The sequence below is a fragment of the Diuraphis noxia genome, unplaced genomic scaffold (assembly GCF_037042655.1).
Source record: "Diuraphis noxia isolate RWA-SAM2 unplaced genomic scaffold, SU_Dnox_SAM2 contig0003, whole genome shotgun sequence".
In the NCBI taxonomy this organism is placed as follows: Eukaryota; Metazoa; Arthropoda; class Insecta; order Hemiptera; family Aphididae; genus Diuraphis; species Diuraphis noxia.
The window spans coordinates 13,423,365-13,495,453 of record NW_028301713.1 but is presented as its reverse complement, the minus strand read 5'-3'; the positions used below and the strand labels follow the sequence as shown (position 1 = coordinate 13,495,453).

Genomic DNA, 72,089 nt, shown 5'->3' with positions numbered 1-72,089 from the left:
AATTATAGACAGCATGAGAAGGTATACGTATGTGTTTACAAATAACCAATGTAAATGTTATTATTGTTGCAGTTATCTGATAACACGCGTACACTGACTACCGGCAACAGCTTAAGGTACCTATTCCTACTAAAATTTTACTTTTCAAACAACCAGCTAAAGTCTTTTTTGACTCAACCTTACGAAATGAAATCGTAAAATTCCTTTCATTGCTGCTGTCGATTTTTATGTTTTATAACACAATGAACCAGCCACTATTTAACACAAGTTACAACAGCACAGTTCATTCCACAACGAAAATGATGAAATTGAATAATTTGGAAAACTCATCCCTTGTTTGTATATACAGTCAACTCGCGATATAACGAATTTCAAGGGACCGAGAAAAAAATTCGTTATATCAAGAGAATATACCAGTTGAATTCGTTATAACGAGATTTAAAACAAAAATTCAAAATTTAAATCAATAAAATACAAATACATATGTATGTACATATTTATTTAATAATTTTATTATTCGTATACATAATATGTATAAAATATATTATATTTTGCGTAGAGCCACTATTCGACATAAGTCTTATCTTAATTGCGATACTGTACTTGAGTGTACTACCGCATGATAATCATCAGAAAAACTTCGTAATCTATTATGAAGTAATAGTAACATACTTATTTTTATATATTTTTCATAGAGTTATGCACTAGAGACATGTAGGTATCTTATCTTAATTAAAATTAAAAATTCGTAATAGAAAGCTCAAATTTATAAAAAATTCGTTACATCGCGAGATAGTTTTGATCAAAAACGCTTCGCTATATCAATTACATTCGTTCGTTATACCGCGATATTTTCAAGGGACCGGTAGTTTTATTCGTTATATCGAGATTTTCGTTACATCGAATTTCGTTATATCGCAAGTTGACTGTATTATATTTATCAATTGAATTATAATAATATTAATGTTTTAATCACAGAATGATTTATTTTTTATTGTTTATGAATGTAACGCATTGACGTGTATTATATAACTTGCTTTACAGTACTTATCCCTTGCAGATATAATATGCTCATGAGTATGATTTTTTAAGTAAAAAAAATAATATAGTATTATAGTGTATAGGTAAGTATATTAGCTTTACTACCCGATTTTACTGAGAGAGAATAAACATAACAAGTTAATTATAATATTTCGTTAAATCGGTTTAACCCCGCAATATTAGTGTACTTACCTTGGATCAGATATTATAGATTGTGGTATATTTCCGAACGTGGTTCAAACTTTAAATTACTCTCCATAAGATTTCCTAACATCTTTGTTAACGCGTGTCGCCTCGTGATCTCTGAAGTTTTCGTCAGAATCAGTCCAGTAGTTTTTGAGTCTATAGGCAACAAACAAATAGAAAAATAATTTTATAAATTATAAATAAACTCTGATAATTTATTAAAGATAATAATGGTTTTATTCGAGGTCGTAAACGCTATACGATTCGATGCATGAATTTATCTTATCTACATAAGTAACTAATGACAATCATTTACACATATATATGTATAAAAAATTACTAATTTTATGATCTGTAACCAATGCAACCATATTTATAACAAAAAAAATAAATATGTTTTCAATTTTCGTCGTGAATTTCAAAATTTTGATTAATTTCATCTTTAAATTAGAATTTTGGAAAATCTTTTCTTAGTGTACCTACCATGGAACGTAACATGGCAATTTTATAGTCTATAAAATTTTCATTATTTAGACTATGTTGCTATGATCGATCTGTCAGTTAGGAGTTAGGAGTATTAGGACATAGCGCAGATTCAGGGAGGACTATAGAGTATAGGTGCTCATTGCTTTTTTTCTCCTAAATCCAAAAAGTAGTAAAATGCCTTCTGTTTATCACTTAGCTGCAATTTGTTTTATTTAATTATGAGGTTTTAATACAATGAACTGTTAGCTATTTGAAAATTACGATATACATTAGTCATTAGTTGAGTAATTTTAACAAGGATTAAAAGGGAAGGAGATAGTATTAACATACTTTAAACATGTTGGTTAGCCCGGTTGTATTGTTTAAATATTACATTTTAAAATTGGCCTGGTCAAATGTTAAAACTAGCCTGCCAAAAATCTTGCATACCCGGAAAACTGAAATGACGCCAACGAGGTTCGACTTATAGTTCTCGGAATCAATAGGTACAATTAATATTATCAATTATTATTTATAATTAGGGCCAAATTTACACAAATGTTGCATTCGCAATATTCTTATTTGAAGTTAATCAAGGGTGCACTAAAAAATAAAAATTCAAAAAAAAAACAAAAAAATCTAATATAAAACAATATAAATGTACCATACGGTTATGCAAACATCACGGCAAACCAAAGGAATTAAGGAAGTATTTTATTATTATAAATACTCGCTATAGAATGTCCACAATATGTAATTAGATATGTAAAAAACACCCTTAGGCCGCTGTAACAACAGATGTTACTGTAAGTATAAATATGAAAAAAAATCTCAAATTAGGGCGTTAATCCGTGTACGAGACGTAATTACAATCGTTAATAATTACCGTCGACGGTATGTCTATAAAATAAAATAATAAAAAGTATAATTTACTTAAGATATATTTTAAAAAGTCATATGCTTAACATAATGTTATAGGTACTGTATAATATTTACTGCATCACCACTATAAATCACTTGACCGGAACATTTTAAAAGGTATCGAAAAATAATAACATAATAGTATGCTTATAAAATATACTTTACACGTACCTGCACACGACGGAAGGTGTAGGTATATTAATTGTTTATTTGTACATAGGTACAAATCAATCGTTTTGTACCTCAACCCTTCGTATGTAACACACGGGCGACCGATATGCGTGTTTTTTGGTTTTTTCTATTGTTATTGTTTCGTCTACTGCTCCAATCTTTAATGGTGTACAATAAAGTTATAATATTAAAATATATGACTAGGTATGGGAATATTTCGACGGACGTTATGACGATAACAAATTATAATATTATGATGATTTCGTCGTACCGAATTATAGCTGAACCGACTCGATACGCGGAATTCAAAGAACAAACGTTTGTATCGGCGTTGGTGTCAACTTTTGCGAAATCCAGTGAAGTTCTAAATTCGAACTAGACGACCCGCAGCCACGACGGAAAACATCATATCATTGTTGTGCACCGTGGTATGCATGCGTAACCATTATGCAATAATGGACTGCGGTTATGTCTCCGTAATGCTGTTCATACATAAGGTAACCACGCCAACCACGGTATACTATTTTGCTCTGACCGGCTGACGAACTATTGGATACTTACGCGAACCAATGACGAATTGACGACAATATTAATTTTTTCGAGCGGTCAGTCTTTGTTTAAAGTGTTGTCTTGTCCCCGTCGTCCGATAAATTCATTTTTGCTTAGCTGTCAGTGCATAATTATTATATTATATTATTTTGCGCAGTGTGGTGACATTCTGGATTAAAATCAATAGAATCGCAAATCACAATTCAATCAACTATTATTGCGCCACCACTCGCAAACGTTTCCGTCGTTCTTTTGCATTATGCGAGTTATGACGTATGTATTTAGTATAAATTATATAGGTACATTGATAAAAGTTTATTATCCATCTCACATCTGTTACTTTTTACAACAATCGTAAGCAATGTGTACTAAAATAATTATATTATTAGAAAAAATAAACTTTTAATTATATATCGTCAAGCCGGTGAAGGCCGATAAAAATAGTTTTATTTTATCCTAACCTATATTATATTTCCCACAGTATTTCTTCAGTTTATAAATTGTCAAATTAAATGGTGTTTAAATCTATTTTTATATAAATATTTCCACTATTCATTAAAATAAAAAGGTGAACAAGGGTACTGAGACACTGGGTACCGCTCTGCTGTACTGCACAGTAGTTGTCGAGCATGTCATAATAATGAATGTGTAGATTTGAATTTAAAGATAAATCATTGCATAATATGAAAAACGATTCTGAGCAGAGAGGGAAAGTTGACAATACTTGTAAAAATAATTATATAATATATTATTAAAATTTCTTCTCAACGTTTTCGAAATTTGAACCTTTCCCCCTCCCGAATACACCAATTAGATTCATTTTTTTATCAGAAAAGATGCTGATGTCGAAATTCGGTGCATTTTTACTACCCCAAATGTTGATATCGGACATAAAAATAGGTACTCATCGCTGAGGAATCAATAGATTTCATCGTTACGCTCAGAATCTAAAATCGTAAAAACCCGTTAGAGTAGAACCTGGAGGCTGGAGTGCAGGTATACAATTATATATATATATAATGACAGTACACTCAATACTGCAGTAAGAAAAGGTACTTAGAAATAGAATATGCTTTAATTGATCTAATGAACTTTTTGCATTTGGGATGAAAAAAAAAATGATTTCTTTTTTAGATTTAGAAAAGGCATTTGATTCAATTATTATACTATGAACTTTGAATAGAACAATAATCATCTTCAAAATCAGAAAATTCAAAATATAGTTGCAAGTCGGTCCATACAATAACGTAAGTTGCTACAGTGTATAATACTATAATATATCTATGTTCAATTTATAATATGCATTGATATTATACATTCTTATTTATGTATATTTTGTATGTGGAAATTATGTCACGATGAAAATTCTGTGATATTTTATTAACCCCCGCGTTCCCCATGTATACGCCCATGACACGATGGACGAATACCAGGTACAATTATAATTTATAATATTATACTCCCTGCCACGGTACGTGGTTATCGTTTTCTCTTTGCTGGTGCGATTGAGACTATTTGTATTTTATGCGCATGGTGTGTAACTCTATCCGTAGAATTATAGTTATAATAATATTAATAATGCAGTGGCGCGATGTGACGGTTTCTGAAAACGTACGCTGCGTATACACATATGTGTATATTATTGTTTATATAATATAGGCCGCTGCGGCGACGTTAAACGACGCGTATATAGGCGCATTCGGTTCGTGACAAACGTATAGATCTCTCTGTATAGAAACCACGGCATAAATATACTATATTATACGCACATCGAGAGAAAGAGAGAGAAAATGAGTTGAAGTGAGTAAGCATATGTGTGCAGCCAGTGTATATTAAGTCATAGGTATATGTATATATAATAAGATATATACCTATAGGTACTTCACGATACGCTTGTACAGGTATATAATAATAATATATACGTCCGTTGAGAGATATTATTATTGTATAAGAATAGGAAGTATTAAACATATACCTGTTGCAGCGTGTATATCTATAAATATATATATATATATAAGTATATAATATATTGTATATAGTCGTGCGCGTTAAGACGAAACGTTTTTATTTTTTCAAGCGGATGTGGTGTGTATATTATACCTACAATTTCCACGAAGGAATATTATCGTTTAACCTTTATTATCATTTTTTTTTACTCCGCGCGAAAGAAGTACGCTAATTGCTTCCAGAGAGTTGCGCGCAGCAGTATGAAATATAATAATACGGTATGGCGTTATTATTATATATATATATTATAGTAGGCGTTCTATTCTATGGCAGTCATGGTGTTTCCAATGGACATACAGTGAATTTTCTAAATACTCGGATTACGTTTTTAAATATTGTGCTCATTTTGAATGCACTGTATGTCGATGGTACAATCCGCGCGTAATGTAAAATATAAATTCTATGCCGTCTAATCTAGTAATCTGTGACAACATGATAGTAGATTATTCCAAATATTTGAATAAGACTACCGCAACCCTTTATCCCAGATTCGTTATTTTAGGACCCTTATATTAAAAATTGCAATTCTTGTTTCATTTACCATGTGATAAGTTTCACCCCAAAAATCTCACATGGTCATTTAATATTATTTCAAAATCGAAATAATATAAAATACGGTGCGGTGTAATATATATTTATTCGAAAATTATACAAACCAAAAGTTTTTGCGCACTGTTTGAATAAAACTAATCGATAGACATCATTCTGGATCACCCAATTACACCACTGTATCTAAGCATTATTAGCATGTAAATAAGTCAGTAGTCGAACACGAATATCTCTATACGGTATACTTAGGTATAGTTATGCATGCATAGAAATGTTGGTTATACCACTTATACTGCGCTGCGACACGTCATTACAACGCAAATACGCATTTAAGTTATTTTCATTTTGCGCATGAAATTATAATAAAATTATCGCGCTTATTATTGACGTTCGAATACATCGATAGATCGTACAATACATACACATAATACACAAAAAAAAATTAAACATTTATTGAATAATTTACGGACGGGTGTGCTATTGTGTGCAAGAACAATAATATATACATAATATCCACACGGTACGCGATCCTTTTCATTTAAAAAGCGAACTGCTACAACTTTCTTCGTTTTACGGCGTCAGAATTTATTCGAACGGGTATGTCTTGATTTATTGCCACCTAATTATTCTGAATAGTTAAGAAAATACGATCGGATAAGTTATCAGTTTATACTTTTATACGTTTATAATTCTACATTTGTGTAGAATTAATAGGTAGATAGTACTAGTAGTAAAGGTTAGGGTACCTATATTGTATTTATGCTATAGCTATTAGCTATATTCTTAATTATAACGCATAGCGTTATGAAATAATATGTACCAATAAAGAGAATCAATAACAATCACAGACATAAAAAAAAATTTAATATTCTCATTTATAATTCAGAGTACAAAATATGAATTTTTCTATACCCTATCTTGGTATTATTATTTATTATTCTAATATTCTATTACCTATATACAGGGCTGTGTTAAGCCCTGCAGGGACACTAATATAAGTTGAGAAGTCACCAACATCGGTTTATCAAGCTCGAGGCGTCCCTTGATTTTATCAAGCTGTGGTATCCAGGGGCAAGTGTCTCATTCCCCCCTTAACACGGCCCTGCCTGTATAAGTACCTATTATATATAAGTTTGCCATCATAAATATATATAATAAAATAAAATAACAGTTATCATATTTTCGTATATATATATATATAATTATAAACATTATAAACACGTTAAGCAACGGTTAAAATTACAATTGTAAAAAGAAAAATTTAAAAATCATTAATGCTGTGAATTTGCTAAGTACAATCTCGTTTTTAAATAATAACTTACGAACGTATAAACACTATAAACCATTTATTTTATTTGACGCAATTTTCTGCAAGTGACAAGACAAGTAATATTTTCATTATTTTATTGTTTTACACGTTGGTATATTGTTTTTCGAGCGTGATTAATTGATTATGTTTAATTATCTTCTTACGTACGACTTGCATTCATACATAGGTATAATCTACACATATGTAATGCACTAACCACCGTAATATCACTGCAACGGTTTACGTTATAATAATGTGAGCGATTGCGTCCGTTTTCTTTGTGTTCGACGGATGCAGTGGCGTATTTTGGGGGGGTGTCCTCCATGTCATGACACCTCCCGACATTTAAAAAAAAGTCCTAATATATTGGACATTAGTGTTGTCCCCGGTGTTGTCACTTATTTTATAGTATACTATTTTTATCAAATGTAAAACTTCTTGTCAATTCCTAACATATTAATTTGTTAAAAAATTAATTCAATGTCTTTTTACATTAGTAAATAGAACTAAAAATTTTGTTTGTGAGGTTCAATAAATGTTGACACCCCCCGAGAAATCACCCAAAATACGCCACTGGACGGATGTATACATTAATAATAATAATATCTTAATGCATGTTAATATTATGTACTAGAAATAGGCAGGTTCAGTTGTATTATACAATATAGGCGCATTTTAAGCCGCAGTACTCTTTTGTGCGAAACAAGTGTACGCGTGAACCGGTTAATTTTTGTGTTATAGCGTGGTTTGTTTTTGTATTAATATTTAACAAACACGCTTTTGTTCAGGCCAAATCGGCGGGACACAGTATTATAAACTATAATATACATCACGTAGTTAGAGACTTGGTCTAATTGAATGTGCTCCCATAATACCTAACTCGACGTGTACTTACTTTGTTTCTGTACTCGAGATCTTTGCGGGTCCCACAGCGCATGGATTTGGCGTCGTCGACGTACGATAGGGGTATGGGAAGTGAAGTGCGGTGTGCTTAAGCCTCTGAGGGACCGTAATGAGACGAAAACCATGTGTGTGTGCACTGTGCAGTGTGTGTGAGTGTACGTGCGTATAATGGCATTTCTCCTGGGGTCGGGCACAACAACGAAAATGAAAATAAATAAATAAATGCCGGAAGAGAAAAGGCGAAAAAATAACAATAGGAGGCCGGGGCGAGCAATATACGTGTAGTTCCCACGCCGCAACCGCGCGAACCGATCACCTGGAGTGCGCGTGGACGTCAACAAGTTGAAGTTCCTTCCGCATTTCATTCCTATCGTACGCTACCGAGATTGGGGTGGAAAATGCCATTATTATTATGGTTTTCTATACAAAACGCCGCTGTACCGCGCTGAAGTAAATTATGGGTTAGGGAGAGCAGTGGTGGCGATTTTCTTTAGGTAATTCAAATAGGGGTTATCAACGTGCAACGTGTGTGTATATTATGTGGAATAGGTATACTCGTATTTCTTCACGTACATTTCTCACACTATAGGCACGTTACACGTATGAGCATTTACAGAACATTAAGTGTACCTATATATGTATAGTTCGAAGAAATCTATTATATAAAAATAAATTATAAGCTACATAATATGATGTAATAGAGGTTTTATAGAAGATTTTGTACTTTTAAACATATCTACCTACAAAACATTAAATTGTTTACCTACGGTAAATAACAAGAATCACGCAATCGAATCCAATACAATTGTTGATTGCAGTGAATCGTTATGGCCACCCCTTATACTCGTACCTTTTATATATTTTATGAATCGAATAGATACGTATTAATAATTCGAGTTATATGTAAAATATATGTTATTTTTAATATATTTCATAAACATTTTTTCCTGTGATAATATTTACAATATCTGTGAATAAGCATAATACAAAAATGTGTTAACAAAATAAATAAATTCATAGATTTTTTTGGTAGAAGAATCTATATAACAATTATTGATGAATCTGCCGATTTTAAATTGATTATTTAACCTGTCCGAATTAATATCATGTTTTATAATTATGTATTTTAAATATCGTAACACCATTTGCGCTTTGATGACTCTGAGATTTGGCGAGGGTATATAAGATATGGCTTTTCTAATTAGTTACACTATTCTGAAATTTCTATGGAGTGAATAATGTTAAGTAAATAAATAAATTTTAATTTTAATTATTTTTCTCGGAACTTACGCTGCACAGCGGAAGACTATAACTTTAGATAGGTTTTAAAAGACTTTGTTTATTATAGTATTAATTAGTAGTTTAATTTTAAGGTAGGCATATCATATTATATATATATATATATATATATATATATATAAATAGGTGTTTTTTTAATATGTGAAGCCTATAGTGTTTAGTGTTTAATTTAAGTCCCTTAATATTTGTATATATGATGCAAGATAGTCATGTTAAGGTTAAGCCTAGTTTACACGATGCTAGTTTACTAGCGACTAGTGAAACACCATACTATCTTACTATCTCACTAGTATATAGTAAAATAGTTATTTCATATACACGATATTCAAATACTAGTAGTTACTAGTAGTTAAAGTACCACTAGTACCAGTAGTCAGTACAGCCTCATGACTGGTCATCGTGAAGTACCCACTGTTGTTTGATTTAATTTGTTTATGATATATTCAACAAGAAAATTAACAGAAACAATAAATAATTAAAACTTATTATAATATCTGAATAATGAATATTCGGTATCGACGTATCGTTTTTAGTGTTTTCACAAACTCACTGCTGTTGTTTTCACACACACTACCGGGGAAATACAAGCTACTAGTTCAAAATAAACAACTATTTCCCAATTACATGATACTATTTTTACTCGCATCGGATAAAATAGCGTGCTTATTTGCTAGTAAAGTTGAAATATTTTAACTTAACTCGCAAACTAGTTTAGTATCAAAATAGTTTGCTAGTTTACTAGCACGCTCAACTAGACAATGCTTTTTTACTATCAGATAGTGAACTAGCTTACTAGTCGCTAGTAAACTAGCATCGTGTAAACTAGGCTTTAGAGAATGATCGAAATAAATCCCTAAGTAATTTACTATATAAGATGGATCCATTGATATATAGTATTGATAGAGGCCATAAAGTTCGAATTTGGTGAGATTTTACTGTGTGAATTTGGTAATAGTGTATTATAAATGTTTGATTTACCTCCGTTCATGCAGTTTGTATGTATTCGTTTCATAAGTTAGTAGTTACAAATAGTTTTGTTAAGTGTATGTTATTATTTTTTATTAAATGCAGCTGTTACCTGAAATTTGCATATAAGCTATACATTTTATAAGTTATGCGACTGATTATAAATACTAGTATTTATACTTGTGTATGATGTATAGTTGGAAAATAGATTAAAAAACTAACACGACACGCTAATTTGTATTTAACATTAAAAAAAAAAATATATATATATATATATATATAAATTGTATATTCATATAATATATCCATAGATGTACCTACTTAAAAATTATACAAATAAATAAATGTAGTAAGTTATTTTAAATAGTAATCAATCTGATATATATAAATAAATGTGTGCATTGGTTTTACTCAAACAATTTAAATAAGTATTATTATAAGATAGATTATTAATCAGTAAAACTAAATCGTGAGAATCGTTCAGAAATACCTCTATACTACATTGTACATATATGATTAAACAGCTTATTAAATTGAGTGATTAAAACGTGTGTTTAAAAAAAAAATATGAACACATTTTGAATGCTTCTGACGTTTACGAGTATATATTACTTAATAATAACAACGTGTTACACAGTATTACACACAATAATGTTAATGTTTAACGGTTTATAGCTCGTTAATTGTTATATAGTATAGGTAGCTAGTAGCTACGTCTATACTGTGGGTTTGTAAGGTTTTATCAAAAATGTCAAAAGTTCATTTATAAAATATACATATACCTACTTACATAATTTTATTAAATTAAAAACTAGTCTAACATAATATTTATTTTAGATATTGTGATTACTGCATACTCGCTATAAATACCCGATAAAAAACAATAAAATTGTGTGTCCCACATAGATAAATGTATATCATTATTATTTTTAATTGTAGCGGGGTTATTTTTTCGCAATCGATATTTAATATTTTCAATGTATTGCAAAGCATATACGACCTACCACATCATAATTATAATATTATTGTACGTTATAAAATCTGGAGTGTATCGGTGACTACTTACAATAAACTAAAACAAGTAACAACACTTAACTATTGGAATATGCATATAAATCATATAATAATAATAATGTACTATACATATTACACGTCGATTAATACACACGCTTAGTGTAATAATCTACCGTATTTAATCTACTTTTATCGTAAAAACAATCAATCACACGCAAAACGTTTAATATTATATCTATACTATATCGTATTAAAGGTTTATATTATTTTATGTAAATGTTTTTGAAAACATATTGGTACCTTTATAATACATACACGTATAATATTATGTGCATCTAACCAGTATAATTATTAAATAGTGCAGTACGTCGGTATGTATGGGTTAGGTTAGAGTTCCAATGGTTTCGCTTTGTCGTAAACATATTAATAATAATAATAATCATTGTAATAATAATATTATATATATGTTTATGTAGATACGCACGCTTATAAACATAGGTAATTTTTCAAAATATATTATAAATATCTTATCGTCGGTTTTATCACTAATTAACGTCGACGATAAATCCGAAAAGACACGGGCGGAAATTTTTTTCCCCAACCGTGTTCGTTCGTGTCAATAATATACCGACGTGATACAGGTAGTTGTACTCATGTATAGTTCATACATATTATATATCTGGAAGTAGGATGTATAATATAAAGTATATAGGTAGCTTATTGCTGCAGTTCGTACGCTTTGGCCGCCGAAGGGTGACTATACCGAGCGGGCGTATAATATAATAATAATATATACTATCACACGACACCTACGCATATTAAAATAATAATATATAATACGCTGACCTCGAACAAAGTTCTCGGGGCGATTTATATATGTATATTATATTATATATACGATGTGATTTTCCATGTGAGGATATGTATATATACATTATACGTGCTTACAACAATCGATATATACTTAACAGCTTTACTGGTATACACGTGTTTGCAGGGCGTCTATACTCTATAATATTATATAGAAAGTCAGTGATTAGGGTCATACCGCAGTAGAGGGACAAATTGGATTGTCGGCTGCGACGGTCGTTACGCGTGTGACAGCAAAATATGTTTCTAAATTAGCTGCAACTAACGTTAGTTTTGTAACGACTCGAGCTTTTTGGGGCTGTGACGTTGTATAAGCTAGAAAGTATCACTAAACATAGCTAGAGATTTTATTTTTGAGATAATGCGGATTAATAGGCATGCTTAATGGTAAAACTACTATAGTATCCAATTATATACACATTTTTTACAATTTTATTCATCCAATTTTTATTTTATTTCCAATCATTATAGTTACTTTATAATTTTTAAATTTTGTTAACTTATCTTAGTATAATTCTATATAAATTTGTATGTATTTTAGATTCTGAACGAAGTGATGAATGTATTGATTTTACAATGTGTGTTTTTTTTTGTGTGTGTACAGCATAACTAGTCGAAACAATGCTTCGATTTCAAACTTTGGGGGTGGTTTCCGATGTAAAAGTGAAAGTGTCCTTGGTTCATTATAGAGGTCAAAAGTAAACATTTTTCATCAGTTTTCAAAAAAATCGATTTTGGTTTTTGATGTAACTTTAAAACAAACGACTATAGATACATGACATTTTAACCTAATGTTTATATAATGTTTATATAAGTATATCTATCCACCATGTAATTTTCAAAAATTAAATATTTATTCATAGGCATTTGCAATTTTCGATCATTATTAGGTTTTTTTTAAATTAATATCGATAAAAATTTATATGTTAGGCAGAAAAGCTTGAAAATTTAATACAAGGCTTCTAACACACTGTAATAATAGCAGTTAAAAAATATTAAAAATACATAGGCACGATTTTTTTATATCTAAGAATTTAAAATTTTATATAAGGCTCCTAACATATTTTCACAATAGCAGGTGAAAAATAAAAGAAATATATTGGCACAATTTTTTTTTTACAAGCATTCCAAGTTTGAATTTTGATAACATATGTAAAAATCACGAAAATGACGAAAATTCGCAAATTATTTTAAACTAGAAATTCATAAAAAAATTTGTTTTTAAATCTAAGATTTGAAATTTTTTAATAATCTATAATATGTCCTAGACAGATAAACCATCTTCGCTCAGAATCGTTTTTCGTATACAATAATATAATATCATTGGATTCAAATTTAATTCAAAGTAACCCACTTGTAACCTACTGTACAGCAGAGCGACATCCACGACTTACCCGCCTTTTTTTACATTATGTTTTTACATTTGTATGTGAGATCCCTATTTTTTTTTTAAAATATATTTGAAATTAAGTTATATAAATAAGTTTGATTAGTACACCAAGTTTGGCGTAAAGATTGTGGGGAATATTCTGTGTTCAATCCGATATTGAGTGTATATTTTAAAAAGTCTGAAATTATATCCTAAACGGAGAGATCAGTTCTTTACGTTTGGTATATAATATGTAGGGGAGTCCTAATATGTATTTTAATATAATGATAGATAGAGGCCGGACCCGAATTTACTCAACCACCAACACAAAAACGGTGGCCCTACGCTGGCCATAGGTGCAATTAGTTAGGGGCTAGAGGTAGGTTCAGCCGCCAAAATTTGCCCTCAAAACATGATAATTTTATTTATAATAAAGGAATTGAGAAAAATTGTATTTTATATAACAAAATAGTTACCTAGAGTGATGATATAACACAATATTATATTTACTTATAATTGAGCTGCATTTCAGACGCCATGCACAACAACCGCAATCCCCGCCGACACTTGTTTAATCCGGGGCCCTCATCGTGTACTTAAACAACCCGTTGTGCAGTTTTAAGTAAATGTTTACACTTTTTAACTATCACTGGTCAATAACCCGTATTATGTATAATGATAATAAATAATAATATAATATTTAATTATCAACTCACTGAAACAGAGTCAAAAATCTGTAACTAATTTATAAATCCTCGTAAAACTGTGTACACCGGTAATATTCATTTATATATGCATGAGTATGTATTTTGACTCGTGCGGTTAGGTTAGGTAGGTGGATGAAGTGTTAGTTTCTTGTTGTCACCAATATTCTCATTTATAAAAATAAACTAATAATAACATAAAAATATACTACAAATATTATACGCGCTTAATAGATAATATAATTCAAATTTTAAAAACCTAAAATATTACCCGTCACCACTTAAGCGTTTCAATTAATTTAATTATTCCCATAGAAATATAATGTAAAAATATTTTCGTAAAACGAGTATACATATATATAATATATTATGCAGGTTATTTTTATGCATCTCGAAAACATTATAAGTACCTACCAGGTTTGATTGGTTGGTTTTAAATTTTAATTAACCATTAGTATATAAGTATCTTTATTCCATTTCGCGCGTCCTCTAGACACACTATGAGAAAATAATCAGTAGAATTAACAACATTTTGAAAAAAACGATGACACAAGAACAAATTCGTTGTGTGAAATAAGTATGCCACTTACTGATGGATTGAAATTTATTTTCACAGCTGACGTTGAACAATTATTTTATTTCAAAAGTCAATAAAATGTGACCAAGATCTCTTAAGTCACACGATTCGCTTATACCACCCTAACTATATCCCGTACTCATATTATACTTACTCGTCACAAATTCGAGAATCTTCGTAGTGTCGTGTTTGCAGTGATTATGCAATATGAGACGGTGATTGCAGTGAATGACGATAAAATGCATATAATTTGTTGTTTTTTGTGTATTCTAGAATTACGATGTAATGGTTTTGCGTTTCGCATGAAATCCATCACTGAAGCGATCTCGTCCGCACGAAATTCATATGGGTATGCGGTAATTATAAATATTATAATTTGTAATGAACAATATGTGTGGCAGTACATGCACATTTCATACTTATGTAAACGCGAGACGATGGTAGTTTTTCAGTCAGTTATATATATATATTTTACTCGGAAAAACTGCACGGTGGCAAAGACAACTCGCGACGTACGCGATAATTGTTGCGGGGTCTGGTTCGACGCGATAAAATGGTAAAATTAAATAAAAAATTTGCATGCGTTTAAAATAACCAAAAAACGATGACTGATTATCGGCAGTCGGTACCCCAAAAAAGTTTGATAAATGTAACACTTGTGTAACTGATCAACAATCATGGTTTTTATAACACCTATATATAAGACGTATACGATAATATTATGAGGTATATAACTGGTATAAGTATAATTATGGAGGTATTATGGTGAGCTTAGGATTTTTGAATGAGGGTGCAGAGGAGCACGTTTAATATATAAAAGTTTTTCACTTGGTTTATCACCTTTATAATTTAGGGTAAGATCGATTTCTTCAAGTAATATTATTATGTACATAAATTATTATTTATAAATAAAAAAATCTATTCCGGTAATAGGTAATATAGCAAGTACCGTTGGAAAATTTTTAATATATTCAACCAAGTGTAATGTCGGAAATAATTTTTTTTTTATTATTAGAAAAGATAAAACATACAATCTGTAATTGGTATATTTACAATAGGTAATTTTGATGGTTTTTAATTATTTTGTACAAGGCGTGGTGGCGCGATAAAAGAGGGTGCCCAGTGACTAATTAATGGATTTTAATTGTCTTTAGGCATTTAGTAGGTCTCGTCGACATTTTCGTCGGAAATAATAAAAATAATATTTTGTCTCTAATGTTACACAAGTCACTTGAGGGTAAACTATTTCTTACCTGTGCAATTAATTTAAATTTTTATAAATTTATCTTCATCTTACATGCCAACTCATTGTATTTGTATACTATGCAATATAACTTATCAATAATAAATGTATATCATTAAAGTACAGGTATTTATTTATTTATATATTTTTAAGAATATTACGCATGTTAATAATATTGTTAACACGCTGATAGCGATAAGATCTAAGCCTTAACCACTGCCTAATCATTTAAAAAGAAAAACATTATTCTAAAGATATGTTAAATATTTTTATATATTTAAATATTAAATATAGTCTTATTAAACTTATTTCTATTTAACCTTTATACAAAATCCAAAGCAAATAAAAACAGAAAAAAAAATGAAAATTTTTATTTGTTCAAATATTAGCGACAATTTTATCGTATTAAACGTGTAGTATACGTATATAGATCATGGACATTGTATAAATAGATTAATAGGTCTATGATATTGAATAACATTGGTTATTACCACGATTTAAGATAGTATGGTTGCCCATCGACTACAGTAAAATGGCTTATCCGATAACCGTCAATATGAATCTAGCAATCAGCTGTTTTTAATACTATAACGCTTTTAGTAGAGAAAATTAAGACTATGCAGACTACTTTTACCCGCCTAAAACTGTATACTTGAATTATACTCTAAGATGGTAGAACTTATATATAAATATAATAATACTTTAAACAGTCTAAACATCATATTAATTATCATTTGATATTTTACTATGTTAATATAATTTAATAACTATATTGGCATATTGCTATAATTTTGGTTATTTTCTATATTGTAGTAATAAAATATCTGAATACGACAACTTACGGACCTTACGGTACTAATGCAGATTTAGTAATGGCTAAAAGTAGAGGATATCTTTCTCATCCTAACAGCAATCTATTCAGAATAATAAAATTTCTAGAATTGTCCTTCACTAAATTTAAAGACTCTCAAAATGTATTTGAAGAGGCATTTGAAGATTTTTTAAATAAGAAAATCTCTTTTAGATTTGATTGTGAAGAACACAAACAAACTGTGTTATCCGATATTTATACACATTACCTTATAATGAGAATGAGATAATACACATTCATTCAAAATCAAAATAATAAAAAACTAAACACCACTAAAAAGAAATTGTCAAAATTAGTGACCACATACACATTTAATAATATGTAAATTATAGGTACACTAATATATTATTATTATTAAACATTTTTGTTAACTTTATTATTTGTGTTCTTGGATATTGTTTGTATTAAAACTATTGTAATTATTTAATTAGAATCCAATCAGTGGATAACCTTTTTAAAAACTTGCGTCATCTAGGACCTATTAAACCGACACCATTTAATATGTCGTATCCGTATGATTTAAACAGTCGCGCGAATTACGAGTTTACGACACTATTTTGCTCACATGGAGCGCTGCTATAGTAAAAAAAGTGAGATTCACTGTACTGGCTTTCTTATCATAAGTGATAAGTCGATGGGCAACCATACTATCTTAAATAGTGGTTATTACTTAATATTGATAAATCATCATACATTTATATTATCGCATTTTAAGTAATGATTTTTGCAATTGAATAGTTATAAATGCTAACGAGTGTGCAATCTATACAAAATATAATAATATTTTGTCATACACTGTGATATTTTTACATTTTAATATCTCTAAGGGCCTTACAGTACAAAATAAATGTCTAAATTGAATATTAACCTATACCCGATAGAGTACATCCCTGAACGTCAGTACGAGATACCTGTTAGATAGGAGTTACGAGTTCACATGATGTACAATTCATTTTGCAAATATCTTTCCGCAACAATAATATTATACGGAGGTGTGTGTAGAAAAACGCGCGTATCGTGGTCGCGAACGAACAGCGATCATGAACGCACGCGTGCAGCAGTACCTATACCATAATATATGATATACAGTTGGGTAGGTACAGTTTGTATAATAATATATTACATTTTGTGTATAATATCGTATCGGGCGATCTATCTATATAATCCTAGCGGGTGCGGTCGCATCGAACAGTGTAATATAAAATATACATGTATATTATAGCATACGCAAGCCGTCGTGGTCGTGCTGCAGTAGGTAGGTATACGGTATATCTATACGTGATGTTGTCCGCGCTAATTACGCGGCGGCGTCGCGCTTCCGAAAGGAGGCGGCCCGGTCGCGTGGGCGCGTCTCCGTCAGCGACTGTAGTTATACAACACTGCTGCTGCTGCTGCTGCTACACGCACTCGGCAAACAGTTATCAGAGGGTATGTGTTATGTTGCAGTATCTAAGGCACATATCATATTATTAAACATATAAATCGTAATATAAAATTATATATATTATCGACCATCGTGCGCAATTGTACGGGTTGGACGTTTAACGTTTCCGATTTTCCAGAGACGATAAAATATTATTATTATTCAAATTATGATATACACATAATTCATGGGTGTCCAACTAAAAGGCACCTAGTTTCAGTTTTAAAAGATTGAAGAAATTAATATTTAACATTTTTCCATATTATGAATTACATCGTGAATCATATTTCTATATATTTGTCCAAATAATGTCCGTTATAAACAAGCACGTATTTTAAATCTTGCTGTTTTTTAAACAATTTATGTTTACTGGTAAATAGATAGTTTGCAATCTCTTATTTACCTATATAATTTATTAGTACAATGTTTTACTTTTGCAGGAAAAAAATCCACGTTTAATAATTTTATCTAATTCTATTTTTTGTTATATCATTAGTGTAAGTTCTTTATTTTAATAGCCAATAATTACATTATCGTTAAACTATGCATCTTAAAATGATTTTCCATAATTTTTAAGTATTTTAAGATGTCATTTTGAAATTTTAATATTTCGCTACTAAAACATTCTACGTAATTGATTTACGCCGTTTTAGTTAAATTAAGTTTATTTCATGAGGTTTTTATAAAGATTATGTAGAGTCTAAATACAAAATAAATACACTGCGTAATATATGTAATTTTCAACAGATGAAGAATTGAATGTATATTTTTTATATTTAGTTAATTACTTAGTTATATCACTAGAATAATCATAAGTATAATTTAGTATAAAACAATGAACCATTTATTGCCTATATATATTATATACATTATGTATATTGTATAGTATTATGTAGTATTTACAATGTACACATTGTAGTCACAAAAACAAAATAACATTTCATTTTTATTATTAGACCAAAATAAAATAGGCAAGTGTGTGGCCTCGTTAATCAAGGATCGAAGAACATTTTTTAGCATAATATTGTTTTTCGGAGGAGTTATGTCCCTTCTCCCCCACACAGGTAATAGTGGGCACCCATACACGCTTATTATTATTATTTTATTAATATTTTGGCGGAGATTACTATTATATATATATTTCTATATTTCGTATATTTGGCAGGTAAATCGATGGACCAAACCGCTAAAATGTCCGTTGTTCGACGAATAATAATTTCCGTTTTTAGGCGTTATCTCCGACCGGTTTTCGGCGGGTTCAGGACGCAAATAATTTGTTTACGGAATATTTTTCACCCGCGATCCATCCGTTTGGTTGAGAACAAAATCGCACGAAAAAAACATGTTTGTTCTCGTTTTAATGTTACTGTAGTTGTACGTGGTAGGGTGGGGGGACTGTGCAAAGAATATAATATATATATATTATGCCGTGCCACGAGACAACCCGTATTCCTATATAATATTTTATACTATATCTACACGAACTTAGTAGGTACTTTTATGAAGTATTATAATCTATATTATAGCGGTATGCGACGAACTATTATTACTATTATTATATTATGATCGCGGATAATAAATACGTGCCGGCGGTGTTCAATTCGTAACGCGCGCGTGAAATATATATTATGAGTTTGATTTATTAACCGATACTATGGTACCTATACCCATGAATATATCCGCGTATATTATATAGTTATATTTATTTCGCGGTAACGGGTAGCGCGTATCGCTTACCTATAGTTGCCACATTATTCGTACGCGCAGTGTTACCTGCCGTTGTATATACCTACACGAATAATAATTAACACGATACACATAATATCTTACACCAATTATATACGCCCGCACAAAATCTGGTGGCTATAGAAGGTCTAATCTTGACCATAGCTTAATGGTTGTGTTACTATGCTTGGCGGATGAGATCATCATCATTAATATCGGCTGTCGCGTATCAGTCACATATTCAACAGTTAAATGAGCAAATTCATGCGAAACACTCGCTAAATATTGACACTGGAAAAAGTTTGAAAATCACATTAGGTCACTTTTGTAGGAAATGCACAAAAACAGAAAAGTGGTTTGAAGTGAGGGGGAGTGAGTCCGAATTCTGGGTCTGGTCTTACAAATAATTGCTGATTATGTGCAAATATTGGCATAGGAATTAATTCAGATAATATGAACATAATTATGTTTGGTGGCCCTCTTCAGCCACCCACGGAAAGTTTTAGACTTTATGCATAATATAAAAGCGTGTGAATTACGAAAATAGTCGTATAAATTCATGTTAATTATTACATGGTTAATAATTGCGTAGAAAAAATGTAATATTTTGATCGTGGAAGGCTAGAGAAGTACAAAAACGTACGTCATTTTTATATAAAACTTCAAATTATAATATTATGTAATCTAACTGTAATATTGTAGAGACAACGTTTACATTCAATTTCCAATGGAGTCGAAAACTATCACTTATGAATTAAAATAATATATTTATACCATATGATGGTCGTAAAATGCAGATGCAATATAAACAAAATAAACAGGGGAATAACCTAACTTACCACTAAATTACACTGCAATCAATATTATTCTTCTACGACTTATAAAGAAATTATTTATTTTAAATTTCGAACATAAATTTAACGAAATCCATATAAAAACAAGAAATAAGGCTAAGAAATAGGTATAAATATAAATTTAAATAATTAACAAAATTAACAAACAGTGCTTTAAAATAAAAGATAATCCTTTAAAATATTCAAATAATGTATATAATTTTTTTTGATAAACGTACGATTGCTGATCGTAGATAGCATGAGATCTATTAATATATAATAGTGTTGTATAGTGTGTAATCGCTGGATTATCTCTAAAATAAAAGCGATACAATAGGTACGCACAAATTAAAGCATTCATCGGCTTGTCATATTAGCGGTATGACCCTTTCTGTATAAAAGGAAAATCATGCTTGGTACTTTATTATTCCGTGAGTTATGTTTTAAATAATACAATTAGTAATATTATTATATACATAATATTATATCTGCGTACAGACGTGTAATACGTTTATATATCGTTAGGTAGGTACCTACTTGTATATGTATAATATTTGCGCCGTTCCTATAACATATATTAGGTATATACATTACGTGTGTCTGTCGGTGGCCGGATGGCACGCAAAGCCCAAGAGAGTTGGACAGCATATTTATATGAAAAAAATTATTATATTATACTCTTCATACGTATAGTTTTTGTATAATATGCATGTTCTATATTATTATTATATAGAATATCTGAATATAGATTATAAATTGCAATCTTATAATGAAAAATACCTTCGAACTGAGCAGACAGTGTATATATATATTATATGTTATTATTTACCCCACCCGGCACATCCTATATATTTTCTTCAATTTACTAAAACAAATCGATACAAATACAGCAAAATATTGAAGATAAACCAAAATATTAGAACGAAAAACGTAATTTATTTATTTTCTTAAATTCAGGTGTTTGGCAGATAGCATAGGTAGGTTTTATATTTAAAATTAATAGGTAGGCTAGTGTTGAAGATTAGGAGATTGAAGGAGAGAATTATACCTCCCCTCCTAAAAGAATAAGCTGAATTTTTTTGGGAAACATTTATTAGAAAATATTAAGTATATATTAATGATATTATAAATTATATTAAATGTATATGCTTGTACCATAATTTTATAGTATTTACGTAATCTATAACATAGCTTTTTTTACTAATATTGTTAGTTCATAATGCGTATATACCTTGATAGTTCACCTTATATAACATAAGTGTTAATATTTTTTCTCGATTTTCAAATAATAATCGTTATAAAATAATTATAATTCTCAACGATACGTTTCTACGCATAAAACAGTATTTATTCCAGATAATAATCAACGGATTTTAGTTTACGACGGTGGGCCAAACAACCAATAATAATAAATAGCATCGCATGCACAAAATGAATCATTTACTCATATATAAAATACACGCACGTTTAATTTAAATGCATAATTAGAGCAGACCACAACTTTCTCGAAATGCAAATCATTTGCATAAAATGAACACGTCAATGTGTTTAATAATTTTTCTGTCAATAATTCTCTAGGGCTCTAAAATTAAAATGTGTTAAGAAAAAATCAAGGCCAATATTATAAAATATAAGTAATTTATAATATTGTATACCAATTATACCAACGCATAATATAAAATAACCACATTATATACACATAAATAAATGGGTGTTATATAATTACTGTGTATACGTAGTATACGCCCGTATATATAATTATTATTTCCGTTAATTTACTTAAAAATGCAAATTATTCAAAATCGATCGAATTTTAGCACTTGTTTTTTTTTCTTCAAACTCGTGCCCATGGTGAGTTTTTTAAATGTAAATCGTTTGTGCACGTGTCATAATATTATTTTGCAAGATAATATTTTTCTCAATGATGATACCGATGATGATGACGATGAAGATTATGATAATGATGTTAATGATGATAGGGGTGCGTGTTGCGAGGGGCACAACGGTAAACCGGTTTTACGTATATAATTCAAGAAAATTGTTATTACAACAAATTTCGTTTTAATATTAAGACGTATTAATTATACTACAATAGTATAATGTAAAATTATATTATGTACGTGTAAAATGTACACTAAAAACGCATTTCCGGATGGCATATAACTATAAAAATTTATTATTAATAAAGTATACCAAATTCAAAACTACGATACCTATATGATATTATAGTAGTCTGCAGTTGGTTACGGTTTATATCGGATTTTCGTGACCAAGTCGCTGACACGTGTACACGTATTCACGTACTTTCAGTAAAAACAATATAATACATTATAATTTATAATGTATTGTATTGTTATTATTATTAATAACAGGCGAGATAAAATTATCGAAGATTTAACAACACGATAACTGCACCACGCGTGAGCATTATTTCAGACATTCAGACGTCCAATATGAAGATAAGACGGATACTCATTTCGTTTATATTAATATTTATGCGGTAGTTTCAAGTGTATAAGCCCCAACAAATATTAATTTTATCATTTATTTTTCTGACAATCAATGAAACCACTTCGAAATAATATTATCAACGAAAAACGTAATAGGTACTTTATACCATTATACCTATATTATATACGTATTACATATTGTACGTGTAAAATGTATATTAAAAACGCAATTTCAGATGGCATATGACTAACATAAAGTATCCAAATTCAAAACTAAAACTACGATATCTGTGTAATATTAGTAGCCAGTATAGGTTACGATTTTATCGGATTTTCGTGATCGAGACGTCAACACGCTTAATATACGTTTTTACGTACTTTCAGTAAAAACAATATAATACGTTATTAATATTATAGTTATTATTATTTATTATTGATTACGGGCGAGAAAAAACGAAAATTTGACAATACGATGATTTTAAGTTTCAAGAAAGAAAAACGAAAAATATTGTAGGTGCTATATGCTATAGTGCAAGTGTTTTAAAATTATATAAAACATAAAAGAAAAACATTTCTAAAATATTGATTACAATAAAAGGTAATGCATTGATCAGTTCTTTCTGTCCACTCTGTATATTATACACCTATATAGTAAGCCTAGTAAGGCAAAAGTAAAGTATCAAATTATATCAAGTTATTACCTACCCGTATTGTAATTATCCTTCGTATACAATCTATAACTTAAAACTTGTTGTCAATGTCCATGTTATATATTATTATATCTAAGGTACACAGCTCATCGTCTTTATTATATAGATCGCTATCACCTATATGATGTTTCAGCTTGAAATAGGCACACGATGCAAACGTCTGTATAATATGCAATACCTACTTATATTATTATAAGCTATACGTCCATCGTCAAATCGTTTTTTAAACTGTTATGCGTATACGACGTATCTTATATGAAAAGATTTACTTTCTATTTTTCCCTATACATTTATAGATAATACTCCAGCTGCAGGTTCCTTGTTTTATGCCGGAACGCTCGTTCTAAAATTCCTTTAACAATTGCAGCATTGACAATTATTGAATTATTATATTTTGTATTTACAAAAGTGCAGCCGTGCAGAGGAAACATATAGGTAACAATATATTGTATATATAATATTGTCATTAACTTAACGTTGCGTATTATATACACGTTTAAATAAAACGAAAAAAAATCTGTACTACAACGGTCGACTGCAGTATTATAGATTATAATAATATATATAGTCGCGGGTGTTAATATATTAATTAACTTCTATTACACACCATCGTATATGTATAAAATATTATGCCGAGCAAACAAGCGTTTCAATTCTTAAATCGTCTTTTAATTGCTTATAATTGTTCCACAATTTAACAGACGAATGAAATATATTCGTATAGTCTCCCGACGAGAGTCATAATATACAGTATATTATTATTATTATTATTATTTTATTATATTCTAATGTGTGTATAGCTTCGTCTATAATATTATATTGTAGGTGTTGTCGTGATTTATAGTATTTCAGACATGCACGATCAAGCGAGCGCACACAATATATGTATATGTTGTGCATATTATATATTATTTTACTGTTTTATCAAAACATATCAGTAAATCACGTAACAACGATACACATACGTCCGTGTGTTCCGCCGAATGATGTATTATACGTATGCTAGTTCATATAATACTTTACTTATTTTATATCAACACAATAAATTATTATAAATAATAGTAATAATAATAATAATCATCCCGAACGCAGAATTGTTACTATGCGGCAGGTACAAAAACTGCATTGTATAAAAATACTTTTTTTTCATGTATACCCACAAAATATTTAATCGTTTAAACGGGAAAAAGATTGTACTTTAACACACGAAGGCACATCGTAAAGGACTTTAGGAGATGATCAATTATTATATTATATACCGTAGCTCAATATAATAAAGCATGAGATGTTTAATTCTAGGCGAACACAAATGCGAGGGCGGTATCGGCCAAGAAAGCCGTTCGATTAGATATTAGAACTTATTTAAAAAACGTACATTGTTTCGAAAACATAACCAAACATGTGTCCGTCTGTAAGCCTTACGTTTTTGAACGGATGCTTTTTGATTTCACCTTGAAGTGTCGGGTCCCGTGAACCATAATTATTTATTGTTTGTATTCACGCCCGAGAGAATTTTTCCGATCTCACCGGCTCTCGTTTTTGAAAATAACGTGTACCTATATGTTAAAAACGTGTACAATGCAAAACACAACCTAACCTAACAAAAGTGGCATTTTGAATCGTGTGGTCCGTCGTGATGTAGCATCATCAAGTTCGATGATTATTATATATATGCATATTATTAACATCAACAGTGTTGTGCAACTATGATGTGCTTTAGAAATTTAGAATGTTTTAATAATGTAATTAATGCTATCCATTTTCTGTACAATATTCGCAAAAATAAAATATTGATGTATACTATTATTCAAGTCGTGATGTGTAAATGTATATTGAGTATAAACAATGTTAACCTCCGCGGCCCGCGCTGAAGCGTTGCTATACTTGTGGTGACAATTTCATAACATAACTAAGTATAGTCTATTATACCAATAATAATGTCCTCCGAATAATCTAAACACCATCTACGCGATTTTACATGAACGATTAATTGTTGAAGGTTTGTATTCGTGCAGTACTCCTATATATCTATAAAAGCGCAAGAAATATAACATGCATGTATACAATGTAATCATAGTGCACGATCTCGCGTCACCCGTTAAGAAAAATAAAATAAAATTTAAAATGATAATAAGAATAATAATGATAATAATATAATAATTGTAATAACACAGTTGTGTCTCGGCTTAACAATGAGCGCGCCGCCATCGTCCTGACAATTAGCCGTCGTCCTACACTTACTGATCCAAAAACTAGCTGTGTGTATCGCCCTCGGGGGCGGATAAACGTCGTCGATTATAACTTTCGATATTTCCATTATCATATTATACATTTATACATATATTTATTTTATATTTCGTTTTTTTCTTTTCGTTTGCTCTTCAAGCATATTATAATATTTTTATATGTATACTCATAGACCGGATTTAGATTAATCTTATGTAAACATTCGACAAACTACCGATTTGAGCTGTCCTTCAACGTGTATAGATTATAATATACACACATATTATAAGCGTGTGTGTGTATGTGTGTTTTTTTACGCAGGCATACTCTATAATGTGATCATTTAGTGAGAATCAAACAACTGCCCACGCAACACTCGGCGCGGCTGAGACCCAAGTGCTGACTTGGAAGGCGAGGCACGACTCCAACGCGATCGAAATGGTTTATTTTATTTTATTTTAATTTGCCGGTCTCTTTTTACCAACAAATAAAACACGTTTTCAGTGAAATGAAAAAAATAAATATCTACATGTCTTCTATAAAATATAATGTATATAATAATATAATATAAGTATATATTTTATATATACTCGTTTTTGCATCTGTAGCTTGAAATATGTGTTACGTGATGTGCACTACGCCGATATAATGCCATATTATGTATATTTAATATTCTTACTCTCAAAATATTGGTCGATTATTTTCATGTATAGACAATGGCCACCAGTAAATAAAATATTTTATTTCGTTGAAAATCTCACACTCGTTGTAATAATTATAATATATTGCTATGTGTGTTATAGAATATTAAAATATCAAATTCTATAAAATATATGTACTCGGAAGTAACGACGACTATGTGTAATATGATCATGCGGAGGTCTGTCGGTGGTATATGTTTTCATTGCAGTAATAATTAATCGTTTTTTTCAAACATTCGCATTTTAACAAATACGCGTGGCCTCTAAAACTTCGAAGTGTCCATATGGAACGTTATTATAGTGAATTGCATTTGTTCCCGTAAAACCTAACCCCACGATTTTTATACCATAAAATTCGGCATCTTCCGTTTAGGTATAGCACATTGTTAATAATGAATAATATAATATATCAAACTATATAGACGTAAACGAGACAAAGCGATACAGGGGTACACCTCAAGTTTAAAAGAGGGATATATGCAGCGCAACTGGTTAGGGGTAAAATATCGATGAAATCGTTTAAAATATACACATTATAATTCTTCATTCATCACCATGCTCACCCCTTTTTATTGCATTAGTCATCAGTAATGCAATGCAGCTATTCAAAATTTTATTTTTGTAATTTCTAAGTATACTTAATAACTATATTTTCAAATTATTGATAGTTTATGTACTACTTGGGGAATGTCCTGTGTGAAAACACATTTTTATTTATAAATTATTTAATGGATAATTTTGACATATTATAGTCAAAATCGAACAAGTTGTTTTTAAATGTCAACTATTCAACTTTGTAGATAACAAGGATAATAGTTCCATGATAACGGGTTTGGAAAATATAGCGGCTTAGGTAGTTTGAACATTTTAGTTAACATTAATCTATAAATATTTATAATTCATAAAAATGGTTCAAGAATAATTATAATTATTAGATAAAATAAAAATTATAATAAATTATAAAACAGGGGTGAGTACCTATGTTGGGTGAAACAAACTGTACATATACGGTCATACATAATATTTCATTCTCTCGTATATATATATATATATATATATATGGTTATGTATCAGCGTTGTATGATGAAGAATATTGTAAAACATTGTTTAAACGTGCAACGCAATGCATACTAAAAACAAATAGAATATTTATAGCGAATTGCCTGCAACAGTGCAAATAATATATAGCTACTGCAACTACGGACATAACACTGTCATATTATTGCACATATTATATTATTATGTATTTTTAATTACGTACCTTCTTAATCGTACTTATCTCGGTTTATATAAGGTTGCACATTATTATACAATTTTGCACATACTTATATTATTAAAATATTATTATAGATTATAATATTATATATACCTACAACGAGCATTCTCGGTTTAATAATAAACCCTCAGGTTTCGTCGTAAATCGTATACGCCACACGTATATACGCATATAATATACTTTTATCGTTAAATTTCATGTCACATAATATTATACATTTTACATCAGTCGGTACAGTATGATATACTAATATAGGTATCTGGTATTCTGGTATATAGATAATTTAGACCTCGCGGTTCTCGACTAATAACCTAACGTAATAAGAGTACCCCGTTAATTTTAAGTGCGACAAGGTATATGGTATCTGGTCTAAACTCTAAACAATAGGGAAGGACGAGATAATACGTTGCGCACAAAGGCGGGTTTCCACTATACGCGTGTGCCGTGTACACGTAAAATGTTCAGCAGTGTCCAACAACACGGTAACATGGTTAATCATATGGTAACCTAACCCAACCAACCAATCACAGCAGAAGATTTGCGTGAACGTGTGCAGTGGAAACCCGACTTAATATATGAACATAATTTTTCGTTGGAAATTCGTAAAATCAACGAAAACGAGAATAAACTACGATACGTATTATAGGTGCGCATATTGCTATAATAATAATAACACATTAATATACGAAACGTTTGTCGAATTCTATTTCAGTTGGTCTGTAAAGGCGGGAGGGGGGTCATCGATCGCCCCATCCGACCCCCGCTGGGATAAGACCATAGATCCCGCCGTTTTAAATCGGTAAATCTTCGTGGGAGACGTAAAACGGAGCTGAGCAAAACGAAACTCGATGGCTGTATTTCAATATTAATAATATATATTGTATAGATACGAGTTTGGGTACAAGAAATGTTATTTATTATAATTAGACAGACCGTAAACCATTTTGACGCGGAATCGGCAGACCGATTGAACTTGCAATTTTTTGAATTTGATATTCTTGGGCGGTATTCGGATTCTTATAAAAATGAATGTGATAAATAATAATTATCATTTATTATACAGCTCAAAACAATTTTTTTCATTTATAAATCAATTCCGTCCTACAACTGAACTATCAGATTACATTTTGCATGCTCCGAGTATACAGTTAAAGTTTTTTCATTTCAAAATATTTCATCCGCAAGTATATCATTTTCGGATATTCGTCGTGGGCTGTTAAAACATAGAAAGAGAGAGAACTGACGCGGCTTAGACTACCGTTATTATATTAAACTCTCCCGGAATCCCTCTAAACCACTCGATCGAAGTCCCGAGAAACCGACTGCAAGCCGTGCTTGTGTAGGTTATTTGCATGTGTTGGTTACTGTCGAGTATATCGACGTATTTTTTCAAGACTATTGCATTCCATCGAAATACGTCGTATTATTATTATTTAATGATATTCTAATTTTGTTATTGCCGATTAGCTGATTACAGGTACTATAAATAGCGTAACGATAGGTATAATATAACAATAATTGTAATAATACGATTAAGAATATGCTAAATATATAATAAATAATAAGAACTACGCGTGCAACGATTATAATATTATTTTTAATGTCGTAAAATTCGATTAGCAAACCGACGGCGGCGTTGTGGTGGACCGCACGAAAAATGCAAACGATTATACCTGCGATAATTTACAATAATTAAAATCACGATTGTACATGCGTCGATTCTGCAGCACGGGCGCAAATAATTATTCCGGACTGTGAAAATTGAATTAACGCTTGTTTCCGCCGACTGTTATAATAAAACATAATTATTGTTTACCTTTCAGTTCAAACGAAAGCATTGTAAAACACTATTATGGTCAATTATTAAATAAATTACACAATAATTATACGTCGTACAATTATCACGCGACCAGACGAATGATAATAATTGTGGATAATTTTGTTGAACCGCGAGTTGTACAATTTATTTTAAGTTTCAACTGCAGAAGTGACCATATAGTGGTTACTTATATTAGTTATTCCTATTATACATTATTAGCTTTTGAGTTCTTATAATTTGAAATACTAATTTATAAAGTTCAGTCATAACAATTTTGTTAGTATTAAACTATTAAATAATTGTTTCAGTTTTAAGAAATTCAATAATATTCATGGCACTGGGTGAAAAATGAAAATATTTTATATTTAATTGCGCCACCAAATTATTTGATTTTCATATTATTGTATTTATAATGTTATATAATAAAATATAATTATAACACATTAAAATATTAAATTACAGTTGTGTTACATATACCTATACAGTGCAGTGTCTATAACCCAATGTAGCATTATTTACTATAATCTCGTCTAGTCGCTTTATACATCTCATCTGCGATCGTGTCAATTTTTTTCAACCGAAATTATCGTATTTAAATTCTTCCAAATTTAATTCTAATCAAGGAATGTATGATTATTTCACTAAAAAATCAGTTATTCCTGAAACGACATCGACATCGTTCTTGGGCAACGCAACACATAAATACTCTCATACAAGAAAATGTTCAAACCAATCCGGTTTATTTATTATTACTTTATTTATTTGTATGTAAATTTGTTGGACAGTCGAAAACGTTTATGGCGTTTATGCGCGGCGAAGGATAACGAATAGGTTTTATAATAATGTTTTAACGGTGAAAAAACCGATAAATTCCCGTAAAGAGAGATTTCGTCGGGTAATCTGATTCAATGAATCTAATTAATATTTAACTTTATACCAAAAAAAACCAATACTGCTTAAGTAGCACAATACGCGCTCACTACGACAGTACGACACATGTCGGGGACAAACTTCGAGGGTAAACTGGTCACTGGTCACTGGTCAGGAGTATAATATATTATTATCTACTACAGTATATTTGATTATTTCATTATTATACAAATACCAATGCTGTCGTATATGCATAATGTTTATTTTAAGTTGTATCTTATTATGTTTTTGAATTAGTGTTATATACGACAATGTCGAGAGTTATAAATACTGTGATTCGCTTATGAATATGCGAAATCTGGTGACCTCGTCCATCAGCTATAGTATATTATCTAGTGTACTACATGACTATTATTACTATAAAAATGACCAGTGATCGCCAATTTATGTTTTTGGAGGGTCACATTAGGAAATTTGTTGGGTCCATCGGAATATAATTTGCACTATACAATATGGGATTATCCAAAGAAAGTAAACAAAAATTAAATTAAATTTTAAATAAATGAAAATCTCTTTCAGTTCACCAGATAAAGTTTTCCACGGTCCGCCCATTTGATTAACTATGGTATACACCAGTATAATAGTGATCTATACTGACTATACTTTGAGGTGACAAAGGTATTTGAGTGATATGATAAATATACTTATGTACCTATTACGAACACGTCAGTAATAGCAGAAGATTTAATTAAATTAACATCAACCCAAACAATACACTTAGTGACGGATAGTCATCAGGGCTTCAGAATACCTAGTTATTACATCACAAAATTTACACAAATCGCAGTATTGACGTATTACTACCTCGGTGTTAATATTATATCGGACTAGTGGCTATACTCACCCTCCCAATTTTTTTCCTACATTTACCATTTTATGCGTTTATAAACCACTTAAACATCTTCAGGTTCAGTATATTTATCTAGAATATCAAATATTTGAAATATTTCCATAAAAAAACGATACCTACTTAATTATAAAATTACCGCAGTTATTTTATTAGTTTAATAATATCGTCTTGTCCTTTGGGCCATTTTACCGGTGGTCATATAGGGTAGTGTGCGGCAGTTGTTTATTGCGAAATGTTGATATATTTTTTTTTTATACCAGCAATCTATATATCTATATATTATATAGATATAATAGGTTATAGGTATATAACGTGAGTCGGTCGACTGTCATAATTCATAAGATAATAATACAGATCTCGCACAGTCCGCGAGTATAAAACAACAATATTTAAAAAAACGAATGTGTATATTATATATACGTACAATAATATACGATCGCATTTTGTTTATATTATATATTTACATATAGACAGATAATAGTATTAAACTTATACATATGTATATTGCGGTGAAGTAAATAATCGTTTATTTTTTTTTTAAACATAATTATAGTATCGATCTAAACGCGTAGTACCTTACTATACCTATATTAAAAGCTTTTCGCTAACGCAATATTGTTTCAAACGGTTGCGGTTGAGCGGGGCGGTGGCGACGTTAACTTTTCAAACGTTTCGCTATTTATGAGTAGGTATATAGTTACTAGTTATATGGTTGCCTACTACCCGTCCGTGTGCATACGAATTACGAACAAAATATGTTATATTTACGATTTATTTAGAAGAAAAAAACGTGGCATTAAAACCAATAAAATAATGCAATATCGCGCCGATAATCACTGTGCCCGCGTTAATGTAGAACAAACGATAAATCATATTATTGATTTCGATACATATATTATTATTGTTATAACTTGGCCCGCATTGAGGTAAGCGGTGTATTCTTAAGCTGTATCATGGCATAATACTGTTATTATGATGGGTACACGATTTGTCCGGTAATTTTAGATTTTGCCGAGTGAAACCAAGGCGCCTATCTCATGATAGGTTATACGATGAATACAAATTATTATTTGTGTTCATAGTTTTTTTTAATTTAATTTAAAGCAGACACTTTTGATCTTAATTTATTTAGTGAATTTAGATCGTGATCATCGAGAAAAGTCTACCGAAAATGTATGGCCGCACTGTTATTAGCGCTATTCCGAGAGGAAAACCACGATTTCGTCCAAATATTTGGCGGAACTCTGCTTCAGTGTCACTGATACGATTCTTTTCTTTTATTTGTGCAAGCGCATCGACGTTTATGGATAAGGCTGACGAATGCTTTATATTATTATAAATCATCGAATTATGCGATTTCATTCATAGGTGATGAAGTATGAACATTCAATTGCGGTAAAACATTTTCGTTCGCGGTAGCTATTGGTTTAAAGTATAATAGTTGTGGACTTGTGGTAACATCAAAATAATTACGTCACGAAAAAAATGCATATAATATCCACTTAAAAACTTACTAACTATCACGATCGGTATGTTATGTGTTATTATTTATGAAGAGTATACATCAATCATCAATAATAGTTAATACACCACCACCGGCACCACCGATATAATAACATAATAATATATAATATTATAATAACCAATAGAATACGACTAATTTAATGAATGCATTTTTATTATTTTTTTTGTTAATAAAACCGACAACACAGCAATCGAAAATAGGTGGACATTATTATTCTGAATTGTATATAACACTGGTGTCTGGTGTTACGACTAAAATGTGAGTGCGTGCGCGCGCACTCACACACAACAATACAACAGGAAAATGAGATATGATTAACACTCTTGGAAAGAACTGTTAAGTCAACAGCTACATATAGGTATTATGTGATGTTTATGTGCAGTGTGTATATATAAAACACGAAATCTATAATGTTCATTTTTATAGTAAACAAGATTTGTACATTTCAATCCGTCTGACGCACGTTATACGTTATATATGTATATACACACCTAAACGGGGCCCGTTTTTTATTATATTATTACACTGTGGCAGGACTCGACGGATGAAATATAATAATATTATTAACGCGTCGCGAAAACTGGATGTTGTTGGCCGTTCCATTAGTCGGACCGTGTCACTTGGTACACATTTTCGATGCACTCCGCCGGGCTAATGACCGTGCAAGCGCTCACGCCTATTTATTTGTTTCTTTCTTCCTAATATTTTTGCCGCATTTCGTTCTCTGTATAATATAATAATATTCAATTATATAGTATATTGATACTTCGACTGCAGACGAAACTCCAAACTTGCGCGACACTATTCGAAAATCAGCATATATACACGTTAACTGCGTAGTTCACACTCATAGAGTCATAGGACAACGACGAATTGTAGAAATTATAATATATTATTGTTAACCACTCTCGCCGCTGAAAATTTATTCAGAAATCTTAGACCGTAGCCTGTAGTCAGTCCCCGGAAAAAATAGATGTCGGACCGATAAAAATACGAAACTATTTTTATTTTACATATTTTATTTGAAACATCATATATATTTAAATACAATACATTGTATTATTTCCTGATACAAAAGCAACAAAAAACTACAATAGCAGTATAGAGTGCACTGTGTGCAAATAAAATGGTATCTATATATAGACTTTCAATATATGTGCACATACTGCAATGTAATAATATCTAATTGACGGCGAGCTTGTCAGTAAAACGTTTCGCGATTACTTTTTATAAACGTTGACGGCGGCCTAATCGTTGCGGGGGCGTGTGAGCAACATTGAAACGACCATAACGGATTGCTGTTGTCTGCGAGATCTTATCGCGTAGTAAACCACAAACGGACGTGACAAAAACCGTGTGGAAAAAATAAATATTTATTTCAGCTTCTCTTGTCGTCGTCGCACAGTCGGTATATCGTTCGCGACACTCGTAAAAATTTAAAACTCCAATAGTATAATAATATTATTATATATATATATACATATGTGTGTACCTACAACAACGTTAATATATAAAGATTTTTTTTTTATTTCGTTGGAATGCGCGAGGTCGTATTATGTAAATAAATGATCACATGCTTGTACGAATAAAAATATACAATATATATTATAATTTATAATATTATAAAATACCATCGGTGGCATATTTAATACCTTGTCATACCGGGGGTGGGAATGATATTATAAACGTTTAATATACCTAACCTTCGATGTTTACTAACTAGGGATCATCAATTGATATTATTGAACGGTCATTTTGGGAATTCAGGAGGTTTTAGGAAGTAATTAAATTTAATAATGTACATGTTTATCTAAAGAAAGTAGAGGCAAAATCAAAAGATAAAATAAAAACCTCATTTACACAAAATGTCTTATCTGCGGCGAGCCAGATAACTGTCTAAAGATCGCTATTTGGTGACCTCTTCTATGCACAATTCATTAAAATATATTAGAAAAAATATACTTATATTATGTTTAACCGCATATAATAAAACAGCTATTTTAGTTATTAGATATAATATTATACCTACAATATTAATAGTTAACGTGATTTGCATCATAAATCTTTTTTTTACACAGCAGAAAACATTACATTGTACTTCTTGTATATCCGAGTTATATAATGTTTATTGTCTGCATCATAATAAAATATTTTTTAATAATATTATGCGTATGATTTTTAGTCGAATTCAAATACTATGGTGTCCACAGCCTTCGACTACATGTTCAAATCCGTTTATACTTTGTCCTAAAATAATATATTCTTGAAAACAAATTCAATATCATTGCGTCCCGACACCGTTTATTATTATTCCTGTTTCCCTACTATAAGCGTAAATAAGTCATATTTTTTCGTGATTATTGATTCTATACTATCGCAGCTCATCATTTACACGGTTTTCATCACTTTGAATAAATTACAGCCGTTCGAAAAAATTCATAATACATAAAAAACGATTAGCCTTTGATTCTCACCATCATCTCCGCCGCGGGCCCGCCTTCTCCTATATTATAATATAGCATAGCCATTGTGTAAAATATTTTATTATAATTTGTGAAAAATAGTATATAATATTACGATATTTACTATTTTATCTGCAGTGTATTTAATACGCACAACGCACTCCCCTCGTGCGTACACCTATAAATATATATATATATGTCACCCATATATAATTATATAATATAATATATAATAGCAGCGCTTGCGAAATCTTCCCGAAAGACGAGTTTCACACGCGCAAGTAGGCGGCCACCGCGCACGTAATTCCTGTGTATAGAAAAAAAAAAATTAAATAATAATAATAAAACGCGGCGGCGGCGGCGGCGGCAGTATCGGCGTCACCTGGACCGGGTTCCACGGACGGGACGGGACCCCCTAGACACTGAAGCAGCATAGCGCGCGCGCGCGTTCGCGTACAACAATGCGACGCCGAGGGGTCGGCCGTCGTCCCGGGCCGGGACAAACGGCGCCCCCGAAAAAGTCGTGGGAACGTAACGCGCCAGCATTGTGCTGCAGTGTGCCGTTATCCGAGCGCGGCGCGCACCGGGACGACGTGGCGTATAGTCGTTGCAGCAGTGGGCTTCTTGCGGGCTCTTCTTCCCACAGCCGGACGGTCTCCAGGTGGGACGCGCCGGTCGCCGCCTCTCCCCCCCCCCCATCATCAGACAGCATATTATGTGTTGGACCCGTCGTGGGACGCGCAGCCGCCGTTTCTTGTATGATATTTCTGGATTTGCGAGCCGTTTTCCCACCGTTTTCTCCGCGAAACCGGCTGCTCTTCGCTCCTGCCCGCAGCGGCTTGTCTATTATTATTATTATTATAATATGTTTATTGCGCCTCAAAGTAACAGATTGACAGTGCGAACAGATAATGCGTGTACGACGGTTTTTGTTTTGTTTTGGATGTCTTTGTCCGCGCGAGCGAGGGCCCCGTGAAAGTATAATTTATTATATACGTCACAAATTATATATTATGTTATGTATATTGTGTTTTCCATCGTTATTGATATCATAATACCTGCACATATATATAAAGATCGTATAGGCAGATGAGTTGTTTTAAATCCGCAAATGCATAGGTGGTTGATGTCCTGCTATTATGCATTTGAACGTCATCGATTTTGACTTATTTGAACTCGATGTAAGACGTTTTGATTTTATACTACCTACCTGTGTATTATAGTGTTCAATATTATGTTTTATTAAAATTATTACTCAACATAATTACATGTTGTGCAGAATTGAGTTTTTAAATATTCTGTTTCAAATCGAATAACTATACGCCGTTGTAGTCGAAACTCGAAATAACCACAAATCCCAAGAAATGGTTGAAATTGATTTTTTTAAACGGTGTCAAATCGAGACTTCGCCGTGTTTGAATTAACATTAATGGTGCTTTACATAAACATAAAACAAACCGTTCTCAGAGAGGAATCGAACCCTTAACCCTTTATATATGACAAATAACCACGGTTCAGTGGCCGACAAAATATATAATATTTACCCGAGCCGTGAGACCTGTGATTCGTCAACCGACGATTACCACCTCCAAGTCAGCCCTCCAACCCCCTCATAATTCCCCTGCTTAAATCAAAGACATTTTTGCTCCTATATATGTATAAAACACAGCAGCAGTTTGTTGGATTATATAATATTTGCAATCGATTCCCCGCAAGTACATTTTTGTTTGTTCGTTTGAAGTGGTGGACTGAATTGAGTGAAAGGGTACACTATTTATGACGTGTAAAATCATTGTTTAGTGTAAAATATTGTCGAATTACATAATATATGTATATACAATATGCATTAACCAGCCGGTTGAACTCATAATAAAATATAATAACACGAAGTATTTGTTTATTGTACTATATAATAATAAATTGTGATCGTATAATATCGATGTGGCTGCAGGTTATACACTTATGGTATACCTATACGTACGCACAAGTTGTTGTGCAGTGCAATTATGTATATTGAGAAGACGAGGAAATCGAACAATAATAAAATATACGTTAAACATTCGCGTAAAACCGTTGATTATAAATATAAAAGTATTTTTAATCAATGGTTAAGCATACGACGTACAATCAACTGCAGATTATAAAAAAATTGCAGATGCCGTGCACTCGATTGTTCACATATCTCGCGGATGTCATTATTTATATTTTCTCTATCTGACAATCAGGCAACACGGATAAAATGCATTAGCTAAAAATTGGTTCTCGTGGATTTTTGAGTGCATATTCTAGTTCAAAAACAGTAGACTAGTAGAGTAGGATACTTTTGAAGTTCAAGTATACCTACTACAGGTTGGAGGTTTTGTATTTAATTTTGTATTTTACTTAATACTTTGTCTTAAAAATAAAAAACAATTTGAACATTTAAATATGGATTTACTATTTTTTTTTAGACGACGCGTTGACAAAATCATATTAGTATTGTGTTAAACCCTCAAAAAAACAATAGCACTCTTCAAAGAATATTCTTGAGGTGGTCGATTCAACTGTGAGATCACTCGAAATCCGCATAAAAACGATTTTACACGAATGTTTTTTGTTCACATCACGCGCGCGCGTGTATGTGAGAGAGAAAGAAAACAATTAACAGTGCACTGACATCCTTAATTATATTATTGTGTTCTTCATAGAGAATAATCGCATATTATAATAACAACAATAATAAATAACCGATAAGTTTTGGCCTTATATTCGCGTAAACAATTTGACGTCAACGGTTTACATTATATATAATGTACAACATTAAAACAACATAAATTATGATAAATATTACACTATCATATTGACGGGGGGAGGGAGGAAAACAGCAGCAGCAGACAGTGGCAGTGGCGTACACCCGTCGACGGCAGTCGCATCGGCGGGCCAGCCGTGAAGAGGAGAGCGAGCGCGCGCGTTCCGTGTGGGAGTAATGTCGAATTGATGATGGACGGGACGGACGGCAGACGGAGGTCAAAGGTGTTCGTCCATATGACGTCAATGAGTGTCTATAATGTAAGACCGTGTATACACGTATTATATTTATTGTATATAATTAATTATTAGAAACCGAAACGTGCGCGATGAGGCCTACCACAGGGTTCATCTCATCGTATCACTGTACGTATATATACACGATGAGCTTATCGCCATCATTATTATTATTATTAATTTTTATTATTTTAATACAATAATATCAATATGAATAAAATATACCTCGACGTAGTCGTATTTTAAAAGTAAAGACGTTACATAGATACACTCAGACTAGGTCGTATGTGATGTATATTATATGATAACATTATAACATTATTGTTATTATAATATATCTGGGGCGGTAATGGTCTCGTTAGTCATCCTCGTATTCACCGCTCTGCTGTACCAACAATCGCGTAACAAATATATTATGTACAACCACATAATAATATATAATACGTATTTGGATAGAGGTAAGCGAGGCTGCAAATGCACAGACACCTGTTGGCTGTTGTATAGGTACTGCAATTTAGTGTACTAACATATACATCATATATGGCTTAGTTGGTATTATTGACAATATCAGTAAGTGTTATTAGGCTATGTGTTCGATTATTTTATTATTTTATTGAGTTTGGATACGCGAGGCTTAATATTATAATAATATGTTTAATATAGTATGCATTTTATATAATATGCGGATATACGAGGCGTGATAAATCCCGCTGGTCTAATATATATACGACTGTTAACTGACGCTATATTCTCAGTTTATAAAATGTTCGTATTTTTGCGTTTCGACGTTTAAACTGACATTTTTACGAGTTAAAATGCATCCAGTTTGAAAGCACACGGAGCTTGAAAACGTCACGCGACGTGCTGCAGTTACGAATTCGAACAATACGGGATATTATAATATTATTACTGCGGTGAATAGACTGTTATTATACCGTCGGTAATATTATGTTATGCTTATGATATTAATAATAAATACCTACTTAAAAAAACATTTTTTTTTTTTTCTACGAAAACGACTCTGTATCCCGTATATTTGTGAAACGTGTATATAATGTTTACATATATATATATATATATATATGTTTATTATATTATATTGTATAAATATAAACGTATATGCGCATGTTTATTTATTTTACGAAGACCTGTTACGTGTAGGCGCCGATTAGTGTTTTATTCTAATTGATGAAAAACGTCTTTACCTTCGTATATATTATAGATACTATTATAATATAAAAAAAACCTAGATGTACCGAATAAGTATAAATAGTTTATCGACTCAATTTCCGCTGGGTTGGAATAATATTATTATGAAAAAAATCCAACGTAGATACTACATATACAGTTATTTTTCTTAGATTTTTCATAAATCCACGTTACTTTGGTAATAAATTATTGGGTAATACGACATTAATAGAAATATATATAGGTATATATTATTTTATAGAGCCGAATGATAATAGTTATATATTATATGCTACATGCAAGTGTGTGTGTGTGTGTGTATAAACTGATTTAGACGAGTGTGCTGTTGATACAAAGGTTATAATATACGAAATGAACAACTGTATAGGTACCTAAAGAAGTAGAAAAAAAAATACTGGAAAGCAAAATTTCGATGAGAGATAAGAGGAATACGTATAATATTTTACTTTACGAACGTAAAACGCATGCCAAGATTACAAACTGCAAATGACGTTGTTAAAACGTTATTTTAATAATACGAGGAATATTAATGGGTGTATAGACGAAACGTATTGCGGGATGCGGCGCGCGCGAGCAATTGCAGCCGGCTCGAGTTTTTCGATATACCTAATAATAATAATAATAACATAAATATATTATTATGTTCTTATATACGCCATACAATATATTATAAATAATATATTACAAAAAATATAAATGCTCAGCCCAGGTCCCGGAGTCTTTATAGTAATTATCATTATTTGTACAATCGGGATTGTCGATCTGCTGTATGTCAACCGTTGCTATATTATACGATTGTCAGAGCTACGTAATGGCTGCACTAAGTTAGGTACCTACCTACCATACGTAATGTAGCAGTCAAATGGTGAATATAAAATATATTATAAACGATTATCATTAGTCCGATGCTATCAAAATGTTTGTACTATATAGAGACCGTGTGTACGAGTTCGCAAGTTGGCGTATAATATTATACGATATTATACTCGTCAGTATATACACACATCGAGTACATAAATAAAATAAACTATTCATTTATTTGAAGTTTTAACATATATCAATTAACACTTATTAACTGCAGCAGTTGAAAACTTTAATTCGTTACCAGATGGATACTTGGGCGGGTAACGTATAAGATTCTATAGATTTTAGATATTATATGACATTAAATATAGGGATAATCACTAAAAGCGTATATACTATATAAGCATTGTAACTATATTGCGGTATACAATGATTAGTAATAAAATTACCGATTATCTTGATACGCTTACGCAAAAGTCAAAACACACGAATTCGTACAAACAGACTATGTAGGTCTGACCACACATCACCGCGAAATTATCGGTCATTGGTAAATAACGTCAATTTCATCTATTTAAAATTTCAACAACAAGCCTTTTGAAAAGTTCTGAATATTATGCGTCTTGCTGCAGCAGTTGTCGCATTTTTGTTTGATTTGTAGAAATATATAGATGAGTAGGTAGGTGTAGGCGTTTCAGAGATCGAACAGTCGCCGGTGCAGCTGCTGCAGGTCTATGCTGTCATTATAAAATAAAATATATAATATTGCGTACTGCACGTTTAAATATCATATTTTAATATGACCGTGTGCGTGTTTCGTGTACATAAATAAATATTATAAAATATTATCGACTACGATCCTCGTACAGGCTTCGTAGAGATTCCAAAACCTATATATTGTATATATATATATATATCAGTATGAGTACTAAGTGGATATATATAAATCGGAACGCTTCGGCAGCGTTATAAAAGAAACGAAAAACAATTTAATATAATATACGTGAATCGAATGAATACCGTACAATAATAATATCATCCCGTATAGATATAATATTGTAATATTGTCTTTTTTTGAAGGTCAATGCGTGTACAAACTGTACAATAATAATGTGTATTATTTATTTGATATTATATATAAGTGTACAGTGTTGTTGACTATAGTTTAAGTGCGTATGTATAAGCTGCAGAAATTACGTATATTGTAACGTCAAATACGTAATTTGGTTTAAACCTTTTAATTTAAGCGGTTCAGACGTCTAATAAAATAATATTTTATTATAATTAATTTGCTACGTTCGCAGTCTGCGCCCTGTGATGATGCCATAATGTATATTAACCGTTATAATAATGCATATATTAATGAAATAATAACGCATGTAGGCGCGTAATATAATAATTATATATATCGTGTGGAATTGACTGATGACCGACTATATCGAGTATGTATAATATATATATATATATATTATATATTATACATATTATTATGCTCTTATATTCGACCGCGTTTGTTCTGCTGAGCATTATTATAATCTCATTTATTAAAAGAATGAAAATACGAAAAATAATATCGCGTTTCAAACAATGAACGGTATTCAAACGTCGGACCACGCGTGTTCGCATCACTATAAAATTTGTATTCCCCTCACCTCCCACCATCACCCGCCAATCCGAAGACTTTGAGGAGCTATCTATATAGTTTACACACACGCGCACACACACACACACACACACACACACACACACATACACACACACATATTGTTCGTATCGTATTAGGTATAGGTGTAAACCTGGTATATACACATTTACGTACATTACATAGGTATATGGTCACCGGTCATGTTTGGTGCGATCAACTATATAATACGCCGCGTCGCAGCCATGTACCTATATATGTATAATATACGGACAAATTAACATTTATATATATTATGTATGTGTATGTATATGTATAGTATATAGGCACGTTGGATTGATTTATTTATGCTGGGAAAAAAATATACATGCTGACCTATTATTCGGCACAAAGTATATTTTTGATTTATCCGCGAGTATAGGAGGTGTCCACATTATTATAGATCCGTAATAATATAATGTATATAGCATTATTATTATACTTTAATACTTTATATATACATATGCGTATATTTTATTAAGCTATACCTATTCATGTATACCAAGGGACGCGAGATTGAGGCAAATGGTGCATTTTTATACATTTCATAAATTTCGTGAACCTCTAGGACATTTTTAATTCCCCCCCCCCCAAAAAAAAAAAAACTTTTATAGCGAGATCACGTTCGATCCGGTTGTTCATCACTGCTGTCGTACAAACCGAAACTAGCTATTAACCTGTACATGAGATGCAAAAACAATCAATTACTGCATACACGGAGGTATATATACACGTACGTCCCGATGATTTATGGTCTTTTAAAAGTATATGATTATTTTTTTAAGTATTATAATTTTCTAGGTCAACAATAGACTAGAATCGAATTTAGTGAAATAATTTTCGTTTATATCTATCGGGCTGAGAATTAATATCATAAATAGAGAAAGCAGAGGCCGTCGGGTGCATGGGAAAAATCTGTGCAGAATCATTGCACTTCATCTTTGCATGTATACATATACATATAGGTGCCATTATAATATTAATACTGCAAATTACACACTTTATACGTTTTAATTTTTTTAATTCGCCGACAGAATAGTTTATGACTTCGTGTAGAAATTTAATAAAGACGTAACATTTACGTTCGATTGTTTACAATAGCTGATGATGACTTACTCATGGAAAACAAATATCTATAGTTGAATTCATTTTTTTCTTCATAATAACAATATAAATCTAAATACATCATTTTTAATAGTTGTATTGCAACTAAAAGTATAAGTAAACAAATATTTTTAATTTCAAAATTTAATATATTAAAAAAAAAATTTTTTTTATTGCACTATATTAGGTTAGGTATATTATAGTATATATAATCGGTTAGATTTTGTTAAATTTAATTTATTTATTTAGTTTTAATAACTATTTTAACTAGGTAGATATATCTATATAATGTTTATTCAGTTCTGCATAAATACCATGATATTGCCTATTGGCTATTTCTTTTCGTTCCGTCGATCATTATTATTTCCATGAAGTTTTTATAAATTGTCTTCGTGTAATGAAAATAAAATAACAAATTATTTAATTTTGATATAATTTTGGCAAATACAAAGTACTCAATAAACTTGCAAGCCATCCGCTATTAGGGTGGTTCAAATTAATTTATACTATTAAAACAGGTGTACCTAAATCGTTTTTCCATACTTTAACATTTCTGCTGGTCTGGTCCAGTATTATATAATAGGTCAGGTGTATATTTAAAATAAAATAAATAATAATCCCTTTAACAATAATATATCCAGATCATTATTTATTTAGAGTGCGTGCGGTTATATATAAAGTATATTATACTTTAAAACGCAGAAGCCGGAATTCCTCAGATCTCATTGAAATATTTTTTTTGATAAAATTACACCATGTCAAAAATCAAAAATTTTATTTTCGTGTCAGAATGTTAATAGTTGTCAGCTCCCGTGGCGAAATGCGGTCGAAATATAATATAATATATATTCTTATTATCTGAATTTTACCTTGGAATCCCTGCATAATATACCTTATACGGTGTATATATAATATTAAGTACATAGAATTCAGGTACCTATATTTATAATGTTATATAATTTATGATGGACATATTGACTATAATCGAGCGCATATATTACGGGCATTCAAGTGTGGTGCGCAAAGGTATATAGGCACCCGGGTGCCCCTACCTACATCACGCTTTATATATACATATTTTATAAGTACATTGTTCCGGGTTTTAAATGAAAAAAAAAAAATTATAAAACGAATATAATGATAAATATATTATAATATGTATAATATTTATTAGATATAATAGGCCTAGGAATGACCGACATCGTTCATATACATACATACATACCTATATATAATATAATTAGGGGTCTGAGATAACTTTAACCCGAGGGTTTTAAATACGTTTCGCCGTGGTCGGCGCCGTTTACTTATATACATATAATATATACCTACTGCAGCGTGTTCTATATATATTATATTTAAAATATATACCGAGCGTTATGGCACGGCGGCGAGACTCTACGAGCAAATTACAATGTATACCCCCAATTCGATCGAGTGTTTATTATTATTAAAAAAAAAAATAATAAAAATTTGTGTCCTAAGAGAATCGAAAAAAAAATAAACCACTACATCATTTTCCGATTCCGTGTGGCGGCGAAGTCGTTGTTCAACTACCTCCGACCACGACGCCACAGTCATCTTTGTTTCGATGTTTTTTAACGGGTTTTCACCCGCATCCGTATATATACATATATATTATAGGTATATATATATCGAGCATATATAATATTATATGGACGACGCGATGAGGCGGCAGCCGCCGTGCGCAATTAGCGGCGGCGGGTCGATAAATGTTATAATTATTATCAATTATCATCAAGTCGGGGATGATATTTTTTTCTTTTTGACGTAGGTCTGAAACTCGAGCGACCATCGGGGTCGCCGCGTATGATGAGCCCCCGGGCCGAATCCCGCCGACGATATAATTATAACAGAAATATTATATAATATTATTTTAAAAACAAACCGTAAAAAACACTAAAACCTAGGCATATGTATAATATATATGTGTGCGTGTAACAATAATTTGCGGTTTCGGCAACAATAACATTCGCTATACAACATAATATTACGCGTATACATAACCATCTAAACGTTCGTACAGGTAAGCCACGCTGATCATACACACACACACACATTTACACACAATACGTTATAATACGTATTACTATTGTGTGTGTTCAACTACCCCCGCCTACCCTTTTGCATCGACACCGCCACCACCACCACCATCGCCGCCGACGTTAACCCGACGACTCCGCCCACCGGTTACAGGGATCCCCCCACACGCAACGGACGTCCGTCCGTCCGTCCGTCCGCCCTTCGGGGGAAGACCCGACGGCGGCGGCGGCGGCGACGACGATCGACGCCCGCGAGTAAAAGCGGCGTCGGTGGAACCGAAAGAAGGATCAGTGTGTCAGCAACAGGCGACCGAACGACCTGTTGCAGGAGTATACTGCGTAATAACATTATTATCATTGTAATCGTATTATTATTATTATTATACACGTATAAGGCGTGAGAGAGAAAACGATTTTTTTTTAGATAAATAAAAAAAACCGAGCTTTGTCTCCGGACAACTGCACACAACACTGTCGTATCGTGCCCGTGCAGCGTGCACCATCTCGTTTTGTACCGTCCTCGATAAATAATATTGTTAACATCACAATATTCTTTTTATTAAATTCTTTTATTCGTATACGGTAATACATTTCGCGAATTAATAATAATATTGTAACTTGTAACCTACGTTATCTGTACATCGATTTGTATTTATATAACACTATGTTATAAGATTTGTGTATTGCAGTGAGCGCCTTTTTTGTAACGATATTACAATTTATTTTTTTTTCCCATTTTGTTGATCTTCTCCCACGACACGTCTCGTGGGCGTCTGTCTACGTTCGAGATTCCACGCCACGATTTCACAAGGTAAATTGATTTATTTATTATTATTGTTATTATTTATTTATTTATTTATTTATTATTATATATTTTTTACTTTTTTGTGGGGATTTATTTTTATCGGTTTCGACGTTAAAACCGGAATATTATGTTATGCGAAACTGGATTGTGCGTGACAGACGTACGCGTGTTATTTTATTATTATTTTTTGTGTTTTTTTGTACGGCTTTTATGACGTTTTATATTATATCGGACGAGAACATTTATTTCAATTTGAGTACCAAATGCACCGATGATGATGATGATGATGATGATAATAATAACCGACCGGACCAATTAGTTTTACAACCGAGTTATTCTCAAAGTGCGAGCCGGTGATTTGGACCGAAGTTCAAATAGGTATATAAATAAACCGTTAAGTATTTCGGGTGCCGAACATTACACGTCGTCCGAACTTGACCTCGCGACAAACGTGGGCGCTGCCGTTTTCGGCTTACCCAACGTAGGGAATAACTAGACGGATTATAGCGTTAGAAAATTTGCTAAACTATAAAATTTTCATCGAACAGATATAAAATTTTTATTGGCCAATAACGCACACGTTCGCTAAACGATTTCAAATTACATTGTAGATTTGTAGATATCCGTTAAAATGGTTATATACAAATAAATTCCATTAAAAGTGTTATCAAACAAAACATGAACCTTACGGTTTACATTAAATATTATGAGGTTTAACCATTAAAGACCTTTAAAATTCTATTTACTTTTTATTAAATTGGTTATTAATATACAGTAAGTATACACATTGATCAAATACAAATAGGTTTAGTCCACCGTCCACACCTTGTTTGCAATCCATGGTAGTTATACACATTATTATGTAAACTTGTTTTTATATATCAATATAATATGTTCAAATCAACCGTTTTTTTAAAAGTTAGCTTTACGTATCAACTATGATTTTTATACTATTTATACATTGATAGTACATTTTTATCATGTTATAGTATTATAGACACTATACTGTCTATTTTTTTTTTATATGTTTTATGAAATTTTAGACACTCATCATTTGCTTTAAAATTAAAACATTCAAAAATGTTTCCACGTGGCCTTAAATAAATTATCTTACCTCTAAGTTTTATAATTATTAATAGGTCAATTCATTCTAATGCTTAAAAAGAATCGATAAAAATTGATTATTTCGTACAAACATTTCTCAATATCTAAATATTATGCACTGACGGAGACGGCATAATGTACGCGTACAACGATCATCAAATAATCTGTTAGTAATCATAAAGTAATCAAAAACTTTGAATATAAAAATAAGTTTTAATTTAAACAAAGAAATCTTTAGTTAAATGTGTGTAAATTACATTAAATTGTCGTTATGATTATGACAAGTTTAATCAACAGTTTTAGAATAAATTCATCATCTAGAAATATTTAATGCATACAACTAAAAATATTACTATGTGTCATTTGTTCGGGTGTAAGCCAATTTATTGTACTGTCGTTAAGTGAACGATTTCGCGGTATCAGTGGTAATCATTAGGATTTCTAGTTATTCTGACAAACTGAAGATGAACATTATACTAATTTATATTATTTAAAATTTTGGTAGATTAATTTAAGAATAGATTTGCTTTTAGAAAATAAATTGATAAGTACTGAATTGAATTATAACAATAATAAAAGGAATTCAATATTCAATTTTTTTAATTGAAAATAAATTAATATTTACAATCTACAGTAATCTTATTTTATACACAAGAATATATAAAAAAAAATGTTTTTATGAAATGTTTTAAATTTTACGGTAACTATATTTACCGTATTATTGAATCAAAAAAAAAAAAAAAAAACTATACAACTTGAAATTACACAATTTTTAAAATGTTCACATTGCGTATTTTTTGTTTTTCGCTGAAAACGCTATTAGTCATATTGCAATATTTGAGTCTCAATAATTGAATACAATTGAATATTTATTTCTACAAGTACACATTTATTCTTTTTGATTTTGTAATGCTTTCGAGTACATTCAATAGTTTTAGAAGGGTGTGAGTACCTATAGTTAAAAATTCATATTATTATATAGATCGAAAGAACTTTAATCTTCCCTTGAAATATTTTCTAAAAAAAAATCTATTGTTTCCTGAGAAGGGTTCCCAAAATGACCACTTTGTTGCGAGATATTTCAAAATATAATTTTATGCGGGTAATAAAAAATTAATGAAAATATTAAAAATATAATTTTCGTATGTTCTATATACGCTTAAACTTGTATAACGGTTTATGCAGTTCATACATTTTGTTCCACAAAGTTGATGCTCACGTACAGTACGTACAGTAATACGTATAGACTACAACAATTTTATCGAAATCGGTTTTGATTATAACAGACACTTTTGCTGCGATAACATAATATTGTAACATAATGTTACACATTATCTATTTTCGATATGAAAACGAAAGTTGAAATTAATACGCCCGACCACGACTGTATAAGATAACAGTCTAGACACGTGTTGCAATAAAGTGATATTAATTAGAATTTATCAAATAATATTATAATAAAACCGGACAGAAATTTCCGGTAGTGGGACGCTTTGTAATTTATATATTGGTATACGATGCAGTATATTCTTGTGGACCCGACGGATCAAATCGAGTGTAAATTCAATGAATAAGAAAAGGTCTCGTTATATTTTATGTGTACTATGCCGTTTACGGTGTTTGCATATAATATAATTTCTAATCCAATTTCGTTTGGGTTGTTATGAGATCAAACAGCCGCACGGGGCGTCATCGATTGTTGTTCGGCATGCGGTGCAGCTGTTCTCCTTTGGGTCGGGGTCTTTGTTGACGAGACGTTCAAGACGAAATGCGCCAAAAAAGGAAAAAAACGGTCGCACGTGTCATAACCATATTTTGAAAATAAGATTTTGTTACTCGGATAACGGTCTACCTGCACAATGGTGATGGTGATGATCGATCAACCCCGTTTCTCATAAATCGCTTTTACATGAGAAGGAGATTTATATTTAATATTACTATACACGATGCTTAATACTTACACACGCCCGTATATCCTATTCAAATTTTTCATAATATGTATAAAGTATAATGTTTTATAATTACCTACACAACTACGGATACTAAGCTTAGGTTTCGTATTGTTAAAATTAAAACTAAACTCGGCTAAACGGCTTTTAATATAATTAAAATTTTTAATAAAACGTTTTTAGAACTCGCGTTTGATTACTCGCATAGTCGCATTACCGTAGATCGTGGATGTTAAACTGCATATATATATATATAAAGACTTAAAAGATCCACTTCACGTTATGCCCGTTTACGTTTACCACATTGTTTAGGTATATTCCTATGGATTTAAATCAAAAAATGCGCAAAAAGTAAGCATAATATAGACGAGATAAACATTTTGATACGAACAAATTTTGAACATCACGATTTATATCTTTCCGCGGCGATACAGCACGTGCGTATACTATTATATATTGTATTTTTGAAAAAGAAATATTTGTGCGTATATATTATAGTGCATACTCGCGTTTATGCTAAGTACACACGGACACTATATAGTTATAACTTGTACAGTAAATACAAGCTGCAGTATACTTACGACGATTAGTTAAGAGGTTTTTTTTGTGTACGCAACGAGTCCTGCACGATGCGCAAAAACTGTTTTCTTTAAATGGCTTATACCAGACATGGATTAAAATACGTAAATACATATTTGTTTTTCTTCTTACAAAAAAAAAAAAACCGTTAAAACTATTTTCTTTTCGTACATAAAAGAACCGCATTGTTACGCCCGTCACACCCCTCAATAAGCAGATATCGCGGTCCTGGTGCAACGATCGTATTGATAAGAATCCGAGTACCTATCCGACACGCGTTGTTGTGCCCGTCAAGACCCCGGATTCTATTTTTCTCTACGAATACGTTGCGGTCGTCGTTATTTATTATTATTATTATTTAATGTGTATCTTTTTGTGAGTATCGTTATATTATATGCGACGGCGACGAGATGGTTTCGTCGTATCTCCATGACTGCGGTCCGTGACACGTTATATTATTTTTATATTCCGACAGTGTTTCGTTATCAGCCGAAAACTGACACATTTCCCTAAGTACTTACCTATACTCTCCATCATACTACATAGACACAATACAATTTTTTTAATACCATCGGATTAGTATACTTTTTTCTTTCAATGGTTGATGTGATTTTATTAATCAGAATATTGTAGACTGTGCTAGTATTATGACAGAATAAAGAGATTTTTTTCCATCCATCGTGAATGTGCGATTATAAATGTATTTTCAATTACTGTTAATAGGTATAGGTATTTAGTTCTAATCCTACGAGTTTAAATGATTCATTGCTTATTAAAATGAAAACAATATAATAGTCAACACAGTTAACCTAACCTAACCTATATAAGTACACATGTCTAGTATTTTATATATAGGTAGATACGAAAAAGCAGCGAGAATATCAATGAGATTTTGTTTCCAACATACAGTGTACTTTTACATAATATTATATTACAAAACAACTACTGGGACTTGAGTGACTTGTGATTTCACGATCATTGCAACACAAAATTACCACAACACAACGAACTCTCGATGAAAAAAAAAAATAGCGAACACTGTATAATATTACGGGGTGCGGTTTTATCGGGAGACCCGGGTCTCGTCGGAAATGAAAAAAAAAACCGACGAAATCCGCCGAAAACGTCTATCACGCGAAAACAAGACTTCCTATAGCTATATCAGATTTAGGACCGCCCTTGTGAAAAAAAAATTCCATCGCGAGCAGCTGCGTTTGTAAACGATCGTATTGTTTATGTCATTTATATGTATATTATATTATTATAATATGCGTTCTCGCCGCGAGTTGTCCGCAGACGACCGGGCATCGGACTCGGACAGTTTTACAATCTCTCTCTCCCGACTGGGACGCTGTTTGGAATAAATAAAAAATGAAAAAACGGTCATCCGTCCATCAGTCGACTTTGAATAATATTATAAACAAGCTCGCCGCTCGCCCTTATGTATTATAAATTTATAACGCGACACCAAACACACACACGCGTAATACGACCACCTCATCGTATATCATATAAACAGCCAATAACAAATAATTACACGTACACCGGTCCGGCACAATAACGGTCGTTATAATACTACACGTCGCGTCGTCGTCTTCGTCGTTCACCTCGCATTATTATAATAATCCAATGCATACGAAGGTATAATATTATAACATTACGTACTATATGCACCCGTATAAAATGGGTGCAGACGTGCAGTTGTATAATAGGTGTATACAGGCCGTGTTTATTGTTCGTATAGATCACCGCGAGTGCGGTCGCACTTTAAAAATAATAGTAATAATATATTATTATAACAATAATACTACCGCCGAGTACAGCGCACAGTAGTGCACTACTGCACTGCTCTTCCGGACCGCGACTTGGACGTCGCCAACGGGCCAACGATGACCAGACGACGACCAGACGACGACGATGGCACCCCGTCGCGCGACGACGTCGCGGTCGTTTACCGTATACCGCGTTCATGACGAGAAACCGATAAAAATGCAACAAACAAGCGCGGCTATTCGATACACCCGATCGACGTCGAACCTACACGCCAAACGAATAAATCACGAACGCAATAATAATAACAACACATGAACCACCTACCGATATTGTACACGGCGGCGGCTGCGTGTTGTTCGTATCGGCGCGAAATCTTGTTAAACACGCGACCCGGTGCGTTACAAAAGCGAGGGTGGCCGCGCATCGTATGATATACATACATATATATACCAACCCCCGGACACGACAATAATAATAATAATAATAAATAATAATAATAGATATAATGTTATATGTGTATGTATACACGTGTGGGGGTTACCTATATTATATTATTATTATATTGTGTACATATTATATTATTATATACGTGCGATCGCGTACAATAGAAGACGGACGGGCACGTGCTATCGCGTCCCGTGCGCCGCCGCCCGTTGTCTCTCGGCGAGGGGGGAGGACGAAAAACGACTCACGTGGGCGGCACGAGTCTCGGCGGCGCGCGGTCCGGCGACGGACCGACGGACGTCACCCTCTCGTCTCCGCGCACACGTCGACCGGTCGACGAAAGAAAATCGTTTTTATTATCATTGTTATTGTTATTGTTATTAATATCATTTTTTCTCGTCGTCACTCTTTTACGTGCGAGTCAAACTCGAGACGGCGTCGGACGTGAGTCAATGTGTGTCCGCCGCTGCCACCTCCGCCGCATTTCGGTCGGTTTTTCCGCGCTTCTCGACCAAAAATAATAATATTATAATCGATTTCGTAACGGTTTTGTGTACGCGTCACCTTTTCCGACGGCTCGCGCGCGCGAGCTATGTAGCCCATAATAATAATACTGTACGTGTGTGTAGGTACCGCCGATGACGATAACACCTATTGATATTTTATATCATTTTATACACTGGTGCTTGGCGTACTACCTGCACAGTGGATAATGGGGAAAAAAAAAAATAACGATTATTATTAATAAACCTATATACTTACGTGCGATATATATTTTTTTTTACGATTTCATTATTGTTATAATATGCGTGTATTATAGTAATACGACGATACACGCGCGCGCGTGTAACCCACCGCTCGCCGTCGTTCCATCGGTCGGTTTATTCGCTCGCGCGTGTCCTATTATCTACGAAAATGAAATTTCGAAGACGATAACTTGCGTTTTTCGATTTTATTTTTTCAAACGTCATAGATCTGCGAGATGGGACACGTCGGAGGCAATCTTGATGGGGCTGCTATTTTCATGTTTATACCTTGTAGGTTAGAGATTGGGTAAGGTTTAAACCGCGTTCCGTCTCGACAGTTACTACCAACAGTACCACCCGACGATAATAATTGGTGATTCAACGTTCGGTATCTATCGATTAACGTCCACAAACGGATCACCAGAAACGCAAAAACAATTTTTAAAAATTTGAAGTATTTATGGACAACACAATTAATAGGGAAACTATTTGAAACACCGATAATAGTAATATGTTCATAATAGAGCCACCGATTCCGTGTATAATATGAAATGATTATTTTTAACTTTAGGTGGCAAAGGATAAGCAGAGTTATGCGATTCAACGCGCTGTGGTCGTGCTGTTGTTTTGAGCACGGCACGTGCGACACTCGCCCTTCCATGTTGTAACTTAACTGCGACGTTAATAATATTACAGAGCTATTATTATCGCGCCGTCGTCGAACCAGGACAAAATCGATAGGATCAACACGGTGCGTGTGAGCGTTCTCCGCGGAATGTGATTATTGTAGAGTTGGCGAATTTATGTAGTTTAGGAAAACAAGGCGTATATTATTATGACGATGATGATGTGCCCTGCGGCGACTTATCACTTAATATTATCCTTTAGGACGTGTACGGGACGCCTCCATCGAATTTTCCTACCGGAAACATTACTGGGAAATCCGTTATCTGTACACACACGTGGCTCGTCGTTGTGTTTCGTACGTCACGAAGACAACGATCACACCGTCGGCTTATCCGAAGTCATTTACACACACACACACACACACACACACACAAAGATATTATTGCTATTGCTATTATTATTTGATAATATTATCGAGTTGCTTGTCGTTTACAACGCAATCCTCGTACATCCCGACGAACCGGAGGAAATGATGATTTAATGCTGAGACGAACAACAGCGGTGGCGACGGTAAATTTCACAGACTATTCGACCGCGAACATGCGAAACACCGATCGTTGCGGATAAAATCCAATAACTATATATTTATAATTATTATACACGATATCAATATTACAACCAGTGTTAGAGGTGGTAATCGATAAAACGGTTGAGTAATAGCCAGGGAAAATATTAATCGCACGAGATTGCCTTGGCATCGGCCATTTTTATACAATACGCGTACGGACTCGGAGGAGATAACGTCCCGAACGAAATAACTAATAAAACTCGAAAAATATCTCTCTGCCCTACCATAGTCGTTGGTTAGCTCGCTCGTCCTAATCGTATTCCACATTCACACATAAACATAATAATACATAATATAATAATAATATACGCAATAGGCGTATCGCGTACCTACTAAAAACATAATAACATGGGCGACAGACAATCTAATAATCTATACGGTTGTTACGTCAATAAGTTATTTTTAGACTTCGGCGCGTGGCGACTTTGATAACCGTGTTCTAGTTAATCGCACGACCCGTTTGTGCGGGGGAGGGGTGTTCGATACCGGTGCAACTGGTGGTGTTTAGAGAGGGGTGCAGGGGACCTCCTAGAACACGATCCGGTTCTCCTAAATTTATCTGTTGAAATATTTTTCCGAGAAAAACCGATTCGCCGGTCGACTGAATATTATTATTCGCAACCATATTATTGCCACGCGATGATAATAATAACGACGGGCAGCATGAGTAATCGTCAAACATAATAAATATTATATTATATCATATTTTAAATGAATCAATGTTAAGTGGCGAGTGCGAGTCCCTCGTCAACGCGATCGGTCCATTAAATATTAGCGGCTCCGTTAAAAAATAAACGGACAATATGATTTATGATTATCGCCGCACAAAAACAGCAGTGGCAAGAAAAACGATAATCGCGCGTAATAATATTATTATCGTCATCGTGAAATTTTCGGGGAGGTCGCGTTCGTCGTCGACCCGCCAACGCGTCGACGGTGGCGGAGGCGGCGGAGGTGGCTATCGTTTCGTGTCCGTTCGTGCGCGGTCGGCGGCGGCGGTGCGCGTGTGTGCGCGCCGGACGTCACGAGTGCGCCAGGTATAGGTCGGCGACGTGATCGCGGAGCTCTCCGGCCAGCCAGTGGCGGTCCGGACGTTCGTCGTGTGTCATCTTCACGAGTGTACGCGTCCCGCGCAACGATCACGTGTCTCACGATCGAGTTTTACAACGCCGCCGAGCCCGATCAACACGCGCCCGCTAGTTTATTTTTTTTCATCTGATACAAAAATATTGTATAATATTATTATTATTACCGCCATCGACGTTTATATTTCATACATCATTTTTTTTTTTTTTTTTTCATTTCATATTTCGCACAGTCGCCGTGTTTCCGCCGCCGCTGTACGTAAACGCGAACACACACGCACATGATAATATAAAATATTATTATAGTGTTATCAAGACGATTTTTTTCTCGATCGCGGAGTAAATCGGATTTGTGTGCGGTCTTTCTAGTTGTGCATTTTTTTGCTCCTCTCTAGTAACAATACCATAATAATATCGTATTATTATAAATATAATCCGATACGACGAGATAATAATATTATCGTACCTTACGCGTAGTTGTTGTGACTTTCCGTAATAATAATATTATTATCGACAATGTACGCCGAACGTCGTGAAGTTTCGTCCCCGTGCTCTCGAAAATCGCACGTTTTCTGCTGTCACCGGATTCGTGTCGTCAATAAATAACAGGGAAGAAAACCCAGATTTCAACAGGTCAGAATCGTTTTTATCTTTAAAATATAATATTGTTGTGGGTATAATAATTAATAACTATCATTGTTGTTGTCGTTTTCGCCGTGAAAAGATTTACCGGTGTTCTAACGCTCGCACATTATCGCATATAATATTATTCATCCCAGTGTTGTTATTATTATTTAATGATAATATTTACGTGGTATTTTTTTTTCTACCACTATAGCGTTGTTATTATTATTATTACTATTTTTGTTTATTCAAAACAATTTACGCCCGGCATTCCGACGGTTTCGGCAAATGTATACGACTTAGCTGGTATGTGTGTGTGTCTGCGCACATGTAGGTATATTTCATTATTTGATTACGCGTCGGAAAAATGTATAAACTTTACGATTGATATTATTACGGTCAAGACGTTTTTCGTTACTCGAGACACTTTAATAACACGTTGATTTTTCGAAATTCATACGTCCTATGTAATTATCGAGCTAGAACAGTAGTGTATGTGGAGTGTGTGTGTGCGTGAAGTGTCGAACAAGGGCTTCAATTAAATTTCGACCTATTACTAATAAATCAAGTTCATAGGAAAACCGGTGATTATTGTAATGAGAAACCCATTAGTGACCGATGAATTCGAAAAACCGATTGTCCATGTATATAATATGGTAATGCAAAGCCGTTGTCTATCGTGTTTCGGTGTGGTCAAAATTCTTCTTTATATTATTATATTGTAGTTGAGCGTATAAGTGTTGTCGTCGATGTCCTAATCGCGTTTTAATTAGGCACGGACGTTCAGAATAGCCTGGATAAAGCGATGAGTGAAATAAGAAACATTATATAGTTTGTTTGAATGGCACATCCGGTAGAAAATGCTTTAGTGCAAAAATATAGTTACCCCTCCACACCAGATTAATCGCACCCGTGTTCGTCGTGAATTTCGCCCGAACGATGAAATTCAATTCCGGACATAAATTTCACAAGGCGAATGTTGTAGTAATAATAAAAATATTCATTGTTAAAAAAAATTATAAATATTACATAATTGGCATATATTTGAAAAATTAAAATTGATTTGTATGAAAAAATATTTTTCCATAGACTTCATTTAAAAATGTTCGTAATTTTTACAAATTGGTTATGCTATAGTAGCTAGGTATTCAAAAATCTATAAACAAAAATAATTGGTACAAATCGTAGGTAATATGAGATTGACATTGTCGTGTAAAGTTTAAAGCTTATAAATTAATAAAATTAATTTGACGTAGGTATACTTATTAATTTATTATACTTACAAATTCCCTATACGGTTATACTTATAATAATGTATAAATGAATCGTATGGTTTTATGTTAGGTATGTTTATTAAACAAATCGTTTACGGGCGACATCAAGTTTAATAGCGCGCTGGGCACTGTTTTATGATCAAAATTTATTATTTTATAATTTTTATTATCTAAAAGAGAATGTTTTTTTTTTTATTGTCATGTCCCCCGGGAAAAATAAAATCGACATATTATGAAAAATATTACCATTTTTTATATAGGTACATAATATACTATATGACGTATAGAATAATTATATGCATAAAATGTAAGTTAAAATTTTAATTATGGTGATGAAAATAAAACTTAAGAAAATCCTAAGTTCTCGTCTAAATTAAACTAATTAACCTGAGACTTCAGAAAATTAATTTTGAATTAAAAAAATAATTTTCGTTAAATAATACATATACTTATACAAAGGCCGAGACAAAGGCTAAATATTCAAATATGTTGTGTACAACATTATGCGAAATGGGGGAGGTGAACTAAACGTGTGTGCGCCAGACGAGTTCAAATGTTGAATATTTTTCAAGAATAATTAATGATTGCCAAGGATGTACCGATGACCTTTGAACAGATTTGGTGGGTGAAATAAAAAGAAAAAAGGTGCATCCTGCCATTGTGTCGCGCAAAACCGTTATTTATTCACCGTCGATAAATACATAATTTTTAATATTGTTTATTAAACGATTATAGTCTTCTTTTTTATAAACTCCAATACGACGTTTCCGTTCAGAAGTTATACAGGTTAATTAGAAAAAAAAATTCTACGGCCTGTATATATATTTTTCATGCTATTTTATGGTAGCTGATGTATATTTTATGTTTTATTGTAAACGTACCTTCTGTAAATATATAACTGCATATTTCAGGGTTCAAGTGTCAACAATAACTGTATAGTCATCGCCAAAAATATCAATTCAATTTCAACAATTTATTATTATTTTCTTTTGTTACACATTGAGCATAATATGACACTTTAGTTTTAGGTTTATAAGATTAAACGTTTATAGATATTATTGATCGTGTAGGATTTAAATTTTATTGTTATGCCATATTAAAGAAAAATAACTAGCAATTAGTTCTGTTGTAATAAATAATGTAGGTCATGTTACTGAAGAAAACAATCGTATTTTTCATTATTATTATTCTGCACAAAATATCCGCTCGCTTTTTTGGCGTGACAAAATATATGACTCGTACAGTGCATAAGCTAACGTTTTAGATGGGTGGTTTATATTTAAAACAAAACTCAGGAGTTATGGTTTTAATATCGGTTAATTTATCGGAGTAAATAGAAAACCTCGTAGAAAACGGATTTGTGCCAGGGACCCGTCGTCGCTATCGCTATATTATGCTGTATATAGTTTATGCATTTACGTGGTGTGCACCTATGCTCGTGGCATTTCGTTTTTTTACCGTTGTCTATTATTAAATAACTGAAATATTTTCACAATAATAATAGTAAAAGTAATAATAAATTGGTGTACCTATTCTAAAAACAATAGGAAGTGTTTAAATTTAATGACAATTTTTTGGGGTCTATTTGAACACTCTGTCCACCACACGTAACGCGTATGTGTGAAATACAGAGTATGATCTTATAAAAAAACCTTTATAAGTTGTTATTAAAATAATTTTAATATATCCGATGACGGCACGTGAAAGCTTCTGAAAATTATTCATTTTATTTTATTAATCATTATTATTATGGTCATTGCCATACAAGGTTATTGTACCTACTGCCGAGGTCCATAGTTTGTGTCTGGTGCCGTCACTGTATCCCGAATGTTGCCTAATCCATATCTACTGTCCGATGGTCAGGAGTAAAGGGTTGTACGTGGGGTCCTGGGTTTTTGGTACGTGCGCGAGTGGGTCGGCGTTAGTCCGTCTGGACGCAAGCGACCAATAGTAGTATAGCACGTGCGGTTCATTCTTCCTTATTGCACATCATGAACGATGCGACACGTACTACGCGCTTATATGCATACACTGCCCCAAAACACAATATGACGCGTCGTCAACGGAGGGCGTAAGTATGCAGTCCGTGCGAAGGGGTGTAAAACTCTTCGACCGAGTGCCGTTGAGGGATGCGATGAGACGATAATAATGATTGTGCTAATAATAATAATAATAATAATAATAATTGTGTATACGCCTACGGTGGTTGACGTGCCTGTATAGGTGTAGTTACCTATAATATATCTATAGTAAACGTACGAGGGCTTAGCGATTGCCCAACGCGCGTATTACGAAACCATACGCGATATATCCACAGCGCCGATACCCTCTTTTTTAAATTTTATTACGTGCTAGCTATTGTATAATATAAATTATTACGTATCACGGGGACTCGTTTGTCGTATCGGATTTTTGAATTTTCTGCCGCTGTAAAATATTTATATGTGTGTAACTGTGTATAAGCGTAACACACGAAATAAAATACATATTAATGTGTATGATGTATTTATAAAACTACCTATATGGTGTCGGTATACCACGATTGGTGCAGATTAAACAGTGACCACAGCTGTATGTGTGTGTGTGTGTGTGTGTGATGAATACGCCGCGACACTTGGTCTTCGCCGTGTTCATAATAAGGTAATCAATTTCTAAAATCGCATCGATCATCATCCCCCACTGTATATAGTGTCTATTACCGCGAGCGTCCCGCAGTGCAGTGCGTGTCGGGTTATATTACGAGACGTATGCCGTCGCCGTTGGTTATTATGTCGTATTTTGACCGGAGTCCGCGCGAACTGCTCTAGAAAACAGTGGCGTAGGAGTATATATGAGTAAACTGCAGTCGCGCGAGGGGGGCCCACGCGCCGTCCACTGTTTAGGACGCGACCTACGTTCGAAACGCTCCCACAATTTACGCCCACTTACGCCCACACATCGACAACAACCATGATAATAATATAAAACGCTCAAATTTGAAATAATTGTTGCCCTTGTATGTTATGTATACGCGTTTCGCGAAAACCAACCTGTTGTTTGCGCATGTGTCGACGATATAATATTACAATTTAAAGTAGGTAGGTACGCATAACGTGTGAGTTGTCATCACGTCAATGAGAATGATTAGATATTTAGATGTTTCCGATAAAGTGTTCATCGAGTTCTACAGGATGAGTTAGCTTCCGAATAGCATTTGTGTTTGAGCAGTATTTGGCTGATTGATGTCTAAATCTATACGTTAGCGCCTGCAGCGTAAAATTTCGTCGTGGATGTTGCGAAACAGAAAACCGCGTACCTCTAGTCGAATTTATTATTATGTTATATAAATAACTATTATTTTCGCGATGTTCCCCTAAAACATCGATTATATCGATTCTCACGTGTGTGATAGGGTAGGGCGTTGCCTGTGGTTGGTGTCGAAGTGGTGGTGGTGGGGATGGTAGCAGTTGTGATCGATGACCTCGGTACGATATGGATGTGTTGTCCGTGTGTAAAAATCGAAATTACGTCGCGATTCACGGCCATCGGAAAACACGAAAGCGGGTAGTAATGGGTCGGGTGGTTAACCTGTTGGCCCGAAGAGCAGCAACAGGTAGCATATATATTTATGTATACATCATGTATAGACAGAACCGCGCGCGCGCGCACGCCACCCCTCTACCACTCGGTCGGCCACGTTTTTGCGAAAACTACCCTCGTCTTAGTATGTTTTACGCGCGCTCGTCGTATTTTATCGATTACCATAATATATATTACCCATATCGGCCGCTATAGCTCTGGCGCAGAGCACACTTGACCGACCCAATGTCAAGGACGACCTCCTCACCCGGATACTGATCTATATGTATACCTACGTCCCGCAGCTCACGTGGCGCCTAGTAAATCCGCTCGATTTAATATTTCCCCCCCCCCCCTTTTACCACCCCGTCACCATGGCTTATATAATAAAATGTAAGTGTAGTATTTTCATCGCTCGTACAGCGCGCACTGTAGTACGCGAGTGAGTAAACATGATAGTCATATATAGGTTAGGTTACGCACCCCGTAAAATGATATCGCTGTAGTATATCGACGGGCGGCAGCGCGAGAGCAACTTCTTTCACGAGTCTCTGTTTTTTTTTCATTATTACTCGTATGGCAAATACTTAAATAATCATTGCCGAACAATTATTTCTATAATATAATAATATTATCGTTTTTCGCCTTATTATTTTTTCATTGTTTTATTATATTCCTTTTCTACTTATCGTTTCGGTGCGTTCGTCGATACTGCATCTAGGTCTTTGCAGTGTATGGATAATAAAGTTATATTATATTATGCAGTTTTGTCGATCATTATCGTCACGATCTATAGCTTTCCTCAAATGCACATCACAACATAAGACAATCGGACTTTTCCGTCGTCGTGTGCCGGTAAGTGACCGAAAATCTATATACGCGTTATCATTATGTACCTACGTATAACTGTATAACACAGACGTCGCTGTCATCGTTGTGGAACTTGTTTGAGCGCCATGGCTTGCAGTTGTACGACCAGGATTTTTTTTTGAAATTTTATTCGCGTTTATTCGCGTAGTTCAAACTCGCGGCGGTCACCTCGGACGTAGAAAAACTCGGGACATAAAGTGTAAACGAATTGCTGAATTGAATAATATACTTGAATACTTCTACATTATAATATATTATACGCCTACTTGCTGTGCAGGCAGGGTATTCAGATCACCTCACGCATTTATCATACATATATTAATAACATATTGTATGTTTATATACGTTTTGGATTAATGGCCGTTTAATGAAACGTTTGCCACGGACGACGTTCGGCAATATTGATTTGATATAAGTACAGACGTATACACTGTACACCCATATAATATTATGTGCATTTTATCGAAGGTAAAATAATAATATAAAATAGTCGTAGGTTTTCCTCGCGAAATACACGCTTGTATATTATTTACAAAAAGCGCTCAATCATTGTGACGCGTGAAGCGATATTTCAAACGACCTTTCGATTTCGCCGACAAAACTCGCACTAATAACTTTACAATGTATTTAAGTACACATATATTTTATAAAATATATAATAATGTTAGGTGAAAATATTTTGAATTTACACACACTCGTCGTCGTCTCTCCTGGATTATATTATAGTGTCCCATAGAGATCTCTGACAAATGAAATAACTTTTGCTCTAATCAATATTTTTCTTTAAATTTAATATAATTCATAGATACTTGGTCTACATTTTAAGAATACATTTTTTTTTTTTTAATACTGAAAATAAAAAACTGAACAATTGATAAACATTTTTTTTCGAAATATTCAATATGGCCAATTTTGTAAATCTGATTTTCAGAAAAATGTATATGGTAAAAACACTTATTTAAATCAAATGGCTAATTTTTTACAATTTTTTTTAAATATCAATATTTTCGTTAAATAAATTACGATCTATAGTTTATGTTAGAAACATTTTAATTTCAAGAAATGAGTTTATTGACCAAATAATAATATTATAATAAAATAGTAGATACAATAAAAAATTTATTAGATTTTAACATAAACCTATAAAATATTCACATCAAATATTTTTTGAGATTAATATGTTTCTAACATAAGCTAGATCGTAATAATTTACCTAACGAAAATATTGATTTTTAAAAAATCAGCCATTTGACTTAAATAAGTGTTTTTACCATATCATTTTTTTTTTTGAAAATCAGATATACAAATTGGCTGTATTGAATATTTCGAAAAAAATGTTTATCAATTTTTAAGTTTTTTATTTTCAGTATTAAAAATAAAAAATGTAGCGCAAGATTCTATGAATTATATTTTTTAATTTTTAAAAATATTGATTAGACCAAAAGTTATTTCATTTGTCAGATCTCCGTGGGACACCCTGTATATATATACATATATAGAGAGTTGAGTTGCAAATGTAGTTTTAATCGATGATCGTCGTCGTGAATAACGTATTTTTTTCGTTGAAATTTATGAACACCGTGTGTACGTCGCCCGTCATCTTTGCGGCTGCTGCACACGACAAAATGGTCCAAGTCGGACGCATAGATGATATAATGACAACATTACGGTCGTCATCGAGACGAATTTTCAGTTATTGATCGTTTTATTATATCGGGTCAGCCAAACCGTCTTGGAAACGAATAATAAAATAAAATCGAGAATTAAACGTCAACAGCGCCTTGTAAAAAAAGTATTGAAAACAAACAAAATTGTCTCCCATAATCCTCCGGCAAAACCAGTTAAATGTCGTTAACACCGCGATCGCACCGCTTTCATGCATCACTACTACTAACACTACTATTACAACTACCACAGTACTTACAGTACTACTACTACTGGCTGCAAGATGTCGTACGTAGGTCAGTCGAATTACCAAAAATTCCTATGTATATATTTATTATACATATTTATACATGTAAAAAAAAAACCGTCACCGAAATGCGACGGCCGTTGTAGTACACTTATGTGGCATTTATATCATGCAATAACAATAGTTGAGGAAATTCGTCGAGATCGCAAAGTATACCTACTTAAGGTTTGATAAAATCGAGCAATTATTGATTTCGGACGATTTATCGTCGTCGTTGTAATAGTTTTACCGATTTACCGCAAATTGCATACATAGTCTGTCGTAGTATCAATTGCAGTAATAAGTGCAGTGGCCTGTCGATAACTCTTTTATTCCAATTATAAATAAGGAGTGCTGTTACTTGCTGCATGCCAGCTACTTATATAGGTATAATGATCATAAGCAATGTATGTGCCTCGTTTTAAATGTGCCTATTGATTTGAGAAGAGTTAATAGTAAGTATTAATTAGGTAACCAATTTTTACATAATACTAGTACAAAAAAAACCGTATATTAGCATATTTTAGTTTAATAGAATTAAATAATTTGGTTTGGTTATCAAAAATATTTTACAGAAAATGTGGTTAAATGGAATGTTCACTGAATAACAATATTTTATCTTGCTGCAGGGTAACCGCCAAACATTATAGAATAATTCGATATTGTGATACATTTATTACACCATGCAATATTTATTGCAGAGTCCTCGGACGAGAAACGCCCATCGTGCTCACCCACAAGGCAAATCTACCGTTTCTATTTTCTACATTTAACTTCTTCATCTACGCAATCCCGTTGTTCATATCGCGTGAATCGTTATAATGCACTTTTATATGAGCTCTGCAAAATGTAAATGGTCGCGAGAATAAAACTGCGAACGTTCGCTGCGGGTGTATAAGTCTGTCGGCGTCACCTGTCTGAGGCCTCTACACAATCGGTGTAAATACGTCAAGTAATGATACTATTATATATATATATAATATATATATATAAGTATCTGCAACGGGTTGTCATCTCTCGTCTGTGCCAGCTAAATGATGACGCACATTAACTCCACGCAGCTTTGCCGCGACCGACGAGAGACTCCCCCGCTGTGTCCGATATATTGAGTTGAGCAATTTTATACCATGTGCACACACACACACACACACACACACACACACACACACACACACACACACACACACACACACGTGTTATAATATATATACCTATAATTATGTATAGGTAATATTAAGAACACGTATTGTGTGTATGTGTGTGTTATTGCTAACATTTTTTTTTCTTTTCTCGTCGATTAACAATCTGTAGAAACGACGTTGCGTAATGTCATATAAATATTACAATATTTATATATAATAAACGCGTCTCTTATAATATTATATTTACACACGACAATATTGATAATATATTGTACATATAAAATAATAATAATATTATTATTATTATCTCTCGCGTCCTTCGCGTCCTTGCCAGGCTGGCTAGAGCACTAATTAACGACGCGTCGTGTCCTCAAACGTCGCCGACGACGCACCGGGTATTACGCACAATTTTTTTCACGCGGCGGTAAACGGGTTAGGTATTCTCTGTGTCGCCGTCGCCCTCCATATAAGTCCGACGGTTATATCATGCTGTCAGAAAATACCTATATAACGATGATAATATTAATAATAATAATCAGGGCTCGGAACTACGTTCATTTGCATATTATAAATGTGTAAAAATGTGATTCGACACAAATTCGTTATAATATATATATAGGTAGTATATTCAACTCAAATCAAAAAAAAAAAAAAAAAAGTATATATGTTGTATATTTTAGCATATTTTATCAGATTTAAGTAATTTTGCAACATATTTAAAGATTTTATACATATTAACGAATATTTTCGTTATTATATCGTTTATTTATATTAATAAATAAAAAATAAAAATAAAGTTTCAACTAAAAAGGAAAATAATTTTTTAAAAGACTTCATCCATACCTATCTATTGTAACATTTACGTCTATTTTTTACTTTGCATACCTACTTAACTTAATATTTTATGATAAATTAAAAACATTTTTTTTTTAGCTATTTTATAATATATGTAATACAAAATATAATGCATAAATATTTTCGCTTATTATTACTTACTCGTACATAATTATTTTTGGAAGTGTATCCTTGTTTAAATGTAGGTATAAGATTTTTCATAGTGCTCGTTCTAAAATTTCAAACATGGGAAGTCCAACCCTGAAAAGATTTTCGGTTATACCTACTTGTTTTTATTTAAACCGTCTGAATTATCCATGCTAGTCGCAGGATTGCAGATTATTTGATCATTATTCATTATAAATTGCACATTGCGCGACTTTATACTTTGAAACGGTTTTTTCAGTATTGCAGTTAAAATATATCTGTCAAATTATTGCCTAAAATTAAAGTTTGTGCTTGTGTTCTTATCAACTAACTTCTTCAATCGATTTATTATACATAAAAGATTACAACATTTGTTTCAAGTTTAGTTATTTATTCAGAACGATCTTTACTATAATGAGGATGTCGAAAAACCTTTATACCGATTTCGGACGGTCGTCTATAATTTTTCGTTTTTCTTGTTTCAGGCCACCACCGTGTTTGTGCGCGTGCGTCATTTTGCGGTGATTGAACGTCTGTTCGATTAGCTGCACGAATGACTATGGCTGAGGTGGAAATGGAGCCGCCGACAGACAGGGCGAGCCGGTCGACGATCTACAAGACCAACAATAACCATCCGCTGGCCACGAACAACAATAACCACCTACACCACGTTCCCAGCACGCGACCTGTGGTCGTCAAACACAAAAAGCGGAAACGCCTGAACCAAGTGCTGGACAGGTTGGCTGGCCAGGCGACTTCGCCCAACAACAACAACAACAATAACAACAACAACAACAATAACAACAACAACAACAACAACAACAACAACATCGACATCGATGTCGTCGCCGTGAAAGAAGACGAGTCGACGATCAAGGACGGTAGTGGATCGGTGACGGCCGTGGTGGTGGTTGACGGCGGCCACGGCGACTCGGTCGTCACGAACGGCGTCGGGTACGAGAGCGACGAGTCGCTGCGGAGGTCGTCGTGCAAAGACTACGAGGAACCGTTCAGCCCGGCCGGATCGTCGTCGTGCAACCGGTCGCCGCGTAGCTCGCACACCGACTCACCGTTCAGCCCGAACCGGACGAGACTGGACGACCCACCGGCGCCGCAGCCACCCGTTACCGCGCAATCGCAGTTTCATGCACCGCCGACGCTACCGCCGCACCCGCTGCAACACTATCTCAAGTACCCGAAGTGCGACTGCTTGTTCTGCGGCGGCGACGGCACTTCGCCACCCCGGCACCCACTGCCGCCGATGCTACCGCCCCTATCGCAGCAGCACCTGCAGCCCAGGAACGTGCACCATGCCAAGAACTCACAGCAGCCGCCGGTCACGCCGATGTCGCCGGCGTCGCTGTTGGCCGGTTCCATGTACACGTTCGAACACTACCTGCACACCAAATACCTGCCGGACATTTTCCGGAAGCGGCGGAGCCATTCCGACTCCGATGTTCCTATGTGGTTTGAAGCGACCAAAGCCGAACACTGCAGCCCTGGAGGAGGTAACGACGACTCGACCGCGTCGACGGCCGCCGCTGTCCGGGTAACCGCGTCGGCCGCGACTGTTGGTCGGAGGGGCAAGAGGCCGTTTTCCGTGCCTCATCCGCTGGACAAGCCGGCTCGGAAGAGGGGCCCCAACTCCGGGTGCAGGTCGTCCGCGCCGCCACCACCGCCACCCCAACCGCCGCAAGACTCGCCGTTAGACTTGTCAATGAAGAACGGCGGTTGTTGGCCGTTCACCGCGCCGCCCGAACCGCCGGCGGCCGAACCGTCCACCTGCACCATTGCCAACGCCGCTTCGACGCCGTCTCCCCCGCTCCCGGCCACCGCCTCTTCCACTACCACTCCGCAGGCCACGTCTGTGCTGTCGGTGGGTTACTACAGCCGGCCGGGGAGCGCGGGTGGATACACCGTGCCGGTGGTCAAGGGCGACGTGGCGTCGCGCACCACCAAGGCGTCGGTGGCCGTCCGGTACAACCTAGAAGTGTCGCCCGTCGTCGAAGAGATGCCCGTCGGTTCGGACGTGGCGTACGTGTGTCCCGTGTGCGGACAGATGTTCAGCCTGCACGACCGGCTGGCCAAGCACATGGCGTCCCGGCACAAGACCTCGGCGTCGTCGGCGTCGTCGTCGTCGCCCGGCTCCGGGACGGCGGCGTCATCGTCGTCGGAGAACGGCGGCGACTCGTCCGGCGGCACGGCCAAAGCGTACCCGTGCGAGGTGTGCAACCGGTCGTTCGCGCGGAGCGACATGCTGACCAGGCACATGCGGCTGCACACGGGCGTCAAGCCGTACACGTGCCGCGTGTGCGGGCAAGTGTTCTCGCGGTCCGACCACCTGAGCACGCACCAGCGCACGCACACCGGCGAGAAGCCCTACAAATGTCCGCAATGTCCGTACGCCGCGTGCCGTCGGGACATGATCACCAGGCACATGCGCACCCACTCCCGGTACGAGATGGTCTCGTCGTCTTCGGCGTCCGGCGCCGCGGCCATGGCGGCCGCGCTGGGCCTAGACCCGCCGTCGCCCACCTCGCCCACCGGCGGCCAACTGTTGCTGTCGCCACCGCTCGAGGTCCTCTGCAAATCCGAACCGCAGTAGTGGTATGGTGGGTGGACGATAATAATTATTATTATTGGATTAACGTCACTTTTGTAAAATGATATATTAATAGTAAAATAATATGTTTATAATATTATATTTATTGAAATGTATATCGTGTAACCGATAATATTATTATAATTATTTTGTATGTAAATTTTTTTAGTTTTAAGAACGAATACACACTCACACACACACATACACACATACACATAAACACACACAAATAACTTGCGCACACAGCTTTTTGTCAAAACCAAAGATAAAATAATAATATAAGTCGTATGCGTAAGTACTAAGTTTATGTATTATTATTATTATCATTGATTAATATTGCTTATTCGTTTGTTGGAACGATTAAAATATTATATTTTTCGTATATGGATCACTATGCGCGTATTTTTTTTTATTTTTATTTTAATAGTTAATAATAATATAATATTATAATGTCGTGTGTAATACACTTACTCGGGTATTATGTTTTTGTTGTTATGATTTTTTTTTTGTTCATTCGTTTCGTCGACGATATACGACTGCTCGACTCTTTTGTTGTACCACTCACGCGTGTGAGTCTCATCGCACACACCACGACAAAAATAATATAATTTTCTCGTACACGAATATAATTAAAACAACATAATTCGTGAATCTCGACAATCATCATCCGTCGTCACCGTATATCGACGACGACTCAATATTAGTAATACACGCGTTCGTCATACGCGCGCGTCATATTTTTTTCTACTCTAATTATTATTTTTTTTTTAAGTGTAAACAGGGTGTGTGATACTATTATTTTGTATATTATTATTATTATTATTATTATTATTATTATTTATGTATTATGTACCGCGACGTGCCATCCTACGTAAGTTCGTTTTTTTATTACCATTTTATTTTTTTTTTCGTTTTTGTACCATTGTTATCGTCGCGAGATTTTCCGGCTTGGTTTTCGATGCATTCGGGTCGTCCCGCAGCTATATAACTTACACAGTCATCCGTCATTATTCGTATAATATTGTAATGTTAGTGTATTGTTTTTTTAAATTATCTTGTTACTCCGCTCCGAAGCGAATATTTGCTCAAATTTAATAACGATTATTTATTTATTATCTCCCCATATATATTTTATAATAATATATTATGTCTGATTACTGGGAAATAACTTTCGGCGACTATAGCGGGAAAATAGAAATATCGCGAAATCGATATGCGAAGCGACTGTTATTATTATTATTAATTTTCGTAATCGTTTGAAGCGTGTGTCCGTCGTAGTCAGGTAAAAAGGTTTAAAAAAAGCAAAGTTTTTTTACGCGTACGCGTTTTCCGCCTCCCTCGTACCAATTAAACCGGATGAATAAAAAACGGAAATTCTTTATCACGAAAACCGCATATCATTCGAATGTTTTATTTTTATTCCGAACGAGATTATATATACGACGTCATATCATATATATATAATATATTAATATAAAATTTAGAATAGATGAATGTTATAGGTATCTTAACTATTGTAATATTAAATATACGGACGATTGAATTATTAATACCATACATATATAGATATGATACTATTTTTTATTGTAATATTATTATAATATACAAAACGTGTGCATGTTGTGATAGAAACGAAATGTTGTAAAACCGTCGCGAGATTGTAAAACGGAAAACGGTAAAACAGGGACAAAATATTATTATTTTTTATTTGTACAAAACATGCCTAAATATGTATATATATATATATATATATATATTATAATATAAAGTACTCGCGTGTGCATTTATATTTCTATGTTCGGACCGTGTATAATATCAATTGAAAACTGTAATTTTTTTTCTTCGCAATGGTGAACGACGCGAAAAAGATTGTCCGTGAAAAAAACCAATTATAAATTTTGTATGTTTTCCATAACAGCATGATATAAAACTTTATATATATACCTATCTATATGTGAAACGTACGCGATGTACCTGTAAACGATATTTATTTTTTATTTTTGAATATATATATATGTATAGGTACAGCATAGTATAATAATGATATGTGTCGTCCTATAATATCCGTGTATATGTTTATTTTTATTATTCTTTCTAAAATGCGACGTGCGAACCTCTCCGTCGTCGTAATATTGTTAAGCTTTGCTCAAATCCACGTGTTAGGAGAAGACCAATGGAAATCGCATGACAATTATTGTTTCTAGCGGTTTTTCCATAATTTTTTTGAATGACGTTTATTTTTTTTTTGCATATATTTGTGTACCTACTGTTGCTAATAACATACGACTATACGAAGCTAATATACCTAATAATATTATATGTCTGTGCCGCTCTGTGTTTGTTTACGCGAGACGAAATTGAAAAAAAAAAAAGTTCTATTAAATATATTTATAAGAAAAAAATTTTTTGGAAATTTGAGTTTTTTTTTCACTCTTTCCCTACATCACCAGCGTCCTGACGAGACCCGTGACTGACCACGGACATCTCTTCCAGAAGATTGTTGAACCATGTGCGGCCTTGAGCACAACCTATACCTAATAAAATCTGTATAAAAACAAACAATTGTTAGGCTATGGTTTCGATTTTAGTGAACAAATAATCCCCCCCTCCCGGGCGATACTTGTTATCTGCTATGCCGCAGTGGTCACAATAATAATGATTTTATTTACTACGGAAAAACCATTTACGTGTGATAACACGAATAACTATGATCAATATATCACAATATTGAAAAACCAGTGTCAGTCGTATATTGTCTGCCGACGTACAAACATGTTTTATATACGAGGCTAAAAAATGTATGTATTTTCGAGTGGAATAATATTACAGTTTTCGATTATCGAAATTATAGGCTCATTAAATAGTAAACGCTCGGAGAGAAACGAACAGTCAAAGTTACCGACAACGAGTTGAAAAAAAAAACAACAAAAACTACGTTTTGGGCGTTACTTCTTTATTTTAAGAGTGTCAATTTGAAGAAAAAAATTCCAATATAATAATACCACAGGATTTACGACACGAATAGTATCCAAATCGATGTTTGTTTTATTCAAGACGTAGGTTACATATAGATATGTCGTAGGCATATAGTCAAATCAGGCATTTTATTAAATGCCTAGGCATATAGTCAAAGAATTTAATGTTTATGCAATTTCACTATCCGCCTAGACATTTAGTTAAATGACTAGGCATTTGACTAAATGCCTATTTTGTGCCAGGCAAATAAAATAAAAAAACATTTTGTATTATTTTAAATTTTTTTATATATTTTCTACCAGTTGTTTATTTGAACGTAATAGACGTACTAAACTAAATTATATTGTACAATTCAATCGCATGTTCTGTATCTTTTTCCATAACGCCGTATTTTTGTCGTTATAGTCGATAAGATTATAATTTGTCCCACGGTACTCGATATAGATAAGGTTCTCATACAACCTAGTACCTACGTTAGTTTTCCAAGGTAAAAACCAATGGAACTTTTATTTTTATTTAATAAGAATATAATATAGTCGGTA

General features: G+C 33.3%; 1 protein-coding gene across 3 annotated transcripts; it reads left to right on the top strand.

Moving 5' to 3' along the window:
• Window positions 1-38,859: 38,859 nt before the first annotated feature.
• klu (zinc finger protein klumpfuss) lies at window positions 38,860-70,984 on the top strand. 3 transcript variants are annotated; one of them, XM_015509652.2, is made up of 2 exons: window positions 38,860-38,992; window positions 66,455-70,984. In XM_015509652.2, exon 2 carries the CDS (start codon window positions 66,523-66,525, stop codon window positions 68,572-68,574), a length of 2,052 nt encoding a protein of 683 aa, XP_015365138.2. In that variant the 5' UTR covers window positions 38,860-38,992; window positions 66,455-66,522; the 3' UTR covers window positions 68,575-70,984. The 3 variants fall into 3 exon arrangements, with proteins under 3 accessions (XP_015365138.2, XP_015365137.2, XP_015365136.2); XM_015509651.2 differs by lacking the exon at window positions 38,860-38,992 and adding an exon at window positions 46,113-46,640; XM_015509650.2 differs by lacking the exon at window positions 38,860-38,992 and adding an exon at window positions 55,546-56,202.
• The last annotated feature ends 1,105 nt before the right edge of the window (window positions 70,985-72,089 follow it).

What these genes read in the sequence shown, in the direction of transcription:
- klu (XM_015509652.2), top strand. Translation starts at nt 66,523, where the DNA reads ATGACTATGGCTGAGGTGGAAATGGAGCCGCCGACAGACAGGGCGAGC.